General features: G+C 29.4%; 3 protein-coding genes across 3 annotated transcripts; 1 reads left to right on the top strand and 2 right to left on the bottom strand.

Annotated features, from left to right (window-relative positions):
* The first annotated feature begins 42,383 nt into the window (after nucleotides 1-42,383).
* On the top strand, nucleotides 42,384-44,027 carry LOC132949590 (uncharacterized). The gene is made up of 3 exons (XM_061020567.1): nucleotides 42,384-43,545; nucleotides 43,603-43,665; nucleotides 43,725-44,027. Exons 1-3 carry the CDS (start codon nucleotides 42,838-42,840, stop codon nucleotides 43,986-43,988), a joined length of 1,035 nt encoding a protein of 344 aa, XP_060876550.1. The 5' UTR covers nucleotides 42,384-42,837; the 3' UTR covers nucleotides 43,989-44,027.
* Nucleotides 44,028-44,166: 139 nt separating this feature from the next.
* On the bottom strand, nucleotides 44,167-45,414 carry LOC132949122 (uncharacterized). The gene has a single exon (XM_061019903.1). It carries the CDS (start codon nucleotides 45,412-45,414, stop codon nucleotides 44,167-44,169), a length of 1,248 nt encoding a protein of 415 aa, XP_060875886.1.
* Nucleotides 45,415-50,870: 5,456 nt separating this feature from the next.
* Nucleotides 50,871-55,447, bottom strand: LOC132949121 (uncharacterized). The gene is made up of 11 exons (XM_061019902.1): nucleotides 55,344-55,447; nucleotides 54,959-55,288; nucleotides 52,652-54,892; nucleotides 52,481-52,591; nucleotides 52,305-52,422; nucleotides 52,111-52,177; nucleotides 51,922-52,054; nucleotides 51,687-51,863; nucleotides 51,519-51,623; nucleotides 50,988-51,462; nucleotides 50,871-50,923 (listed from the first exon to the last, which is right to left on the bottom strand). The coding sequence occupies exons 1-11, from the start codon at nucleotides 55,375-55,377 to the stop codon at nucleotides 50,890-50,892; spliced, it is 3,825 nt and encodes a 1,274-aa protein (XP_060875885.1). The 5' UTR covers nucleotides 55,378-55,447; the 3' UTR covers nucleotides 50,871-50,889.
* Nucleotides 55,448-72,089: the final 16,642 nt, after the last annotated feature.

Raw genomic sequence — 72,089 nt, 5'->3', positions numbered from 1 at the left:
AAATGTTTTTCGTTTTTGTCGATTGAATAGTTTTATGCTTAACTATTAATTTAAAAATAAAAATAATACAAGTATTTCTGTTATTTTTCTTGAAAAAATATTTTTTTATATAGATATATTTCAGTAGTGTAAATGACATCATATTGTATGATCTTAAATTTTATATGTGATATAAAAAAATTAATATTTGTTAAATTATTAATTGATATGTGTATATTGTTCAAATATTTAATAAACAAGTAAATGTATTAGTGTATTTTGTATACACTTGAAGACTGAAGTTATGATAAAAGTTCAATAAATTGATTATTATAATTTAGAAAATTAGAAAGAATGCAGAACCTAACTCTTTATGTGACAGTAGATTACATTTTTTTAAACTGAGTTAAGTTAAATATTTTATTTACCATATTAACTTTTAACTTATTGTGTTAAATTCATTATTTGTAAACTGTTTACTTCTAACTTATCGATCTTGTGTTGTCTTAACTTAACTTGAGTTAATCATTTTCATAAACTTTCTACCTTTGCATTTAACGTCTATGATATTGCTAATTCAACTGTCATTATATTATTATTATTATTCAGCTTTTAATAATAATAATGACCGTGACCTTTGTAAACAAATATTAAGAATGTGATGACTTGATCGACTATTAAAACTTAAAACTGCAACTCCTCTTTTCTGCAATCAGATGCTATCCATTGATTTTCCAGGCTGATTTGGAAACAGTCTAAAAGAAACTCATTGTCAGTGTCGTCACTACGTGATTATTATAGTTTAACATTAACCGATAAACAATGTCTTCCGAAACGAAACAAATAAAATATATAGTAAAACTACCTATTATATTAGCGGCATCTGGGCTTATATTATCGATTCCCCAGGGGACGAAGAAAGCTATAGGGGGGGAAGAAAACACTCCAGTTGGCCTGGCCCCAAAAGTATATCGTATTGTGACATTCTGAACTCGTTAAGCTACTTTTTCGTTTTCCTGTTATAGATTTTTCTTCGTCTTACGAGTCATGTGACAGTGACTTTTCGACGTAACTAAAATACCGTTGACAGCTGTTTGACCAAGAGAGTAAGAAATATAAAGTTCAAGAGTGTTCGGTATAAGCAAGTGAGATGAAAGTATGGAAAAAATGAGATACAACTATAAAAGTTTTTGGTAAAATGACAGTAACGACGGTCAAAACGGAAGGAAATTCAATCGAATAATATGACTCTGGCTGACAGCTTTTGTTGAGTACAATATACTGCAGAAATAGTATTATATAAAGCCTTGTACAGCTATTAATCTAAAACCAGAGTCCATACATAAGCTATAGGTATAGTTAATTTTATCAATAACATTACAAATTTTTTAGTTTCTCATTAAATTTAAGTCATGAGATCTGTACCTACATATTAGTTATTTACTTCCTTAAGTTAAAAAATGTGTTTGATAAAACAAAAATATAAAAATAACAATACATTAGACACATATCTACAGAATGTAATAATATATTATCAACCTTACTCACAGATATATTATTTAACTATTTCAAAATGAAGAAAATATAAAAAAGTACACCGTTGTTTTACTGTATACAGCAATTGTTCAATAATTGATTTTATCCAGAATTTATTGATTACATAATTTATATAATTGGACTATTTACAAATGTACCAATTCCATTTTTTTGTTCATTTGTTACATAATATAGTGATTACATTATTATGATGTTTTACAACTTGTACAGTCGCCAGACATTCGAGTAGAGTTTTTCTTTCCAACTTCCCAGGTATATTTCCCCTTTAATTTGTAAATTACCTTTTGTTCGACCATACTTTGAACAAGAATTGTATCCTTTTTTTCCAGTAGACATAATATTTAATCAGTGTAACGAATTCTGAATTGATAATATTAAAATTAACACGAAAAAAATTTGAGATGTTACGTTAAAATGAATAGGACTATAATATTAGTGATTGTTTTACAAGTTAACCTACTATAAGATTTTAGATAGAAATTTAAGAATATTATTCGAAGAATATTTAAAACATTTATCCATCATACGAAGCTAATCACTAGAGTTTTTTTAGCAGTATTGTGTACATTAATCGAATTTCAAAATTGTTTTAATTATTATCGCTCCTATTTCCACGTGTAACGTTGTATGTGACTTCACGACATTATGTCACTCTTTGACATCCACTCCTGGGACTCCGTCAATGTATAATGTATAGTAGGTACGTAGTTACTGTAAAATCCGTTGAATGTCGATTCGTTTTTTATTGTGTACCCCGAGCCAGGCCCATCCATGCATTTATAAAAAAGCTTTTGTCTTCTCGATTACGATTAGGACGATTAGGTAGACTGCGAACTATACGTCCTGTGGCTGTGCATGTATAATTTATTTTTCTGCGTTGACGTTGGGTTTTTTATTTTTATATTTTTACTTATACGTTTAGCCTCAAGCTAATGCACACTCTCTCGATGGGTCCATTATGTTAATTTTATGTATTATGTACTAGCAAGAAAGAGAGAGACATAGTGAGATGTAAAAAGAACCTATGAAGGGAGTGGTCGTGTCATAAATTTAAAAAAATCTTATCTGCTCGTGATGTGCGTGGGCTCCCGTTGAGCTAGAGAAAAAAAATACTAATCGGACTAAAGTAATGTTGGCTGTTTACCGGAGTGCCCGTATACATTATATTATGAATATTCAAATGTTGTAATTTTTGAAATGTTGTAACTGCGCGCCATTGTCGAGTTTTTATAATCACTGTTTTTTATTTTTTAATAATTAAACCTAAGTTTTTTTTTTCTATAAAAAATGAAATAATTATGATTTAGTTCTGTATAACTATAATTGTTGCTATGATGGTTATAAATGATAGTACACAATTTAGAAATGGTAACTTAACAATAATATTAATAGCTGTAGCCTGTAAGTATAAGCCAGAATTCACTTAGCGCTATTAAAGATTGAAAAAAAGTGCAGTCTGCAATAATCATTGGGTGATTAAATTGTACAGTTATTCAAAACTCAAGTTCTATATTATGATACCATCATAATATTAAGGTACATATACGTGTTATTTATTTCCCCAAGCTAGTGTTTATTGTATACATTTTTTTTAAGTTTATTGTAATGCGTATAATATATAGGTCGGTACTTAAAATAAATGTCAAATGGTGTATAGTTTTTTACTCAATGTAATGACAGACGACTTTATACGGTAAGGCAAAATTTAATTTCATCGTTTTTTTTTTTTTTATATTTGACTGATTCTTTGATCATCGCGTGTACGGTTTATAATGGATACAATTGTTGAACTGTAGTGAGGTATATTAGTACATTGTATTCTCTTTACATTCGTCGGTACCGTATTGTCGTATTGTGGACAATTTCAGTCGTAAAGGAAATTGCATTAAAAAAACAATCACCGAGAATAATATATTATATAGGTACACACAACATACCCATTTACGCCGAGTACGCTTTAACACCACAACACAATCCCTTGTGCCATAGCCACTCTCCCGCGTTTAGGTATAAGGTGTGATAAAATATTATGTCTACCGATATATTATAATATAATGTAAACTATAGTTTGAGTGCGCGGTAGCTGCAGGTTAGTTGGTCGTTCACACGCGGCACAAAATCAAAAGCAACAGTGATAGTATAATATTATGTTGTATTTGTACATACAGACATATTATATAGTATATAAATTATAATATTGTCATATAGAATTGTATTATACTATGTACATAAAGCTGCAGCAGCTATCTTGCAGACACCGCGTGGACACACTATATTATTATTATAATGGTTTGTCACTTTGTCGATTTCAAAGTAACTATTTACTTTTCGGTTTTCCTATACATTATTTCTACTGCTGTACGCTGCGATCGCTTTTAACCGCACTTCAATCTCCTTTTCAACTTGAACGATGTGTTGTTACGTCGTGACTTTTTCATGGTCGTGAATCGTGATTGTTATTTTCTTAAAACCACTGCGTAAAAAGTATAAATTGAAATATTATTTTGCATAGCACAGTTCACACAGTATTGTGGGATGCAAAATTATGGTTTCTTTTTGTGGTAAAAATTACAGATATATTAAAGTATAGATACTAAAATATTAATAAAATATAATAGATATAAAAAATGTCTCAATATTTAAGAACCAACATTTGAAAACAATGATTTGTTGTACACCTACTATAATAGTACTCTATTATACCGTCCAAAAAGGCATTCAGCTATTTATTTACAATTGCTTGTACAGTTTATAATGTTTTCAGTAGATATATTTTATTTAATTCTATAGGTAAAAAATTAATTATTTAGTGTAGGTAATTATTATTACTATTCATTTTAATATTTATAAAAGGTTTATTGACTGTTTAAATATTTTATAATTTACTTTTAATTTCAGTAAATTTGGCACAACAAATCATAACAATACTGCAGTAAGTATATTGAAATTAATTTGGTAAGATTTTGGCCAAATTCTATTTATACTCAGTAGGTACCTCCTAACCTATACAAGAGCATTATTAATAGCACCTACAAGATTTACGATTTAATTAAAAAAATATTATGTACTTATAAGTAATTGTAATTACAATAATATATTTTACAATAAATAGTACCTAATAGGTATTATTAATTATTTCAAATTAAATACATTTTTATGAAAGGTTTTTTTTTTATAAATTACTCTGTATAAAATTGCATTTGTAGATTAAAATTTAAGAGGTTTGACTGTATGAGTGCTATCATTGTATCTAAACGCTTCATAAAACAAATTATGTTAAATTATACTTGGTAAAAATTCAAGGTTTTCTAAATATTTTTTTCATCAACTTAAAACATGTATAAAATAGACAATTACTGATGGGATCTTGTAAGTCATCTAGTGTGCCAATTTCGTTGTAATTCAATTTCGTCTTGGTCGGTCAATTATTTGGCTAGATACCTATTAGCGAATGTGCATTTTTATTAATGGTCGGAGAATGAACTGAAAAAGTAATTAATCTATTGTAATCATTGTATATGTCCAATATTTGAACAAACACAAAATAATAAAATAAGATAATTTCCCATTAGACCATTTAAATAGGTCATTTTAATAGTGTTCAAGAACTTGTTTAGTTGGAATTATTTACTAGTGGCAAGATATTATTTAGTATTTGCATATCATAGTGCTGTATTGTATAATATAATATTGTGGTAATAGCAACAACCATGGAACATTATCGTGTACAATTATTACTTTATTTTATATACCCATACAATCAATCGCAATCACTAATTGTCAAACAAAGTCATTAGTTTTTACTAATTATTTCTTTTATTTTTGCCTAAGCTTTAAATTCAGTATGTGCGTTGATAGATAAATACAATTAATTATTATAGTGATTATACACACATAATATATTAGATAATATAAACTTAAAGTCAAAATAGATTTCTTTATAGCAAACGTTTGAAATGTGCTCCGAAAATATCACTGAAAAAATATAAATAAAAACGTATTAATGGCGTTGTTTTTGTTCCGCAGTCCGGCACATGACGTTATGTATTTTGGCTCAGATGGGTGGGTAGTCGTGAGGGTGGGACGCGGGTCATGCAAAATGTTGTTCACGCCAGTCCTTTGTAGCTGGGCAGCTGGCCCACAGCCAAATCTTCGCTTTTTGCCAAAAATCATTGACTAATGAACGCCAATGAATTCCTCTGGGAAATTATAAACAATAACAATGGTAATTATTGTCGTCACTACTCGCTCTATGTTATTATATTATCGATCGTCCGCTCGCTGCACGTTCGATATATTTTCTCTTCGCAATCGTTTTTATTTTGCCATTACCGTTGTTAATTATTATTATTCATTTTTATTAAGGTGTGGTACACGCGCCGAAGGTCTGTCGAGGCTATTTGACGACAACACCACGCACCGTGCATGTGGGATGTCATTTTTGCAACGTAATATTGTACACATACGACATACGACTTACTCACACTTACTCGCTCGCGAGCACACCATACATACTATTGGATATTATAAGGAACACACAATAATATGTTTTAAATTTTAATCAACTAATAATACCTAGTAGTTCACAAAATAATTCGTAAATCGTACATCAAAGATTTATAAACATTTCATGAAAAGTAATATGAAAATTTAATACCAAAAATGAATTTGACAACAACACACTGTGAAGGACATTGAAAATGTTCTATTGTGTTGCCAAAGAGTAGGTAAACCTTTTTGTTGATATTATATTATAGTATTGTATAGGAACTATTCAGTGAAATAAAATAAAAATAAATGTTCTTTTGTGGAACAAATTGTTACAGTTTACTATTTTATACAACGAGTTAAACATCAAAAGCTGAACTGTTTCTGAATTTTATATTGTTTATATTAATACTTTAAAATATCCTATACCTTTTGCTATATTATATTACAAAGTGGCTATACTATGCACAGGTACAATACTATGTATAATCTGATAAACGAGCATTGTTAGTACAAAATATATATTATATCCGTTTTTTGAAACTTTTGTTTGAGTTGGGTACTTTATTACAAAAAGTTAAAATTAATGTTCTCTTGTCAAATGTTGTGATATCTAAAGAATGTAATTTCCTGAAGCTGTGTTTAATTGGAATGTATTTTTTACTGCGGAACAATTTGGAATGTATACATCCTGAAACTGTATGAAGTGGAAAAAAATAACAAAGGGCAATGTATTTGAATTTTGACTTTACTATATGTTAAACTTAAAATTATATCACAAAGTTCATAAATCATAAGCGATGTAATTAAACAATGTTGTGTGTAAAAACATGTTTTGTTGTATCTGTAACTTAAAAAAGGTATAGTTATTTAATGAACTGCAATGCTTGTCATTATAATATATCCAATTTAATAAATAAATTATATTTTTGAGGCAGGTGTGGGATATCTGTATATACAAAAGTTATTTTTTAATAATGGTTTTTTTTTTTGTATAAATAATATTTAACAAAATGGTTTAGAAAGCTCTACAGTAATTGAAAAAAATAATATGGTAACTATGATATACCTAGCTTATTTCAAGTAGTATTAAGTATAACATTAGATTTTTTTCGTTGGCGAGCCTTATTTTATTCATTTTATGAATAGTTTATGTATTATGTCGTGTTCATTAAACATAATGTATGGAAATGTATAGCTGAGATCTCATATTGTATATATATATATAAATATAAATAATATACCAAATAATAACAAAATGTATTATAACTTGTAATACACAGCTTTATAACACGTTTACATTGCATCCACGTGCGATTTTTTGTTTTGAAATTATGAAATTGCTTGTAAAGTGTCAACGAAAAAATACAGTGTTTGAAAAAAAAAATTTAAGATCATGTTTTATTAGTCAATCTAAAATTTGATTTGGCATAGTCATAAAAACGTATTTCCAACTATTAGAATCTTAAAATGATTTCAGTCTCTATGTTAATAAATACCATTAATTTGTAGATCAGATATTATTGTGTTTATACGTTTTGTACTCAAAAATGTATTTTGTTAGTTTAAAACTAATAAATGCAATTTCCCATACTATACTTATAATATAATACTAAATTGGTATAATTTTTTATAATTTGAAACATAAATTAAACTTTAACGGATTAAACGTTTTGAATTAAAATTGTTGTTTCTATATTCTTATATTATGAGTTTGAAAACCTCTGTTGATATTGGCACAAATGATAACAATTTAAGTGGGCGCAAATAGATACAACTATTCAATTAATATTTTAATTTACTATTTTTATAATATTATATACTTATTAAAGTATTATACCTACGAATGCAAATAATATTTCCGGGTTGTCAATAATATTGCGATAAACGTGCTTTTTTAAGTGCTGTATGTTTGAATGTAGATCACCGATATAACACACTGAACTATTATCTTATATTATTATATTAAAGTAAATCAATAATATTAATTATTATTAGGTAACTTCTATTACTTATTACTTGTGAGTTATTACTTATTACTAAGTCTACAAGTCTTATATTATGCAGTTATAATTATTACGAGCATAGTAAAGTTGTTGTATGTACCATCAGTAACAATCGACTACAATATAAACTATGTCTGACATCAACACATTGTTACTTTTATTCATAAAATTCTAATGATAATATTGATTAAAGTAAAATAATAATTTATTCATTAATAATAAATTAAACGATTAAAGAATAATTTAAAAAGTATTTTCCTGTTGGTAGTATAATAGGTATTAAATAAATTATACTAGTTTAATGCATAATGAAATATTAACATATATAAATATTTTTTTAATGAGGAACATTAGCTACATAAGTTAGGTATCAAAATCCATTTTAACACTTATTATTATTATTATAGACCATAGTAATATAATATAGTACCTACTACCTACCTGCATTGTACAACAGAATACGAGCGGTAATATTATTATAATACAACTATAATAAATCAAATGCGGCAATTGCAATACATTTCTACTATCATAATTCATAATTCATAATAATATTAACTATTACAAACAATATTTTTTTTTTTTTAAATGTTTTATTCAATCTGTTACACAAAGAACAATAAGAACAATTGAGGAATAATAAAAGTAACAAGGTAGATACAACAGATCGTAGAAGTCTCACATTTTTTTCGCAATTTTAATGATCTATTGCAATAATATTATACAGGTAGATGACACTTTATTTTCTATTTTCTCTAGCTTTATTTTTAAGTAAATAATTTTAAAAGACAGAAACGAATTTCGTCAAGGAATTGAGCTTAAACTAAAACTTTGTTATAATTTTGAATTAATTTTGATATATAATTGAATATTATTCTGATATATTATTTAATTCATTTTCAAATATTAAATTGTTTTAACGTTGCGAATAAGCAAAATGGAATGAAGGTGTTAGTTGGCAAAAACACGTAGTGTGTGCATTTTAAATGATGGACAGTCTTATATACAAAATATATTTAAAATTCAGGTCAAGCACTCGGCTTAGAATTCTTAGTGTTATCTTGTTATTGTTGATACAGTCCTTAAACATAAAAATAAAAACATATTTTGGCTAGTTTAATTTGCTAGTCGATAAAAATGTTAGTGCATCATTTATATCTTATATAAAACACTTATAAATATACAACTATGTCATTAATAAAAAAGATTGAGTTAAATTTTATGGTTTTGACATTTCATTATTTAGTACTTGGTATAATCGTATATTTGTTTCTTAGTTCGTTGTGGTGGTTTTACAATGATGTGTGTGTGTTTTTTAAAAATTTATTTTAGTGTCTGAAATCCCCTTTATAAGCAGTAAAAATAATTCACTTTTCAACTTTGAAAGTGTTTTTATCTGTGTAAGAAAATTGGATCTAATTTGTACATTGGGGAAAAATACACAGTACTTTTCAAAATTGTCTGGGCCAAATTTGTTTTTTTTGTTGCTGTTCAAAAACGAATAATAGCTGTAGATACTTGACATTTTCATCAAATATTTATATACGCATTTTCTAGAGATTATATAATTTTAAAAATATTTACTTGTATAGTATCGTCTTAACCTCCAACAAATTTCAACACATAATGGAATTTTCAAAATATTTATTTTTATTTTTTAAGGTTGATAAAAATATTTATGCTGGATTAAAAATCCAGTAAAATAAATACAAGATCCCACATAAGTTGTCTTTATACTAATTAAAAAATATTCAAATACATAAACAATTGTTTTATAGACACTTCAAGTTCATATTGTTATAGAACTGGACATTTTAACGAAAAATAATAATTATAATTATTTTTTGTAATTCTAAAAATATCATTCGAACATGCATTTATTGTCACTACGATTACGTACTTATATTATTACTAACTAATTAATTACACCATGGAACATTTAAAATATTTAGATAAATTTTATATTTTTATGTTATTTTTACTACGAACCCATTCACGCACCGTACTATGGTCTACGGTATTGACTTTATAGTTAACTTCGGGGCACTGACTCTTGGGTTGTCAAACAGTATTTTTTTTTAAACATTTATGACTGTTGCCAAAACGGTGTTCTGTTATTGAACAAAATATACCCATACAGCATAAAAATATTTCCTAACTATGGTAAAAATATTTTCAGGAAAATAATATAGTTGTCGAAATATTTTATTTATATTCTTTGGCCCAAAAGTTCATATATTTGAAAATATTTTATAAAAAACATTTAAAAAATATTTTAATCATATATTTTCAAAAAACATTTTTACGGAAACTTTATAAAAATATTAAGTCAACATTTTTATGCAATCATATAGTACAATATTTTTTCATCATAAGAAAATATTTATAAAATATTATAAGTCAAATATTCATTATTCAACCACTTTAAGACATTCGCAAAATATTATCATTTCCCAAATGCTGTGTGGGTAATAACGTACCAGCTCATATTATTTTATATAACAGAACTACAGAACATATTGTTGAATGTCGATTGTTGACCCTATGCACGCTACGTTCACACCTACTTCGTTTGCTATTACTGTTCGACCAACCTTTTGGAAAAACGCAATATTGCGTCCAAACTTCTATAAGTTATTGTATTTATTTACTGGTGCGAATTTTGTAATTCGTTTAAGTAGTTTTGGGTGACTGCGATGGCCGCCAAATACACTGAGAAATAATTGTGTCGTGTTTTCCGTCACGCGTAAGCATTGTTCGTGTTAGTTGGGCTCTTGGTAGTCGACATATACTCACAGGGTTTTTTGTGGATTGTAAAATCTAATCGAGGAGGGCCCATCGCGAGGCGTGTAGGTACAAAAGATTTTTTCGTTGAAGGGACGGGGTTTAAGTAGTTTAGTAAATTTTAGATCAACATTTTCGGGTAACGTTTTATGAATATTTGAAATCGTTTTAAGTTGTGATTGGGAATCAATTAATAAATATCAATTAATAATTATGTATTTACCCATTTATTATTATTTTTTCAAAGTACGTATTTTATACAAATAACTTGAACTCGCGGCCCTTGTAGTGATTGATATAAACCCTTATAGACTACCATTATTGTTGTACAATTTAGAATATCTATTGATACGACTCAATCATAATTTAAACATATATTATATGGAATAGGTACGTAAACACAATAGATAAGTCATAGGTAATAAGTATAATCTATAGGTACTAAAGTATATCTACAAAGTAAACAGATACAAAATTACGTAAAGTAGTTTTGATGAAATTAAATTTTTCAGTAATCACTTGTTCATGCAAATATTTAGGAATATATATCCTGGCAGTATATCATATTATAGGAAAACTAATTTCGTTTTTAAATTAAAATTTTTTCACAATCTCCTACAATATATTAATATAATGACCAATAATTAAACGTGATATTAATGGAGAAGAAAAGATATATTTCACTGAAAGAAGAATTCTCCCCGTACTGAGGAATCTTTCACATAAGTTGTAATAATTGTTTAATTAAAAACTGGTGAGTAATAAGACACCTACCTTAAATACGAATTTAATCTTTCAAGACGAGAAAAATTCATTATGAGCGGTAGGTAATAAAAAGTAATCTGATCACAACTTACTGCAGTGGCTCGCCAGGAAAATCTCCTTAGCGTTAATGCTGTGGGCGCTCCTTATATATGCTATATTCATTTTTCTTACATTAAATGTAAATGAAAGGGATCTGCAATACTCCGCTAGCCCGAATTAAATAAACCAGGGCCGAATGCACTGCCCAATTCAGGGTTTGCACCCACATAATATTATCATATACCTATACACGCTAAATGTAAGTGCAAGTTTCCCTGCGCAAAGGTCCGAACGGATGCCGAACGGAAACACGAACAATTAATCGTATACCGACGAAATAATAGTGGTAATAATAGTATTATCGACCATCTAATAATAGGTACGCGTATACAAATACAGGGTGTTACAGATAGAGCTGACTTTTGGAATAACTTTTGTTCTAATCAATATTACATTTTTTTTTTATATATAATTTATAGTCACTTGCGCCATACATATATTATACAAAAAAAAATATTTTTATTTTTTAACACTGAAAATTTTAAATTTTAAATTTGATTCAAATTTTTATGGATATATTCAAAATAGCCAATTTGTGAATCTGATTATTAGAACAATATTTTGATAGTAATAACATTTATCTAAGTCAAGTAGTTTATTTTTTTACAATATCAATATTTTTTTGATTAAATTAATTTGGAACGTAATAACTATTTTCAAAATATTTTTTTTGGGAATTGGTTGATATGAGTATATTTCTTAAATTATTTACTAATAACATAATTTTAGTCATACCTACGTTTAAGTAGCATCAATTTTTTTTTTTCGTCAAGTCTTTCTGTTACACCTTGTATATGGGCTCATATTATATAAGGTGCACGAGGCACTGTCCGGTCGGAGCTTTTTTAAATCGGCCACGCGCTTTCGCGCCAAGACCTTGGCCGACCGCCACCGGGCTCGCGTTCGCACCTCACGCGGCGTCGTTGGCCACCGAAGCGGAGCGCAGCACGTGCTGTCAGTATATAATAATATTATTATAAACAATGCCCAACAACGCGCGTGTACGGTTAAGCACACACTTCAATTTATATAAATAATACCGAGTTCGAGAAAATCTCACGCGTACCTATAAAATAGGTTAGGACGTGTAATGATGTGTTGTTTTCGTATATATTATGTAGGTAGGTATTATTATGTTATAATTATACAGTATCGCAACAATGGCATCTTGACTGTGATTTGGTGCGCGACGCGCCGTCGAAGTCGAGTCGAATGCGAGTATATAGGTACGAAATACGAATCTAAGGATTTCCACAGGTCTCCGGAAAGTGCGGATAAACCTATGTCCTTGTGTAGACAATTTCCTAGCGTGTTACATGGTCAAGAGATTAAATTATACATTTACAAGAACTGCAGATAGACGATAGTATACCTACTATATAATATACCCATACCAGATATCTATCGAAGTATAACAATGGCTGGTAGCTACAACTAGAATTTTTATGAATTGTTGGAAAGAGAACGGTATAAAAGTGGGTTGTCCGTGGTCGTATCAAAAAGGTTGGAATACACTGGTCTATCTGTGCACCATACAATGTCAAGCGTATATTTCGTTATTTACTTAATACTACCTAAAAAATATATTTTACTCTTAAATAAATTCAGTGTTGGGAATCATCTAGATAAAATTATTTCTATAATTATCTTATCTAGATAAAAATAATTAAATCATCTAATTATATCATATAGATAAATGTAATGGTTATCCGTGGTAATTTATCTAGATAAATAATATAATAATAAGAATATTTTTAAGTACTGAAATAGCCAATAATTTACGAGAACCGAGTAGTGATACCAAATTCCAATATTATTAGAGTTAAAAAAAGAAATGTTTACTGAAATATTGTCAGTTTTATTTTGTTATTTTATTTTTATTCAAGTTGTATTAAAAATTTAAATTGTATATTATTTTAGTTGAGAAATGACATTAAGGATTTATTAATTAATAAATATTATCTAATTAGTAATTAGGTACTAATAAATTACATTATTTATAATATCATTTAAAAAAAATTATCTATTTTTTATCTAGATAAATGTATGTGTATTTTTATCTTTATCTAGATAAAAAAAATGATGTTATATTTTATCTTATCTAGATAAATTTTGAATGAATTATCTGTTATTTTATCCAGATGATTTTTTGGTTATCTTTTTCCAACACTGTAAATAATTAACCAAAATATCTCTATATTCAGCGTTTAAAATATTTTAATTATACTTACCTACATATTGTAGCTCGAGTCATTTTTTTTTCTTATTTACTAACAGGGAAATATGTCTATATTTTGTCCTTGTAGTACCCAAAGTATGATTTTTTTTTTAATAATGTTGAAAGGGTTACGAGGCATGTTTAATTTTTAATGGTATGTAAGTATGTGGTTTGTGTTGATTTTTTGTGCATGGTTGATAGGTACCTACTTTGATCTTAGATATTCGTCTTTATAGTATATTATATCCATGTTCAGTTTTAAGAGTAAGATTAATTTTTAATTATGTGCATTCATATTGTTTATAATGTATTTTATGTGGTTCCTTGAGTCTTTTTTAAAATAATGTTAATATTTTGTTTTGTATTTTTTTTTAATGGGTCTATAATTTGTTTCATACGTAGTACATACCTCCACTCGGCCCTTATATAGAAATACTATTAATTACCTATTATTATTAAAGTATTACACTACTCTAATTGTTTTAAGTTCTAAGATACCTGTTCGATTTTTGACACATGATTTTTCTTAATTGGTTTGTTGCAAGTTTTATATGGTATTGTGATCATTCCATTTAAGATGGCTCATTTCTATACCTAAATATTTACAGTTTTTAACCATTTTTACGAAGGTTTGGTATGTACATATATTTTGATTTAAATTTCAAACCCATATTCTCGCATGTATACATTTACTTGTTTTATTTCGTCTATTAGAATTAACAATATTATAAGGTTGTAAAAGTTAAGTTTTTTCTAAGCCGAGGAACAAATTATATTCATAAAGCCATTTTTTGATTTTTCTCAAGTCGGTATGCATGCTACAAAATACCTCATAGCAGGGCTGGCTTTCAACATAAAGTACTGTAACGTCTACATTGCAAACTAATATTGATGTTATTAATATATTCCGTGTATATTCAAATCATTTATTTGATTCATTATTCATATGTATTAATGAGAGGTAAGCAATAGAGTAGTCCTTTGACTTTTGAGGTATACCACATATTATTGTAGTTTCTCCCCTTAATTCATTGTTTATTCGAACGTGTTATATTTTATTTTTTAAATATGAACCCAATAAATTATAATCCGTTTCTTCAATACCGAATTCGTTGAAATTTTGTAGCAATATTCTCTGATCAATATAGTATTATAGTACCTATCAAATGTATTTCTAAATCTAAATAAACAGTTGCATATTATTATGTTTTTTATTTTCAAAGGAATTATAAATGTAGCTTGATACTGTTGCAATTGCTTGTTCGTTGCTTTTCTGAAGTCGAAATGAGAATATGATAGAAGATTGTACTATATGTCCATATAATAGACCCGGGGTCATCAAATGGCGGCCCGCGGATGAATTTTAACCGGCCCGCAGATAAGGAGAAAAGAAGCAATTTAATACGTAAACATGAATTATATTAAAAACAAATTCATATCCCGACTCACCAACGAACACCTTAAAATAATGATGAAGATATATAGCGACCACAAACCATAACCCTAACTTAAAGCAGCTAGTCGAGGCAAGATTTGCCATTTATCACATTAAAAATATTAATTCATAATTGTTTCACTTATTTATTAAATGTAATTCTATTTTCATTAGTTATAGTTATATAATACGTGTATATTTTTTTTATTAAGAAATAAAATAGTTTTGGCCAATTGGCATATGATAATAAATATTATGTACTTTGAATTTGTATGGCCCGCGAGAATTTTCAAAATTCTTAATGTGACCCGCGGAAAGTATTAATTGGTGACCCCTGTAATAATAGACTATAACAGAAAATAGTAATTGATATTTGCTATACAAGTAAATCAATTTACACAATGAATAAAAAGTGATAATATTTATATTTCAAACTAATTAACTGTTTAAAAGGTAGAACTTCAGTTTATTTTGTTTACTTTTATTTTATCTATTTTTTTTTTTTGTATTTATCAACCCGCAGCAACTTAGACCATTAGGTGGTTTTTACTGTGTAGGAGAGTACTGTAGGTTTTAAACCCGTTTACACAGTTTGGCAGATTTTTTAGTGGGCACCCGTAGGTATCTGCCATGACCGGGTGGGGGATGGCAGAATTTCTTTCCGGACACCGTGACTTGCCCGAAAAAAAATGCCTCCCGCGGCCGAGATTTTGAACCAGGGTCGGTGCGCGTCGCAACCGATGCCTTAGTCCACTCGGCTACTCCGTTATTTTTCTATTTATAAAGCTAAATATATGTTTTTAAGTACCACACTTATGACTTATCTAATATTAATATATACCTATCGCACAGAAAAATACAGACAAAATAAATAAGACTCATTTTATATTTATATCTCATTAGCGATAAAGATATTGACGTTTACAAATGGTAGCCAGATTATAGGTACCTACTTAATATATAGCTTGCAACACTGGCCAATGCCTTCATAGATAATATTATAATACATAATACATAATCGTATTAAAAGTTAATTCATTATATGAATTCATGACCATCATGCAGTGTAAATTTTTTTCTTTGAATAAAGCTTAGACTATATAAACCAATAAATAAAATTTTAAAATATATACATATCAATTTTTTCGCCTTCATTAAATGATATCGTAAATTATTGTAATAATTGTAACAATTTATATTGTATATTGGTACTATAGTTAGTAGTTGATAGTAATAATCTGAACGAGTTGTCGTATAGTAATAAACATAATATGTATTTCACTTTATCCCAGATATTAACAGTTAAAAAAAAGTAGGTCAGCGCATTTCGGTGGTGGATGTTTGTCCATCGTCCCTTTGGGCCTCAGACAGGATAGTGTAATTTTACTGTATTCGATTTGAATTCAATGATTGCATTCGATAAAAAACGATTTTGAGCGAACGAGGGAATCTTTTTTATTTAATTTTATTCGTTTCTATGGTGATACGCAAAGCGTTTTAAGAACAGCTTAAGAACGATTTATATAAATAGGTAATTTATGTAATTATAATTTATAATTAGGAAATATCATAAAAATGAAAAAAAAGAAAATAAAAGGATAAGCTCATAAGTCGCTCAAATGTTTTAAAAATTTTACCATGGCTAGGTAAGGCTAATATAAGTAAACACTCCACATTTCAAGTTTTTATGAATGTTTTTAACCGAATTACAACAAGAAAACTCCCAAAATTAAAATGTCTATAAATAGCTCAAAAATGGCTAAAATTTTCTGAACTTTAAACCGTAAGGAACCAAATTCAAAATACAACAAAAAATATATCTTGTTATTTTTTATTTGAAGCAATATTTCTGGTAGAAAACGTCGTCCGTAATTATTTAATATTATAAAATCGTGAAATCGTACGTTTTTTCTCCTTTAACCGCTTTTATTTCGAGTAGCGTTTCGAAAATCGAAAATTACGTATATAAAGTACCAGCTCAAGAACATTACCTTTCAGAAAAGATGCTACACTTTATACTTTTGAGCAAGTTTAGTGGGAGAAAAAGTGTTTACAGAATAAAGAAGAAAAAGAAATAAACATCATTGTAAAACCATTACATTCCTCGTTCCGCTCAGAATCTAATATTAGTAGTTTACATAAAATATTTATGTGGTTTGTTAGGAATTTGAAATGGCATTGCAGTTTTTGAGTTATTATAAAATATAATATCAAAGTCAGTAGTGTTTACGATATTTTACAATTTTTAAATATGAAAAAACAAAATGTACCTATTAATTAATATAATTATCAGAAAGTGTGACGTGTGTAAACATAATTTATATGACATCCTCTACACTTTTATAAGTTGGTTGATTTTTTAAATTTTGTTAACGTGTTGAAACAAATCACACAATAAACATCCAATATTTTATTGAATAATAATAGATCAATTTTACTAAAAATGATGTATCTAAACCGTATTGTGATTTGTGGTAGACTAGCTGTTAGAAGTGATGTATGTACGGTAGTAGTTCGTTACTCCTCAAACGAAAAATGCACTTTGGAAAACGATAATTTATATTTCATGTATGATAAATTGTTTTTATATTATAATGATAAGTACCTACAATGTTTACGGTATACGTTCTCGATGCATAACCCGAAATTTGAAAATATAATGTAATATTATCGTACATTGGGTTATACTGGTTATGAGCGTAATATATGCAGACGTGGTGTGGTTTCAATCGGCAATATAATCGTCGTTCTTGCTTTGTCGAGTCTGAAAATAAAACTAAATCACGGAGAAAAATTAAATAAAAAAATACAAAGGAAAGTTTTATTGTGGATAGAAAGAGCAGCCCTTATTCTTGTCTTATACATTTATTAATTATTGTTATTCTTGTAAAATATATGTTCTTATAATAATATATCTCTAACTATAAAGTTTATACTAATTAACGGTACCGGTGCAGTGAACGATACTTCCGCCAAGGGGTGCGAAAAATTGCGTTGTCCTCGATTTTGTTTTCGTCGAGAAAACATTACGCGTGTGCAAATAGGTACCTATATGATATTCTACAGGGTATAGCACAAATTTGGGATAAGGAAAGTCCATCCTATGGAGACATTTGCAATGTTGAGTGTTAGGTATCAGTAGTTATAAATAATATGTACCTACTAAGTTGCCTAATCGTGCATGCAGCTATTCGCGTAAAAATGAAATAATTTGAAAATATTTACAACTTTTTCTTGTATTTGCATGCTCGTAGGTACATTGATGTATTAGATATATTATTACTATAAGAAGTTCATTTCACATGTAGGTTTATTATAACTCTCTAATGTTTACATTTGCCTACAACCAATTTACAACGTAACAAGGTATCATAGTGTTTGACGCATAAATTCAAAAGCTACCTATTAAAAAGCCACGTAATATAATAATTCAAGTTATAATTAGGTATATTAATGACTATTCAATGATTGGACTATATTAATGTTAATAATCATTGTTGTACCTATCAACTATATTTTTTTGAAACCAAATATAGTAATATTTTTTTTAATTAAAAACACTTGAACATAATAATAAATAGCATTAGTAAAATAACTTTTTTAACTGTATTTATATTAATAATAAGTATTTGCTCGAGTATGTTACTATCTGTATTTAATTCTCTTAAATTACGATAAGAGCTTGTACATAATAAAAAGTTTTTGTTAAAAAATATGTTACCTATGATTATTTCAATAAAAATCCAAAAACGTACATACTATAAATATTAAATACTATTATTCAAACTGTATGACGTATGTAATATATATTATAAATATATCTATATAAAATATAGATAAAAACACAAACAACTTATTGTTTTTAATCATCTTAAAATGGAAATCAGTTTGAATTGACATTATGCTAAAATCAAAAGCACGTGATTAGAGTTATAGTATACAATGCCATTGATACTGTGGAAATAAATTTAATTTATCTAATTACATAATCAGCGTATTTAAGCTTTAATGATAACGACTTATAAGTAAACAGTAATCATTTTTGTTCAAACATGATGTTTAATAATCTGTCTGTTATGATAAAGATAGTTATAATGAATTATAAGTATTATGAATTAATAATTATGATATAATAGTAAATCTAATGGTATATGTATATTATACTATTATGTATAGTACTGTTGTAGTAGTAAGTAATATATTATAGTAGTAACAACCGTTATTAAAAATAATCTATATCTTAAATACTAAATCGATATCTAAGCAAATGATTAACGTTGTTGCTTCGAAGTCGGACCTAGTTATATTCAATTTATTTAGAATACTATATAAAAAAATCAATTTCATTTTCAATACTTAATGTATAGATAGCGAATAGATATTTGAGAACGAACTAAAAACGATATAATTACAATTTATTTTTTAAGAATTATATATTTAATATATCAAATATTTTTATTCTTCTAAATATTGTTGAATAATCAACAGTACCCACCCAGGTATTTTATTTAACTTAAATAATCATCGTCGTGATATATAGACGGACAAAAACTACATGTTCATAATTTAAAGTTGTTTATACATAGTAGAAAATAGATAATAACGACAAATAATATTATTAAAACAAGAGTAAATAAAGGAAGTAACTGGTGTAAGTTTAATTTCGTACATAAATGACAATATTAAAAAAAGGCAATGAGAGAGTGGATGATAAATAAATCGACGGATTTATCGACTAATATGGTGTAATTCCGAATAATGTTGGATTTGATCATTCAAAAGAAGTAGATAATAGTCAATTAGCTGATTAATATAATTATCTCTAAATAACATTGCACGAGCGGGTGGTTAATTTCCTTCTTCCTGAAATCGAATATACGTCAAAAAATATTTTGTTTCCAAAAGTAAAATAATATTATATCAAAAATGCAATTTTATTTTTCCTCGTTTTTCCTGTTGATTTTTGGAAGCAAAATGAGTGTGACTGGAGATCGTTAATTTACGATCAGCATAATGTATTTTACGGAGCAGTGGCGTGGAAATTATTTTCTGGTGCGTAATTTTTCATCTGCCGTTTTCCTTGTCGCATACACCAAAATACGCATGCATGCATTCTGCTGTGTAAATAATAAAATCCTCCGTTTTATTGGCCATACATTTAACGGTGTTTCCGAAATGAAAATATCATACAAAATTAGTCGTCCGTTTCATTTAGAAAATGTATTTTGTATATTGCGCCCACGCCGAAGAGTCCTATATATTATATTCATCGTTCTAGTCAAAGACTAGTTTCGTTCATTTTGTGCAATAATCATCGACAATAGTTGAAACTTGAAGCGTAGCAATAAAATAACATACGCTTGTTTATGTTTATATTTATATTGTTGATGTCTTAAGAAAAATTAAAACCAATTCCCAATATTGGGCCCTAACATTTAAATGCATTTATTATACAGTTGAACTTGATTAACTCGAACCTCGAACTGTTTCCCGGTCCCTAGAATTTACTAAAACTGTATTATCCTTGGATAACTCAAACCTTTTGATGGCTCCCTTCAACATCGTGTTAACCAAGTCCGACTGTATATTATATTATACATATATATATACAACCTATACACAGCGCCAGGCAAGCAAAGTATCGGCCAACCAGGTTTTAAGATTTTTAACTTCGACTACTACAACTGTGCAGTTACTGTACTGTATTAAATTAAATTATAGTTTCTCATTGCCATACAAAAATACGATTACGACCATACAATCATGGCCCACCTATGAGCGTGCTCAAGGAGTGGTTTAGGGGGTTCAACTCCCCCATGGACACTTTAAAAATATAATATATGTACTTACATTTATAATTATAATAATTTATTGGGAACAAATATATTAATATAGATTAGTGCCCAAGTGAATTTACATCCGACTTCTAGGTAAAACACACCCTCCCCCAAATACTAAACGTAAATTGAAACCCTACCCACTCTCTTGGGCAGACCAATAAATCTAACCATTTCTTCTTAATTTCCATCCACTAGTAGAGGCATAAGCCTGGAATAGTAAACGGCATAGCCATCCCTTTCAAAGCAAAGCAAAGCAAAGCCAAGTGAATTTTCCAATTTTTTGGAAACCTATTATGTATTACAACAAGTTAAGTACTATGTTGCAAAAATGAGTTGCCAGAAATCATTAGTTTTTAAGTTATATACTTACAGAGTTCACGAATTTCGGTGTTTTACGCATTCATGCACAATATTGCGTTGTTATTATAGTATTATAGTATTTTTACTTTATTGCATAGGTACTACTGGATTGTCTTATTATTTAAAAAAAATGTATTTTGTTAAAACATTTATTAAAAAATATATATTCACATCTTTGTTTATAATTAAACTGAAGTAATAAAAACATTATGAGACTGTTGTCTCGAATTTTCATTAATTTAAAATAATTCAAGGATATGAAAAAAATTTAAGTTAAAGCAACATTTATACAGCAGTATGGAAAAACAATCAAGTTGACCATATATAGTGCAATAGCTAATGTAAAACACCTGCGACAGTGTCACACGTCGTTATATTATATTATTGATCTTGGCATACAATCTGTAATTGATAAGGCATGTTGTACCTATACGACCTGCGATTTGGATGAATGTCTGTTTATTTTTCCGGCAACCGCGAAGACGGAAATGCGTGAACTGGGCTTTTTCTCTCAGAACTAGGTCAATAGGATTGAAAATATCCCATTTTGTTAATGTTATTATTATTACTTTTTTTTTGCAACAAGCGGGCATAACGTTTAAAACATGTAAAAAGCATTAGTGGCGTGTGTCGAAGGGACAATTTCGGGAAGAAAACTAACGTTACAAAATACAAGTAAAAAGTAAAACTGTAAACGCTAGTTTTTAAAAATAAATCGCCTTCTATAATATTATTTAATGTTTATTGCACATTTGTATGTTTATTGTAGATAATTCTTGTTCCGTGACATTATCACTAACGTGATGTTTATTATGATGACATTATGTAATAATAAGGCATCTACCGTTGTAGGTACAAGCCGGCACGAGTCGTAGATACATTTCGCCAGCCCCCCAAATGAAAATTTTGCTCAAGACTGAAAATACTTCCACTCATGAACCATGATCCTCTCATCAATATTACCGTGGTAATTGCCACTAATTGGTTAGGACCATGGTGGATCATGGACCATGGTATAGAGTCTATATACTATAGACTGTCATTGTATAATCCATAACTAATTGTTCATGCCGTTATTTTTGTGTCTAGATTCACCAAACTGTGTCATAGAAACGGCACGGGAGTAACCCACCTAGTACTTACCAACTAATATTTGATATATTAGACCAAATGTGTCGATACGTTTGTGTATATTAATCCGAATTGGTGATTTGAACAAAAACTTTATCCGCTTGCTAAAAAAAAATATTTAAGTACCTACTGTCATAAAAAAGTCATGTTCCAACGCTTCATATTTGTGTTTCGACTGACCTTAAATATCAAACTTTTAGCGATTGTTATAACTAAGTAAAAATTTAAAATTACCTATTTACTTATTATTCATATTTTTCCACAATTTCTAATTACATTTCAAAACTGCCTCAGTTTGCTTATATAGTAATATATATAATTACCTTAATATAGTTGTATAAATTATATGTTTGCTATTTAATTAGCTATACCTATCGGCATATCACAATATTTATTTAACGCATTCAAACGATAACAATATTATGAAATATATACAAATTAGATTATACCATTGACTATATGTATATGCATAGTAATCAATGATTATACAACGTTATTACATAAATCTGCATACCTAAACACGAATCTCGCAAATCATGATATTGTATAAATGTTTATTGAACTTGATAATTCTGTAGTTTTTATGCATGAAATGTCCTTAAGTTGTACGCTGCTTTTTCTAGATTAAAAGAAAAAGCCGTTTAAAAGTGTTTTTACCAAAATAAAATCTTCACCACAGTCTTAATATAGTATCGAAACAAACATAATACAGACTATTCTAACTATAATATATAAAATAATCATCAACAATTAGATTTTGATGATGAAACTCTTTTCTTGATTCATACCCACTTTGCCGAATCCTAATTCACCGACAACTCAGTTCGCCGACAAATATACCAGTTTTTAAATATTTTAAAAATATTCCCATTTCGCCGACAGTCTAATTTGCCGACGTCTCGGTTCGCTGACAAATTATACCGGTTTTATAATATAGATATAATTGTCCCGATTTGCCGACAGGTGACAATCATTTTATCAAAAAACGGAAATGAAAGCGATAATATTATAGTATGTTGTTGATAAGTTCAGTGATTAAATGTTTTTCCACACATCAGATCCATGGGAGTACTCAGTTAATTCCAGCCGTTTTAATTGTGAAGTTCGGAATTTAATAGACAATTAAAACGTGCTTTCTAAAAATTAATTAAAATGGATCCAATATGGTTCAAAATAAAATCTGAAAAAGGTGGGTAAGTGGATGTCGCTCTGCTGTACAGTAGGTTACAAGTGGATCACTGTAATGGATGGTGTTAAATTTGAATTCAATGATATAATATCATTGTATAAGAAAAACGATTCTGATCGAAAACGGTCAGTCAGCCTATGCTATTACCAAGTATATTGGATAATATTATTGTGAATAAAGTAATTTATATATAACCTATTCACGTAGAGCCTTGTTTTTAATTTTCAATCCTTAGCTATAAATTTGAACATTTTATAAATTTTTACCTATAAAATAATTATTAAATTATAAATTTGATAAATTTTGTCGAAATTTGAATTTTAAATGTTTATAAAAAAAAAATTGTGCCTATGTATTTTTAATATTTTTCAAGTACTATTGGAACGATATATCAGGAGCCTTATATTAAATTTTCACGCTTTTTTACCCAACAAATAAAATTTTATTGATATTTATAGAAAAAAAAACTAAAAAAATTGAAAACTGACAATGTCTGTAAACAGCTCAAAAAGAGTCAAATTATTTTCAAAATTTTATCGTGTATATAAAATGCTAATATAAACATTCAGTGAAATTTTCAAGTATCTACAGTCATACGTTTTTTAATTATAACAAAATAAGAAAATCGTTACATGAGATATCGAGTAAATATCAAATGTTGTAAAAATATGAATTTCAAACGCTCATAAAAATTTAATTTAAGTTTCTTGTAGACTTTTTTTTTTTTAATAAAGGTAGACAAACTTATGAGTAATCTTATATCGGGATAATCTTGTATTACATTTTCAAATCTTAGATTTAAAAAGAAAATTTTTTATGAATTTTCAACTCAAAATAATTTGCTAATTTTCGTGATTTTTCCGTATTTTTCAAGATTTGAACTTTAAATGCTTATAAATAAAAACGGTGACTAAGGACTAAAGGACTAAGTGACTAATTTACCAAAAACTAAAATCGATTTTCTCGAAAACAGATTTTACGTAAAAACTCCCGTTTTCCAATAATTTTTCTTTTGTTTTTCCCGCCGCGTTTGATAACTACTGAGAAAAATTTTTACTTTTGACCCCCCAAAGTACCAACTAGATTCACTTTCCTATCAGAAAAGTTACTGTTGAAGAAAATCCAAGCACTTTTACTGTCCTAAAAGGTGATGAAAGACACAAAAAAAAAATTTTAAAAAAAAACACATCATTGTGAAATGAATACATTCATCGCTTCACTCAGAATCTAAAAGATCACGATTTATTAGTAGTAAATAACCTATAGATAAAATAAGGGACTCAACTGAATATTATAAATGCATCCAAAATTGCGGCGGTCGTGCTATTTTGAAGAATAATACTGATGTAGTATTATCGAAGAACCACCATCACCCAACACACGGAGTTGAATTAGCTAATCATAGTTTTCGAAATAAATTGAAAGTAAGTAAAAAATAAAAAAGGTGGATAAGTGGATGTCGCTCTGCTGTACAGTAGGTTACAAGTGGGTCACTGTAATGGATGGTGTTAAATTTGAATTCAATGATATAATATCATTGTATAAGAAAAACGATTCTGAGCGAAAACGGTCAGTCAGCCTATGATTTTACCAAGTATATTTGATGATATTATTGTGAATAAAGTAATTTATATATAACCTATTTACTCGGAGCCTTGTTTTAAATTTTCAATCTTTAGCCATAAAAGTTAAACATTTTATACATTTTTAACCACAAAATAATTAATAAATTATAAATTTGATAAATGTTGTCAAAATTTGAACTTTAAATGCTTATAAAAAAAAATTGTGCCTATGTATTTTTAATATTTTTCAACTGCTATTAGAACGATATATCAGGAGCCTTATATCAAATTTTCACGCTTTTTTACCCAACAAATAAAAATTTATTGATATTTATAGAAAAAAAAACTAAAAAAATTGAAAACTGACAATGTCCGTAAACAGCTCAAAAAGAGTCAAAATATTTTCAACATTTTATGGTGTATAGAAAATGCTAATATAAACATTCAGTGAAATTTTCAAATATCTACAGTCATTCGTTTTTTAATTACAATAAAATAAGAAAATTGTTACATGAGAAATCGAGTAAATATCAAATGTTGTATAAATATAAATTTCAGACGCTCATAAAAATTTAATTTAAGTTTCTTCTAGACATTTTTTTTTTGATAAAGGTAGACAAACTTTTGAGTAATCTTATATTACATTTTAAAATCTTAGATTTAAAAAGAAAATTTTTTATGAATTTCTAACTCAAAATAATTTGCAAATTTTCGTGATTTTTCCGTATTTTTTCAAGATTTGAACTTTAAACGTGTATAAAAAAAAACTGTGACTAAGGATTTTTAATTTTTTTCATCTGCCTTTGAAACAATAACCTAGGAGCCTTCTATTAAATTTTCAAGCTTTTTTACCCAACAAATAAAATTTTATTGATATTTATAGAAAAAAAATTTAAAAAAACTGAAAACTGACAATGTCCGTAAACAGTTCAAAAAAAGTCAAATTATTTTCAAAATTGTATTGTGTATAGAAAATGCAAATATAAACAACCAGTGAAAATTTCATGCATCTACGGTCATTTGTTTTAGAGTTACACCAATAACCAAAATCGATTTTGCGTAAAAATTCCCGTTTTTCCTTAATTTTTCTTTTGTTTTTCACATCGCTTTTGAAAACTACTGGGAAATTAAAATTTTGACCTCCCCAATGCACCAACGATATTCACTTTCCCATCGAACAAGATACTGAAGTCGAAAATCGAAGCATTATTTCGACTACTTATCGTGTACACAGACACAAAAATAAAAAAAAAAAATAAAAAAAAAAAATAAAAAAAAAAACACACATCATTGTAAAATCAATACATTCATCGTTTCACTCAGAATCTAAAAATATTTATAAATTACCATTCAGTTGACAATTTGGCAAAATATGATATTATAATAATATAATGTTCGTTTTTTTGAAATTATAATTATTATTGGAGTACATAGACATAATAAAATATCATATATATATATACCATATACGATAATTATAAATACAATATTTTTTTTTTTTAAGTTATATTGACGGCATATTTTTTTTAATTTGACAATTTATTTACAATAATTTTTTTTTTTAAAGTTATATTGACTTTTGTGCTTACATACATGAACAATTGTGCAATTTATATTGACTTTTATATTTTTTATAAAAAGTTTTTTTTTTTTTTTTTGGTAACCCACGGCAACATAGGCCATTGGGTGTGGGTGAGGGCACTGTAGGTTTTTATATTGGGTAGGTTGGTACACGTGTGTGTTGTGTTTTGGCAGAATTTCTAATGGGGCACCCGTAGGTTTCTGCCGTGCCCCGGGTGGGGGGATGGCGGCACTTGTTCTCCGGACACCGTGACTTGCACGGAGAAAAATGCCGCCCGGTGGTCGAGGATCGAACCCGTCGCGTTAGACCGCTCAGCCACCTAGTCCCCCCTTTATAAATATTATATTATATATAACTGGGGTGTCGGCTAAACATTCAAATTAATTTAAATTTAAATTTAAATTTATATGCGTAGTATAAGTATTAGGTACTAGTCGGCAAACTGGGGTGTCAGCGAATCGGGTATCGGCAAATTGGGAACATGCAAATAAATATTCGGCGAATTGAAAGTCGGCAAGCTGGGGTGTCGGCGAATTGGAATTCGGCAAATGGGTTTCGGCGACGTGGGAAGACACCCTTTTCTTGACCATCCCAGATCCAAATGGTTTGAATTCTCTGATTTCATTAAACTCATTAAACATGTAATCCTTAAGGCTTAAATAAAACATCCTTAAATTTGTTTTGTTATAAGGAAAATTAAGAAATATGTAAAAAGTATGTAAAACATTTTTATTCAAACAAATATATAATTTTTGAAAAATTGAAATCGAGCTAAGTTTGGTCACCCGGTACTATTATTTTTAGTGCAGTTATTTTAACAATTTGTTTTCTTCACAGAAACGGCATTTATTAATTTTTCATCGTTAAATATTTGTACCTGAAACATAAAAATTGTATAATGGCTTTGCATTTAATATCTTCAGTGGAGACTACTATATAAAATACTACTCGGCAGCTTATAATAATTGTTGTTACCATGATGATAATGTAAAACATCGACTACACGATATTGTACACTAGTCACTAATCATAGTGTAATATACTGCTATATGTGTATTGTGTATACAAATATTGAACTATACTTGCTATAACTTTAATATTTTTTTTGTAATTTTAAGAAACCTTCACTAGACATATTCTTATTATCTCACTGTTTCTGTTTCATAGGGTATTTAATTTTTATATTTATAGGCTATAAGGCTTTTTCATGATTTTCTGTTGATATTATACTTATTGATGTGTGTGCAATAAGCTCTCCTCTCATTACACAGCTTTTTAGAATTTGTCATTTCACTGTTCAAATTTTATATCTGGTTTTTCAATGAGATGTTCACTTTACTTGATCCTCTCTCCCACATTAACCTAACCAATTAATATTAAATTTATTATCATCCTTTAAATTTATATTTTATAAATCCTTTATAAGTCCTTTGTAATATAATTTTCAAAATGTTCAATCTTAATAACTTGTAAACAGTTACGTTACAAATTTTAAAAGTCAGTTATAAACAGTTACAAATTAATGAAATGAGAAGGTTACAAATATTTCGTATTATGAACTAATTTTGTAAATGAGGGGGGAGGGGTTGGCTTACTTACTTCAGACACGTTACTTATTATGATTTTTTTTTATTTTACCTACAATTCTTTGATGGCCTGAATTATTAGATTTTTTTCACCCATATTCCTCCGTCTCCGAATTACAAGAAAATATATCACGACCGTCAATCGTTCAAAACCGATTAAAAACGATGACTTATCACCTGGCCGTCGTACTTATATATTATAATACACATTATATCATAATATTATATAGTAGGGGAACTGTGACCTTGTTTTAAACATAAAGATCACATTCTCATTAGATTAATTTGACAGATTAAATTATATACGATGACGCTGTCGGTCGTTAATCGTTCGGCAATATGAATATATTATTTATGTATATAATTAAAGTAATACTATTAATGAGTAATGACGAATCTAAATATAATATATCTAATATATAGTACCTATATCTGTATATTATATAGTAAAACCAGACTATACTTGATAATAGTTCATACCTACATTATAATAATATGGTACAATGTATTTATGTTTAATCTTGATGTGTACGATAATATTATTATCACCATTCTCGGCCGACACGGGTTTGTAAAAACACACAGAAGTGCGGAAAACACAAACATGGTCTTACACGTGTAGGTATCTAACTTTATGTACACCCCTCGACCATCGTATGGAATATTTGCAAATTGCAATGGCTGTAGAGTACGCACCTTGCATTTACAGTATAATATTGTTTTACAAGGACGATTCACGCCGTTATTCTCGATTATTTTCATCCACGTCTCGAATCCAAATATATTAATATGTTTTTGTGTTGCCTATTTATTTATTATTCTAATATGCACACATATATGACTAAAATATTATACACAGCACGGTTCGACTTATTCTCTCCCCGTTTCATCCAAACTCCATTCCTGCGTATAATATAATAATATTATATATAATACTAGCTGATCCCGTGCACATCCCGTTAAATGTACAAACTGTATATGACTCAAACTTTGTTCAATGCCTTAATTAATATTCGGTGAATGATGTTCGAGATTCATCTTAACTTTTCTGTTCCCCGGAATAAAAATTCTTATTCGCAGCACTATATATTATCAGGTAGGCAATCTACCCCGTGCTGCAGTAAGTGCAGTATGATTTAACTCTAAAGTATCAAAGTTATACCTAGTTTGTCGTTTTTACTTAATTCCACCTACGTTGGATTAACCACCGATAGATATAATATTAAAACACAGCGTACAAAAAAATTAAATGCATTGAATGAATACATTGATTTCACGGCAACCAATAATTATTGTTATAATAGCTTTAAAACCCATGGCAACCATTTATAAACAAAAATTTCCACCGCAAATCTCTAAATCCCCGTTTTAGCACATCCCCTGGTTGGACCTAGGGGGATGATTTGAGAATCTAAACCATCCGAGGCGTCACCCAAACGCATACAAAAAAATTCATTCAAATCGGTCCGGCCGTTCTCGAGTTTTAGCGAGACTAACGAACAGCAATTCATTTTTATATATATAGATTATAAAGGCGATCGTTGATTTCATATTTCCTATACAGACCTATTTTATATACGGTATACGGTTCATTTGATTTCAGGTTTTTGGTCGGGATCTCTGGTCACGAAAACTCAAATTAAATAAAACCACTCACAGTGGCCAATTTTGTCACGCCAACTAACTAATATAATATATTCAATGATAGGTATACAATAACTAGAATTGTTGATTTTATAAAATATACACCCCTCGTACTTAACAGAAATAAGAGTATAAGGTATAAGTCATCTAACTGGACATCAATGTTTTTTTAATTTTAAGTAATTCGGAGCAAATTGCGCAAAAATAATACATTGACACGCATATTTTTCTTCATGATCAAAATAGCGTAGGTACTCTCATTTTTAAGACGAATTAAACTAAGTATGCCTTGAGGAGTAGTATTGTGCAAACGGACCCTCCTCTGCTGTTGGTTCAAACTGAAAAAAAAATTAAAATACTAGGTTTGCCTAGTAACTTAAAGGTTTTAGCTAATCAAAAAAATTAATTTTAAAACTGCTTTCACATAATATAATTTTACTTGCTTAAAAAAACTGTAATTATTGCATAAACATCGTTAAAAATTAAAACAGTTTTAATCTATTATAATATTAGTATTATAATATTCAAAGTGTTTGGAAAATAAAATATAGATTCAAGTTTGAATTCTTGAAAATTATAAACTATATAATAAATAATACTTATACGAGTATCTATAGTAAAATGTGCACTATCTATTATACTATTATAAAATTATTATGTATAAATATGTAAAAAAAAAAATTATCGTGGGTGGTTTGAATCGAATTTTATCAATAAAAATAAAAATGTCTATAATTTAAAATAATAATAATAATTATTATTTATTTTAGATTATTATTTAGATTATAATCTAAAATTTAAAATGAATAGACATTACCTGATTAGTGATTACATATTATATTCATTATTCATATTATAATATGACTCACATATCAATACAGTAGGTAGGTTTCATATCATGAATAATTTTCTAGTGATATAACTACTATACCTGTCCAACAATTAACACACATTAATATTATAGGCGAATGAATCATTAGTCATTAAATAATAATTTTTTGTCTTAACTATTAAATGTATATAATTAATTTTTTTAATCAATTAGTAAACTTTGGTTTTCGATTAAGCATGTTTTATTGAATCCACGAAAATAATCTAATTTATCATAACTTTAATTCCAGATAAAAATGTATATAAAATATTATATTATATTAATAAATATTGAGATACTTTTAGCCAAATAATATACATGCTATAAATAATAACAGGGGCTTACTGGGAATACGAATTGGCCTCGGGAAAACAGAAATGTGTCTCCATTTTGGGCTAATAATAAAATATTTATAAGTCATCGGCCCAAATTTATTCAAACAGCCCAACTTTTCGACAGGCCTAGGTGGTGATCACCTCCCAGTCATCTTAACCAATCCACCACTGAATAATAATAAAGTTACACAATGTTTTGGTGATCGGTACGTACGGTTTTAAATTTTAAATTCGAGTCGTGTACTCGTGTGCGTACCTTGTGGCGTATCAATACATATGATATGCGAACTTTCTTTCAACATAATATCATAATAATATTATATTAAATATGTATTAACTAAAAGAACGTGATGTAGGTACTTTTATATAAATTGTTTTATATGAAAATGAAAACTTTAACGTGTACTATGAAATACTCCAGGATAATACGTGAGTACACACTTAAATTAAAAAAAAATATTGTGCAACACGATAATAATAATAATAATAATAATAATAGTTTTGATGTTTGCATATTTTAAAAAGCCAACGGTTTTCATTCGAACACGGCCGTACCACGCGCTGTGTCCGGAAAAAACACGAATGCTGTTTAATAATTATTAATACAAATAATATTGATTATTATTATTGTATTTTCGTCCACGTTAAATTATTATTGATGTGTTTACGGCTGCACGGGTCAAGGGATTATCCGTGTCCACGTGATCGAGTAGACCAATACCTCGTGGGCGAGATGAAAGGTTGGTCCGGCAACGCTCTGATCTGATGTTGTCCATCGACCGTGTTTCTGGCGAACTCGTGTTCGATACAACATAACCACAGAGTCCACAGAACATTTATTTATAATGTATTATTGTTATTAATTGTATTTGAGTTACAGTTGTTAATATTTTAATAATCGTCATTAAAGGCCGTCGACGATAGACGATATTATTATAATAAGAATTTGTATATTGCAAAACGAAGATGATAATAATTAGCGCGTAATTAATATTTTCTCGGATGTGTTTTGTTTGCTGCTCTCGAGGTTATTTTTATGGCGTGGATTCGTTAAGTTTTCTATCGTCGTTTCCCGTGCGCTCGTAAGTTCCGAACCCGGCCGGTAAATGTTGCCAAATTTGTTCACTGTCAACTATACGCACCAGAGGCCATAAATCCACGAGCGAGTAAAACTTTTCCCATAAACTTTTCCGTTAAGTAAAACAAAACACATTAATATAAATATTATGTGTTGCAACAAAAAGAAAAGCATTACGCCAAACACTTAATGATTGTAAAGCAAGTTTTTCTGTTTTGAATTATTATTATCTGGGCGACTTTTGAGTTTTAACTATTGGCAATGCCGCAATGGCATAAGATCCACTAATGTACAAACGGTATTATTTATGTAAATAATATATTATGCTATATACAATAGTTATATTACTACTATTATTGTTTATGGTGTGGTGAAATTAATATTATAGTATTGCTATATTCGTGTTTTGGATACGTCTTGTGGAATAAATAATTGTTTTTATTGTGTATAATATAACTATGATATTGATAAATCAAAAATTTGATTCTATAATACCATAACACCAATATGATAGAACACGTAGTAGGCATATATAGATTATCAACAGCTACTGTCATATTAAATGATTAATTTTTTTATTTTTATTTGAAAGAAAGACTATTATCAAACGTTATTTAATCGGTGGGTAATCGATATTTTAATTATATTAAATAATTTAATCAATTCATTGTCCAACTATTGTTATAGTAGGACGGTCTATGGGCTATGAAGTCGATTGTCTCAGGACTGTCCATATTTTTAAAATCTTGTGATACACGTTAGTGCATAGAGCTTAAACAGACGCTTAACCGCTCAGAGATCTTTGTCATTAGGTATTTGATACTAGTCAAACTTGTTTTAGACTTAAAAATGTTTTGAAATTGATTTTAGTGACTATTGTCACTTTAGTGTCATATAATGTGTCAATGACAAAATACCTATAAAATAAATGAAATCACATAAAAATTATCTATATAGGTATTGAACAATTAATTATTTGGTGAAAAATAAAAATAACTATGATTAATTTACTGGTAAGTATACCTAGTAGATTATATATTATATATAGGTATAGTAATATATAATAATATAGAAGTTTTTTTAAAAAAATTTTTATTTAATTAGTTAATGTAGTTTTATAACAATAATATGCATTCATTATTAATTATATGAATATTAATTGTATGCATTTTGGTTGGTTATTAAAAAAAATATATATATCTCTTGATCTTAATTTATTAATTTTTGATAAGGTACGCTTGTTGTGAGAACATAATATAAAATCATAATTATATGTTTATTTAACATACATAATAAAATATTTATTAGTTTATATTGATAAAATATATATTAGATAATATTATAGCGTATGATCAAAGAAAAACTAATATATTTAAATTTATCGCCAACAAAAAAAATATTATCATTGAGCTAAAATAATCTTTAACCAGAAACTGGACAGTTAAATTTTAATTTAAAGTTTGAGCGTATATGTTTATGTATGTGAATGCATTTCACGTGCATGGTTAGTAATAAGATGGATACAAAAAAAACATCATACTAGGCTGTAAAGAAAATGCTTCCTTCAACGGACTGTCAGTAACCTATATTATTTTGTGTAGTAAATTTAAAATACTGATAGTTGATAAATGGATAGGCATAATTTATTGATGTAATAATCAAAAGAAACGTTTGTTTTTTTTAGATTTACACCTATATTACGAGTTACGACGTAAATTAGTTAGGTAGAGTTTTTGTGTTTCATTTTATTGTCATTCGAGTTTGCATACAATTTATTTATTGTGCATAAACATAAAAATAGAGTTGATGGGCACCTATTTAAATAGTCATTTTAATTTACTGATACATCAGTATCAGATAATTTATTAATTGTGTGGTATTGTAGTCTGTTGAACGTGTATATACATGCGCACACAGTGCTATTGTATGAACCTATAACAATACATTATACCTACTATGTATGTATGAACGATGAATCTTATATTTACAATAAGCAAACGTATAATATTATAATATGTGATGTGTTATTATGATTTGTCATACATGAAAAAAATGGCGACACTGTCTACCTACCTAGTGTAGGTACATTTGATTTCCACGGATGACAGATTATTTTAAGATCTTATTTAACACCACCTTAGGTTTTCTAGGAGGATTTCCTGGATTATGGGATTTAATTGTTCGATAGTTGAAAGCGAAAATGTTTGAACAGGATTTTGGCAATTTCTCCTATCGGTTTTATTATTGGATCCTATAGTGAAGGGTATTAATTGAAACGTACCCACCTATATTTGAGCATTTGCGCGAAGAGAAATATTAACTGGAATGTTTGATAATTGTTGCAGAACTTTAAAGTTTGATATCAATATACCATAATATGTCTCGATTGTTTTAAAATAAAACATCTTGTTTTAAATCAAGAAAAAAATATTTATATATCAATATATTTTCGCCTAGAGTTTAGTAGAAATCGTTTTGTTCCTTTATAGTACTCGCCCGGGTTGAACGTAAATCTATTATTAAACCTAAATAATGTGCACAGGGAAATGGCGAAGCGAATTTAAAAGACTATTGAATCCAATCATTTGATGAATAATCTAAGACTTAACTATTTTAGGTTTGTGGACAACCCCCAAAACGACTATCCCCACCCCCTTTAAATACGACACTGGCACAGTTAATTATACCAATATATTGCAACATAAACATTTAATAATACTATAATAGTATTATTTTACACTAGTATAATTTATCACTCACTTGAGCCACGTCACACCCATATACCTAAAATTAATAAGAATCCGAAAGTAATTGCTTCTGAAGAACATAATTTATTATGTCATCGGTTACACCTAGTGCGAATTGTCTTTGCCGTGAATGGACGAGAATGTAACTGATGAGATGTCAGTTACATTTTTGAATCCGATAACTTTGCAGTGGTTGATGAAAAAATGAATGCCCTCCATTATATTATATATTATATTATACTGTGTAGGATGAAAAACTAGAAAACAATTTATAGGTTAATTTCTTCATTCTTTATGCTAAGTTTTGAGATGGGAAATATCACAAGAAATCTTGGCCAACGGAAAGATTGAAAACAAAACTATGTCATAGCTGTGATGGCCAAGTGGACTAGGTTAAACATATCGTCAGACTTATCGGGCTGTGCAGGAAGCATGGTGGATAGACACATGAATAATGGTATTTCATATGTATGCCATGTTTATGTTGTCGTCATAAATGAAACTTTTAGCTTACATAAATAATATACAGTAATAAAATGGTGCAATATGCATAATATTAAAATGGTTTTTTTTTTATAGAATTATTAGAATATCTATACAAAGAACCTATTTTTCAAATGTAAATCAAGATTAATTAAATTATAATATTTTCTTTGAAAACCATATTTTTTAGTTCGTTGAATTGTATGTTGTATTGATGATAATATACTTTATGTTAATCATCCTTAATTATTATTTTTATGAATGTTTTTTTTTATGTAAACAAAGTGTAAAAATTTTTTATTTTTATATTGTGATAGGTAGTAAGTTATTCATATGTAGTCTTGATATTATTTCGTATATTATCACTTTTTAATTTTCAAGCTTAATTTGAAATATTTGGTAATTATTAAAAGTAATTAATAAAAACTTGTGTTGTATAAAACAAATAAAATTACTTGAAATATAATATAAAAAAATTGAATAATTATTCAAAATAAAAATGAAACATTTAGGTATTCAAATTATTCAATCAGAAATGTTACGCTGGAAATAATCCGTTTTATAATAATATACCTAATATGTTGTCATAATAATATTATGTGGTACTAAAATTAAAATGTTTATTGATCAATAATAAATTAACAATAATACTTTATAAATATATTATGATATTATAATATATATATTAATAGTTATGTAAATAAAAAATTTCAACAAGTTACAAAGGTACACGCATAAAATACTTTTGACAAAACATGAAAATCAGTCTTGTTTTTAACAAAGTCTCTAGGGTGTAATTCCGAATTCGTGACAAAGTAACAATGTCATAAATCGTATATAAAATGTTTGGTTTGAGATAAATTATTTTAATATTTATACCAAGTCACGTAGACAGTGTAATTTATCAACGATGAACTAAAATAAATGTTTTTAGTTTTGGGATTTCAGATTTAATATTTTGTAAAAGAATACCTATAGTAAATTGAAAAACAGTATCTATACATTTTATTTTTAAATCATAACCAATGGTCAACCAATTTCGATTTAAATACAGTGGATATTATCTTACATAATAGTATATACGACTAAACAATGTCTGAATGAAAATATCATGTATACCTATCGTCTGTAATACGTTTTAAAAATATTTAATTTATAAATGTTATAAACTTTCAAAAGTTTTAAAATAAATACATTTTTTTTTTGGAAAGTATTTAAGATATAATGTCATAAGCTTAACACGGGTGCTTGTTGTTCTTACTTTTTTTTTGTGCGTAAGTTAGTTTATTATTTATGAAGTTTGGGATTTTGCAATTGATTTTTTTTTTTTGGACAATGCTTTTTATAGAGAATACAATATTACAGATTTTTAGATTGTTTTATTTAAAACATTTATAATTGAACAATCTATTTGATTGATGTTTTTCACTTTACTTAAATTATATACATTTATCTATAGGTTTTAATCATAACATATTGTAGATAAGGCCATTAAATTTAATCTATTAGTTGTTAACTATTTGTTTATTATAAAATTATTTAGGAAGTACAGCAATATTTTATGAACAGATTAAACTGTATACATATTGCCAAATATAGGTACCTAGTTTATAATAATTGTTTTTTATTTTTGCTCTAAACAAATTAAAATCAACCTTCTATAATAATTTATTATATTTACTATATTAATTGTATTATTATGACTATTAGGCGTTAGGTTAGATAACTATACATTTTAAGTGTTTTATGGTCGAATTTGAAGTCTTAGCGCTATTTTAGCGACAGAAACATAATATTACCATTGATTATAAATATTAGGTTAGGTTTACTAGTAGGTTTTTATAATCAACGATATTATATTATTAACTATTTAAATATAATATGTTTATATTTCTGTATTAGTACCAAATTTTTTGCCTGTGGCCATTTTATTTATTATATTATTATTTATTTTAAACGTTGTGATAACAGAATTTATACGTATCACCTCATAGTTTAAACATGTAAAGTGAAACCTCTGAATAGCGGACACCCTTGGTCGCCGAATTCTTGTCCACTATTCGGATGTGTCCGAGCTTTAAAGTCATTTAATACATTATAAATGATTAAAATAGTGTCCGCTATTCGGAGAGTCCGATTATTCAGAGGTTTATCCTATTGAAAAGTGTCCCCGTTCCCCAAACAAGTCCGCTATTGGGAGATGTCTGTTAGTGGAGGTTTCACTATATTAAAATATATAAAACTGTGACAAATTGACATATTTAACAGGACCATAATAATAGCAAAAAAAAATCCTTGCCTGTTAGGTATATCTATTAGGGTCTATACCACGTAAAATCAGTTGTTTAATATAATTAAATATTAGCATAAATTATCACTATTTAGCGTTATCGGTACCAATAGGTTCGGTACAATTTAAAGTAGCTTGTTATAATGACGTCGAACTAAATCAATATTTCAGCAACCCTCGTGTTTATGTTACTAGTTTACTAGGTACCTAATGAGTTCTTTAAACTATATTTTTGATAACAAATGACTGCAATGATACTTTGAGCGTATAACATGAAATTTCAAATTGTTATCCACAGTAAATTATACAAATCAACAGTTTTATAACAACCGTTATCAATTAACTATACATTAATCAGGGGCGAAATTTCAATGATGGACTGATGGGGGTAGTAAAGCCCCCTATTTTGCTGTATACAGAATCTTTTATTACATAATGAGCAACTTCTCCCCCCACTCAATATTCAATAATCATATATATTATAATAATGGCTTTGTACTGTACATACAACATGAATATATAATAATATAAAATAAGACCTTTAATTAAACATAAATTGCATAAATTATGAGGGTGTAATTTCAAAACCACGGGGGTACTAAGCACACTCATGCCCCCCTGAATTTCAGCGTAAGATTATAATTTTAACTGAATAATTTAATAGGTACACTAGCTGGGCACAAGGCACCTATAACACTTGGATTATATTTTTTATAGAATTTGCTTGCGTGTGTGTGTGCGTACATGTTATACAAGGTAGTCGTATTATATGATTAATATTAATTTTCATATCTATAATTAAATTGTGCGATATTTTTTTTATCATAAACTATTTTTGATAAAATGTAAAATGCCCAAATTTCAATATACGTGTATTGATCTTTTCCATTTTAACCTAGGTGTCAATTTACAGTTAAAATATACGGAAGTGACAATATTGTTAACTTGGATTATTCTCAACTCATATTTATTTTATTTTTAATATGTCATATCATAATATCATGTGAAATCAATATAATAATTAATTTAGCCCAACACTATATTTGAAATCCTTAATTTTATATAGATTAAATAGCTAAATCATAAAACTCGTTTTAAAAAACATTTGTAATCGTATGAATTTGACCTTTGACCTCATATCAAGAAACATATTTTATTCATCTAAATAATGTAGTTTTATGAGTACCTTGTGTAAGAAAAAAGCCAATATTGAATTTTTTTGTTGACACGTGTTACGCTTGAGAAAATCGTTTAAACCTAACCGAAATATTTAATTAAATAGACAATAGTTAATATTAAAATCACTTTATTTCGACTAGTCGGTTGACATTAGTTTTTAATGAAGCCGATCTTACATAATACGATTGTTTAGTTATAATACAGCTTAAATTTCAAATTTAATTTGGTATAATTTTTTTTGATTACACTATCTATAAAATATATTTCAAAAATGATTAGTTACAAGCACATTTTATAATAAAAAATTTAGCATATTCAATGTTCAATAATTGATCTGAGAGGTTCAACTTTTAAAATTATTATTTGATTGTTTTTTTATTATATATATTTATTATTTTAAAAGAAGGTTAACTACTATTTTCAGTAAATATTTAATTAGGTTCATTATTTATTTCAATTTTTAAGGCTTGGTGTCCACATGATATGTTAATATGTTATTGTCGAATATTTTGGGTTTTAAAATATTAACTTTAGATTAATAATTTCCTTAGAAAGTTCTATAAAAAATGATATACTATAATACTACATAGGTACATAGTTTTAATGTTTTATATATATATATATTTTATTATGTAATAAAATATACCATATATGTATAATATTGTGTATTGTATACAGTAGTGTGCTGTATGCATATTGTACTTATAATTGTAATCATTAATTGTAATTTGTGTATAATTATAGTAACTATAATTCGATACACGTGATTAAGTGAAAATTAATGTGAAATGAGTGAACTTTTTCTCGATAAACTATAACAGTTACAATATAATTGGAAATAATATCAAAATAATCAGTTTTTTTAATGTTATTAGCAATAGAATTTAATTTATGAAAAGATATTGAATCTATTTTGCGTTTTTTTTTAATAAGCTTAAACACTTGGTTTGTCTTTGACCATTAGTTTTTAAACATATTGAATTACATAGAGCCTAACCTAAAGTTTGAGGGAAATATATATCAATAAGAGTAATTTAGTTGTATAAGTATACACTAAAGTAGTAAGTACCTATTAGTTTTGATTAAAAATTTGAAAAGTTTTCAGAATAATCTGGATTCCGGGATGAGAATCTTGCCTAGTAGGTAATTTCATTTTTGTTGGTTCCATTTGTACCATTTTTTATTTGAGTAATAAATTAATGACATCTCAATTGGCAAATACAGTGTTTAATAAAAAAATATATGACATTTACATTTTAAAGTACCTATGAGTTCATTAAAAAGAAAAAAACCGTAGCACGCTACTTGATATTTTTCCTCTTCAGGGAAAATATATGAATCATAAATATTTTTTTGTTAAAAAGTAACTATGACAACGATAATCTTACGAAAAATGGGTCAGAACATTTTATCGTGTATCCAGCCCAACAACATATTTGTGTTAAAATTATTGATTTGTAACAGCTATATTATTTTTTAGAGCTATTATTAATCTGTATTTTATATACATACTTTGCTGCTACTGAATGATTATTTTTAGTAAAAGCCAGTGTAATTATTTCAAAAAATTATAACATTGTTAAAAATATTATTTTTGTATAATTTGATATAATTACAAATAAATAGTTTTTGAAAAAAGTGTTTTTTTCTAAATCTTACTTTTTAAAAATACAACATACAGTTTTAATTTTATGTTCCAAAGCAGATTTTTTCAGAGTACCTCATTTGATACATACTAATTTCAAACAAGTATTATTTCTGACTTATTAGTAGGTCTTTTAAGTTTAGATGAGTGGAGTAGTGGAATACCTTTAAATACTTAAAAATGTACAACCAATTAAGTACTCGTTCGAAATTCGATTAATATATGTACCGAAGTAGGGAAATTATTCTACGAAATAATAAAATTCATTCAAAAAAGTAAAAACATCAAAACAATGACGATACTAAAAAATTGTAAAAGTGTAATCTTCAAAAATGTTGTTTTTATGTAAATATATAATTATATAGTTATGTAAAAATGTTGTTTTTTAAAAAGTTACAACTTTTAGAATTAATAATAAGTGTAGACATTAAATGGATAATATTTTATAAATAAATGTTCGTTTGCAATAACAAATCATATCAATAATAAGAGGTATTTTCTTTAAAGTTTTTACGAAATATGCAGAATACCTGATGATTTATATTGAATCGTATTATCAGATGTATAAAAAATTAAAAAGTGGTTCGTTGAAAAAAATTCCAATTAATAAGTGATTATAACCGAGATGATAGGTTTTTCAAATTTTATATCGGTTAGGTTAGGACAAAACAAAACATATATTATACAGCCACACCGTAGCTTGGTTTCCCTATTTTCTCTTTTAAGTTTTAGCTAATATCTACAGTATAATATGAAATCATGGCGGTGCACTCTGGACTCTGGTATAAGAACTTTCAGCACCTATAACGTTTTGTAAATGTATACATAATTTCTTTTTAATATTACTCTAGAGTCTACACTAGTAGGATAAAAAAGACAGTTCCAAAACCTGAACCTGCAGGCGTTTCCCTATACCGCCTTGCTGAACCCTGACACCCGGTTCCAGACCCTCTGCTGAACCCTCCGCCTTGCTGAACCCTCCGCCGACGGCTGATTCCACCACCGGTCGCGCACGTGCGCGAGATACCCCCCGCCCCTCGCCGCTACCCCTTCCCATATGGCCGCCGCCCGGGGAAAATAATTTAAAAATTTTTTTTCCCGGACTGGGATTCGAACCCGGACCCGTTGGTTGATGAGCGATTACCGTACCACTGCGCCACCCCGTTACATATACTTATCGTTAATAACTAGCCTTATTTAACTTGTAATAAAATATACCACCAACGTGCATGACTTATATCTGCGTTATCACATCTGCGTTATCATATCTACGTTATCACATTACTTCTTCCCCTATCGAACTTGTAATAATATACCGCGAACGAGTGTATATCATATCTACGTTATCACATATATCCTTAACTTGTAATAAAATATACCGCGAACGAGTTTATATCAGTTATCATATCTACGTTATCACATTACTTCTTCCCCTTTCGAACTTGTAATAATATACCGTGAACGAGTTTATATCATATCTACGTTATCACATATATCCTTAACTTGTAATAATATACCGCCAACGAATGTATAGCTGCGTTATCGCATTATTTTAATATATATGTAATATTGTTCTCCACTTTAAATATTATATTCCCAAAATTATTAAAATATATACATATCTGTTTGTAAACGTCGACAGCCTTAACGAACATATGGCAACTAACCCTCCTATAGTCAATCAATTGTAAGCGTTAACGGACATGTAGCTGCATGCAACATCCCTGCAGGGACATGTAGATGTTCCTCCCTCCAAATGATATTCAATGTATACGTTAAATACCATAAAATAATATCAGTCGCTCTACATCCACCCGAGTGTCTACTCTGTCCGTGCGTTCATCTCGTTTTAAAATAAAAATATTTTTTCGGTGTTTAAAATAAAATAATTTTTTGGTGTTTAAAATATTTTTTCGGTGTTTAAAATAAAATAATTTTTCGGCGTTTAAAATAAAATAATTTTTCGGTGTTTAAAATAAATATGGCTGGACCAGTCGCAAATATGGCTAATATTTGGAAGAAGAAGCCTTTTAAATATACTCCACCATCACCGCCAGCTAATCTCATCGATTGCAGTAATTTAACTATCGATTTCGCGGCCCGTAAGTTTTTAAACATTGGACTAGACCCTACCGATGAATTCAATACCAGGATACATATTATAACAGCTTCACGTTATGTAAATATTCCTGTCGACTTTCTAAATCGAATATTCAGACTTATGGGAAACATTCTATCGTTCATACTCGATCAACCAGAAAAATATAAACGAAAATTATTTTTGGAGACAGACTCAATTTCATTATCTAGTATGGTGTATCAATCGGAGAATACACTCGTTATAGAATCAAAAATTCAAGACGGTTGTCGTGTTTTGTTAAATCGTACCGACCTATTACTCTTGCAAGATTTAGAATCTACCATTTCTGAGATCATCGATAGAAAATCTATTATAATTAAACCAATTGTAATACATCAAATTGATCTAATCGCCTCATTCTTAAAAACAAACTCGATGTTAAAACACTCGACACTCGAAATAATGAGAAACCGTGTGAGAAACGTCAATAATGATTTCATTTCAATACACGTTATTGGTGAGAACGACTACATTTTCACAAGTCAGTTAAAATTATACGCAACTGATTGTATCGTTCAAAAATGGATGGAAAAATTGGAAAAAGATGAGGTACGAATATATTATATTATCATTATTATGTTATGTTAATAAATTTAATTTTTACAGGGATACAATGGTCAGTGTTCATTAGTTTATTCTCCGCCATCGTTTAACAGTTTATATGGACAGGTAATAAACAGTTTTTAAATTTAACCCACAAAACATATTTTAATTTTAAATATTTTTAGGAAAATCTGCCATTAATCTCGCCCTTATCTCCACCGACACAAGAGAGCCACGTCGAAAACATGGAGTATTCTCTACCCACACAGGAGAGCCCCGTCGAAAACATGCAGTATTCTCTACCCACACAGGAGAGTCCCGTCGAAAACATGCAGTATTCTCTACCCACACAGGAGAGCCCCGTCGAAAACATGCAGTATTCTCTACCCACACAGGAGAGCTTCACCGAAAACGATGGACCATTTGGACCACAGTATATATATAACTAATTTTATTTGTACTATTGTAATTTTTGTGTAAAATAAAAAAACAACCGTGATATTTAAAAAACAAGTCTTTTTATTTATTAGTCATAAGGTTTTATTATATAAGGTTACAATATATATATATATATATATAATACATTCATATATATTTAAAAAAAAAAAAAAAAAATAATGTACATTTTTATAATTTTCTAACATCACCACTAAACGGGTTATAAGTTATAATCTGGTCATGTAATATTAAGCAATATGCTGCAGTCTTTTCTGGTATAACTGTATCCGTTTCAAATTCAATACGTAGATCTACGGTCGACGACTTTACATTGTCGTTTTGACGTGATAAATCGACAACGATGATCGGAACATAGTTTTGATAAATATGTTTTGATAATAATGGTTCGCAATAGTCTCTCTCATAATACGATTTTTGAAAATCTGTATAGGCCTTATACAAAATACTAGTTGTATTATTTTTAAAATCAGCGCGAAAGTCTTCATATGGATACACTTGAGAATTTAAGTGAACCTTAAGGTTTTTTAGTTGACAGTGATCGAATCGTCCAGCATCGATTTCAATATTTTTTTTTCGATTTGTTTGTAATCCAAACAGTATAAATCTCGGTTTTTCTAGCAAGCTGCTGGACTTTACCGTCCACGAATGAGAAGTATTTCTAGGAAGTATCGGATATTCACACAGGTCCCAAGTTCTGAACGCACACGATAGTGTTCTATGTGAATCTATTACTTTTATCAGCCTTAATTTTTCTCTATCACTAACTCTGATAATAGGCATCTTCCAAGTCACCTTAGTAAGTTCAATTGTAATTTTTTTATTTTTTTCAACGGATGCAGTTGCGCCCTCCCCAACAACATGTATCGCATCCAGGTCGGTAGATGCACGATTTAAAATCAGTTGTTGATTACAATTGAGTAATATTTTTTTATAGTCTTCGCAAAATCCGAATAAATGTTTTAGAGGGATACACCCGGCAAATACATTGTTACTCATAAAGTTTTTATTATCTTCACTATCCATCGCTGAATCCCAGGCGGCGTTCTCCAACGTATTTAAATCGTTTGGAGTATACGAACAGTAGGCTTTCAAACAAGACGAAACTCCCGGTGTTTTTAATTTTTGTATTTCTATTCCGTTTATTTCATATCGCATTTCAGAGAATAAAAATGCTAATCCATTATTCGAAAAACGAACATCTCCAGCAGCATCGGTAGGTTTATTTACTTTCCCCTCGATGTAAATATAACTTTCACACGGTAAAGTGTATGAATCCATATTTAAAATACTTATCCTGATTTCATCGTTATTTGATAAAGACATGTTTGAGTACGGGGTGAACGAATGATAATCCATTTGTGTTATTTTACACTCGTCGACATAGTCGGCCGTAACGTCTAAATACGAGTCATCCATGATTAAACTTGCAACGAACGGAGAAAATTTAAATTATTTTTCGTGAGCTTGGTATTTTTCGGTTTGGAAATAGTTTTTTTCGATTTCGATATAGATGTCGACTTCTTGACGGCAGACGGTAAACTGACAGGTTTTTTGATTGTACCGGTTTTTATATTAAACTTGAGCGCCATATCCGCGCACTATTTGTAAACGAACTGTTATCGGCTCACCACGCAGATTAATTAAACATTCGTTCTGGTCTTTTAGCACGATATTCACTCTAGATACTGATCTCGTGTTGAGCGCATAAAAAACTAGATGTCTAGGTATTTCAACGATTTTATACCCTGCAGGTACAGATGGATACAGCTCATGTATAGTCTGGCTCGGTGTTCCATCACAGAATGAACCGGTAATCAAGTTACACTCTACTTTTATACAGTTTATTTTCATAATATTAACTATATTTTCCGATTCGTAACTAGATCCAGTGGTGTATACACCCTTTTTAAATCCTAATAATTTGGCTACACTATTTTCAACTGAGAGGTCTACATCGTGACTACACGACATAATACACTTTAATGTTCTACTGTTTGCTTTTAATTCAAACCAGGGGACAGAGTCTGGTAACATTTTTTGTATAATACTCTCCAATTGGTCCAACTCATACGTCCCCGTAGGAATAACTATGTTTTCGTTCTGTCCGATGAAATTTCGGAAACCGATAGTATTGCATCCAGGCTCAATGTTAGGTATCGAATTATTTGTTTGTAAGCTCAAAAGGCATATTTGTGCTGTGCTTTCTACTTCCAACGGTGGAAAAATGTCACATGACAATTCGCTCGAGTTCCCGTTTAATGTTATCGTGTACATGATAAAAATTTTAAACACAAGTGTCCACAGTTTGTAGTATTATATTTCTGTTCTCTGCTATAATTGAAATCGATATTGCATCCGTGAAAATATTTTTGTACTTCTAAAGGAGGTGGTAGATTTCCAAAACTATCGTAATATTGTACTTGTTTTCCGATTTTCTTATACGCTACCCAGTGAGTACCTGTACCGTTTTCTGTATCCAAGTTAACAATCGCTGATTCTATTCGTTTACGACGAACAGGTAACCTGTCTCGAGTAAACACGCCGACGAAATGAGGTATTTTAATCAAACGAGCGATTTTTATAAGTTCAAAATCATACAGCGCTCTTCTGGGTAACGTAGTTATTAGTTTTTTTTAGTTTTTCTTGTTTTTGAACCACCACCACCACCACTTTTATATGGTGTGATTTTATACGAGTTGCCTTTATACGGCGCGACGTATAATCCACCGCCCAAATGAGATTTCGAATTTCTTTTAAATTCACTAGCCATCTTCACAACGTTGGCAACACCACCAGTCAACGCTCCGAGTGCTGATAAACCAGCAAAAATTGGAATCAGTGGTAGCACCCCGCCCTTTTTTGGAATTGTTATAATCCTTGGAATTTTAGTTTTTTTATTTTTGAATGTTTTTCGTGCGATGGTTATACACTTTTTACTTAATTTCTTAAGGTTTTTTTCACCAACATTTTTCTTTATAACGTTTTTAGCTGCTCTGATGGCTGCTTTAAACCCACATCCAGCACCGATTTTACGTTTTGCTTTCATGGCGGTAGTCACGCCCCAAGCTACAGCTTTTTCTTTTAAACTAGAATCTTTAGACTTGAACCTATCCCAGGCTCGCTGCTCTAATATATAGTCTGCCTGGTTACGATCTGTGATAGAGTTACTACGATCGTATGCAATATCGTGGTCTCTACACGCAGTGTCTAAAGGGTTTATTCCTTTATCTCCGCGAGCTAAACGTTTTTTTAAATTTGTACCAGGACCACAATATTGATAACCTAGAGAGAAATATTATTATTATTATAACTAATATAATATACGCATATTATGATCTCACCAGGTACGTGAAGCTCTAATGGTAATTTGTTTATAAGCGTGTTGATAAGACCAGCGCCTTTATTGTTGTACCTCCTTCGAGCGAGTGACATCGTGTACTGATCAAGTTTACTGTGTTACATAGATATTTATTTAAAAAATGAAATTCCTTAAACAAGATATACAACTCACAGTTGAAAATGTGGACCCACCTACTTCGTATAAAAAACAAAGACATGGAACGCTTCTACCTAATACGATAAGATCACTTATCGTAGGTCCTTCGGGTTGTGGGAAAACTAATTTAATATTCACATTATTAACACATATAAACGGTGTACGATTTAACAACGTTTACATATATTCGAAAACATTGGATCAACCGAAATATAAATTATTGAGTGATATTTTATCAGACATTGCTGAAATACAATTATTCACGTTCTACGAAAACGATCAAGTTATTGAACCTGAAAAAGCTTTACCAAACTCTGTGTTTATTTTCGACGATATTATAACTGAAAACCAAAAGATTGCTAGAACTTACTTTTCCAGAGGTCGACATAATTTAATAGATGTTTTCTATTTAGCTCAGAGTTATTCAAAAGTGCCTAAACAACTTTTGCGCGACAACGCTAATTTTATTGTACTATTTAATCAAGATGATACAAATTTAAAGCACGTTTACATGGAACATTGCTCTGGTGATATGTCATATACAGAGTTTAAAGACTTTTGTACTTCATGCTGGCGTAAAGGGAGATTTGAGTTTATCGTCATAAACAAAGACTGTGAACGCGATAATGGACGATATCGTTACGGATTCGATACGTTCGTCGTTATATAAACTGGTGTTTTTTATAAAAACACTTCATTCGTAAATATGTCGCCTAACGACGAAGTACTCGGTGAATTAATTAAAGCCAAAGAAAATATTAAACGCAAGTACACTGCATTAAAACACGGAAAAGCTGATATTCATTCAATAGTAACAGAAACATTAAAGCCGATTATCGAACCATTAAACGATATTCATAATTCGACATCACAACCTCGGGACATAAGTGTTCGAAATATTGAAGAAAATAATACAGAAAATAATACAGAAAATTCTAGAGTTTTTAAAATAAACGAGTTGTTGGATTCATACAGCATAGACAAAACGTACGGTCCTAAATTACGATCGAACGGGGACGCATATTTGGGTAAAAAAGAAATTAAACTTGACGGAAATACATTAATTATTGAAGATATATCATACCCGTTAACACAAGGGCTTGTTAGTTTAATAATCTCGAAAACTCCGAAAATCTATACCACAGACGACCTAGACGCGTATAAGCGCATATTAATTCAGACATCAGCACATTTGACATCAGACGAGAAAAAAATTAAAAAAGGTGGAAATAAATTCACTGATATAATCAAACCATTGTTCCCAACTGGTAGTGGGTTATCTATGAAACTACAAAATAAAAGTATAGTGTACTGGAATGATCCTAATGAGCTAGTCGATCGCTTACGATTACTTTTAGCTTCTCAAGCTGCTGGTAATACAGGGCTTTCCAACGAAATACTTTCAATTTATGAAGAATTGTATGAAGCGGGTTTGATAAAACGAATTCCAAATGTCTAAACGTGACATCGCTTTCGAACTACACAAACCAGCCAGAAAAAATTATACGAGGCGAAGAGTTAATGTGTATGGAAAAAAACGATCTATGGCAGGCCGACTTGGTCGAAATGATTCCTTATTCAAAGATTAATGGTGGTTACAAATATTTCCTGGTTGTAATTGATGCATTTACAAAACTTTCTTGGGCGAAACCGTTAAAGAGTAAATCAGGGAAAGAGGTTACTAGCGCTATGGCTACAATATTACTTGATCGGTCACCAAAACTTTTACAAGTCGATAACGGAAAAGAATTTTACAATACGACATTCGACGCGTTGATGAAGAAACATAATATACATAAATATTCCACGTATAGTACAACGAAAGCGTGCATAGCAGAACGCCTGAACAGGACAATTAAAGGAAAAATGTATAGAGAGTTCACTGCACGAGGATCACATGAATGGGTTTCCATTTTACAATCTCTGATTAACGAATATAATAATTCAAAACATAGAACAATAGGTATGACGCCTATACAAGCTGATGCAAATCCTTCTTCAGTGAAATTAAAGCAACGTCAAATTAAAAATGTAAAGATTAAATTTAACATCGGTGATAATGTAAGGATAAGCACGTATAAAGGGGTATTTGCAAAAGGTTATTTACCGAGCTGGTCCACAGAAATATTTAAAATTATAAAAATAAATAAAACTTTTCCTACTACTTATCAACTACAAGATTATACTGGAAAACCGATTGCAGGCTGTTTCTACTCTGAGGAAATTCAGAAAACCATTTACCCAAATGATTATTTAGTCGAAAAAATTATTCGTAAGAAGGGAAACCGAATGTTTGTAAAATGGTTAGGGTTCGATAATTCACACAATAGTTGGATAAATACGATAGACATTAGAAAATAGTGTCAGTCGAGCTATAGGCATGGACGTGTTCGGAAGTTCTCAGGCTGGTGAAACAAATAAATTTGTGACAAATCTTGAAAAGACAATCAAATCGTTTTCGTCTAAATTAGATAAAATCGAACATTTACTTGAAGAAAATCAAAAATCCGTTAATATACAACAAGAACAAACAAAAAAGTTAGAATTAACGTGCATAGAGATTACAGAGCATATGACAAAAGGCGAAGTATCATCACAATATATCAAAGAAAGTATAGGCGAGATCAAAAAAATAATACCAGCTATACTGAGCCGTCTTAACACTATAGAAACTTATTATAAAGACAAGCCATAATGTCTTCAGCCATCATCGATATACAATGTGTTCTTGGAATGGATAATAAATACATGATTAAAGAAATGTCTATTGTAGACACAGAATCATGGGCAAGCCAACATTGGATTTTTAAAAATTCTAAATCTAAGCAGGACAATAAGAGTCGAACAACTAATAAGTGGTTGGAACGTAACTATCATAATCTATCAATAGAATATGGTGATGTCGAGTATGAAGAACTAAGTAGAATATTGAATTCCTTAAAGTTTAGAAACATTTACGTAAAAGGGGAGCAGAAAAAACAACTTATTATAGAATTTATACCACACGTCGTAATTATTAACATTGAAGATATAGGATGCCCTCGATTAGATCAAATATGTGATGAAGAAACTTTACCATGTTGCATTTTTCATATGGGGATTAACCCCAAACAATGTACATTTTATAAAGTATTTAGTCTAAGAAGATGGTTTGTAAATAATTGTTGAAATGTTTTGTAAATAAATATCAAATTTATTTTTATTACTAAAGAGTTCTTTCTTTATCCTAACTTAATATCTACCTACAATATCTAGAGGGATACTTTACAAGATAGAAAAAAAAAAATAATATCCCTGTAGATATTTTACAACAATGAAATAACTACAAAGGTATTTTACAATTCAACATCTATTTTAGAATAAAAAAACTATCTATTCAGCTCTAGAAGTTGTATTTATTCATCTTGCTCAGCTAGTGTATCGGGTTCCCTATAAAATTCATAAATATTATAAGTAGAATATTATAAGTAGAATAAAATTATTTTTAACTCACTCTGTGGAGTAGTGTCCGTGAGCTAGGGTATGTATTCTATCCTCGAGTATAATCCTCTTGTCATCGAAACTATTATAAGTGACTTTGTTTGATTTAATGGTCTTCAATTGATGTTTGAATGAACGGATAGAGACATTTTCTGTCTTCGTATCCAAGGTTGCATCCCCAAACAGACAGCGATAATGATCCTCGAAGTTCATGTGGTTTTTCACTACATGTCCTCGGATTCCTTTCGCCCGGATCTTCTCCTTACCATTGATCTTATATGCATAAGACTTTGAACGTAGTGCACAAAAATCTGTCATAACCTCTGAATTAGTCTCATCGGAAAACAGACCCGGAATTTTCTTTCGTTCGGCAATGTAACACGGATGGTCTCGTGGTAAGTCTGATGTATCCATTCGATCGAGTAAATTGGAATTATTTTCCAAGTCTTTGTAAAAATCATCGGTCTGGATATAGTATACCAGTGAATCTAAAATAACATTATAAATTAACATATGAAAATCAGTTTAATTTGAAAACATTTACCTGTATCAGTATACATGAGCTCAATTTTATTTCCATAATGGGCTTGCATAACGTTGTAATGATAATCATACATAACGGTCTTAGAAATTTCCAATACTGCAAAACCTATTGAAAATTAAAAAATATTAAAATATGGTTGATAATAGTAAATTAATTGTATATATTTACCTATATATATTGGCTTGCAAAACTTGATAATTTTATTTTCTAATGATATGGCATTCAGAGTTTCATTGTATGTAATGCAGTGTTTGAATGTTGTAAGGTTTATAAGTTTTTGCAGACGTTTTTCACTACAAACAAGCTCCATTTTAATTCTAAGTCTTAAATTCTCCATCGTCTTCCCTTTAATTAGATATGTTAGTAAGATAATTAAAAATATATTAAATTTATATATATATACCGAAAACAGCGTTGTTTAAAAGTTTGAAAAAGTCCTTTTCGAAGTCGTTTTTAGCTTTTTTTCGCATCTCAGTGTTTAATTCTATATATTTCTTAAGCCAGTCTGACTGATTAAACTGTATAACTCTGTGAACCTAAAATAAATTTATAATTTATAATTTATAAATAAAATAAAAAATAAATATGGTACTTTTTCCACTACTAGTCCGTTTTTAATGGCCTGCTGTAGGTTCCGATAATGAATCACGTAGTTTTTTCTTTGAATGGAGTGTTGCCATAAGTTTTTTAACTTTTGAACCGGGTGGAATATCATTTTTCGGTAGGAATGGCAAGTCATTATGTTTGTCATGAAGTTCTTTTGGGTATGATATGTCAACCTCATACATCCGACCGATTGGTGAACTATCGTCTAAAGCATTTAACCCATCTAGTGTGGGTTCGACCCACTTAAATCCACCGTATGGCATGAATTGTGACATTGCGTAACCATACAAATTGTTACCTGGAATTTAAATAACAAATTAAATTAATTTAATTTAAAATATTAAAATTATTCTTACAATCCTGATAAACAAGCCATGATTTCGGTTTTGTTGGATCATAATCTGGTGTCTTTTCATTATTCGCCTTTGCATATCTCATGCTCGCCTGAGTCAACCCACCGCGAATTCCTATAATAAAATCAAGTATTATTTCACATTTTTAAAAAAAAAAATAAATAATCATTTTACCTTTTTCAATCATTAACAACATGTCATAATCATGAAGTAATTCGAGTTGTTGGCCCGTGTATTTCAACATGCAGTCAAAACTAAATCCTGGCGCCGTGTAGTAAAATGATGGATCCAGATGGTAGGTGGTTAAACAGAGGTCTCGGAAATTTTCAAACACATCAGTCAACAGTAGCACATCGATTTTTAAATAAAGATCAGAGTATTCCCCGAGTGTTTGACAGCTGAAATGGTTCCAAACTGTATTTGCATGTTCAAAATCCTCATGTTTTATATGTGATTCTTCCAATGAACTGTAAAAATCTTTTTCTGCTGGTAAACTGGTTTCTTCGAGCTTATCCCAATCATCTGTATAGTCATACGGGTATACACCCTTACGGGTGACTAGTGGTAAATCCTGTGCGGAAAAATGTTTTGCGCTGTTTCTAAACTTTTCAAATCCAGGTGTGATTAAATTTTTTGAAAGTGTTGATAAGCTGGAGGTCATAAATCTCAGTGTATCGATAAATCTTAATGTGAACGAATTGCTTATATATTTTGAAAACGTAATAAACTTTTCTTCGCTGTTTGGTATTACAGAGATGGAGTTTGTATCATATCCAAGACGAGTGACAATGAAATGTGAATCATAATTCGATAAATTATGAAAAAATACCGGTACAAAGTTTGGTGTTTGAAGTTTAAGATTACACGTATTGCATAACGATTGTCTAAATTTTCCCGATAAATGGCAGTGATCTGCCACTTTATGATTTTCACGAGAAAACTTGGTCTTACATAAATTACAATTATTACATAATTCGTGTGTTTTTCGTTGTTCACCCGTGAAAATTATAGGAATGTTTGTTTTGAGTAATTCTTCAATTTTTTTAGCTATGTCCACAATACTATCTACAAAATGTTTCGCCACGTCCTTATTATTTTCATTTCCACGGTAGATTACGGGTGAAGTTGGAATTCCGAATTTTTCAAGCAGTTCCACCGGTATTTCGTCATTTGCTTTAACCATATACCCATAACTCATGGGTTCGTGTTCTTGAAAAGCTGTTGTTTTTTCTCCAATTTTCTCATCAGTTTTCTTGAGAATTGCTTCGAAATCTGCATAAATTACTATAGGATGACGTTGTGTTTTATCCCATGCAGTAAACTCGAGTATTGACCCAGGTTCAGGTATCTGAGGTAGTATGGGTTTGTGCTCCCCACATATTAATTTATGTTGTTCTAGTCCTGCCACGCCGTTTAATTTATATTTGTACTGTTGTTTGTCGAATGTTGTGAAGCACCGTTTGCAAAATATTGTTTGTCCATCGTGTTTGGTTTTTTGTGATCTGATGAGCCGTGAAAAATTAGAGATGTAGCTATAGTGACTGTTATCCCCGTCTGATATTATAAGTAGATCAAAATGGTCGGGTTTTTCTTCATGTACTACTTTCAGAGGGAATACTTTATATTCCGGAAATTTTGGTGGTTGAAATTTCTTATCGATACCGTAAACATTTACGGACACGTTTGGGTTATTTTTTTCAAAAATTTTAACCTGATGTAGTGGTGTTGGGAACGATATATTTGTAAAATTATATTTTTTTTCGTGTTTTATATAATTATCACCAATACGACATTTATTTTCTCCTGTAACATGTTTTGCTAGGATTGCCCATTTGAAGCATTGCATGTCTATGTTTTGAGGGTTAATCGTGGCTTTTTTATTTTCTATCGCATCTGGTAGTTGTATGTAGGATGAGCCGCCTATAGGTGTATATTTATATACACCTAACATTAAACCGTCTATACATTGTAATGTGAAACCACTACCCTTGCTTGTATACTCGTCTTGCTCTTTCATTAATTTAGCGAATGCCTCTTCAACAATTTCCTGTACTCCGGTATCACAGAAAACCGCCTTAGCCGATGTTTTAAAAGCACGGTTTTCCGATGAATATTCGACATTTGGTATATTATATGTCGCCTCAAGCTTTAAATTAAACTTGATCGGATTTTTACTCGCAATTGATTTTAGTAAATTGATTAGTTCGGATTTAATAGAATCAAGGAAGTAAATATAGTTTTGAATATTGCCGGTATTTTTTACGTAATACCAAGTGATTGTGTTGTTTGATGACGTCGAGATTTGTGTAAACCCGGGGGACTTTACGAGATTCAAGCGTAATTTTTTTGCCCTGACAGCAGATTTAGTGTTTGCACTGGAAACGCGTTTTCCATTATCAAGCGTAGTGTATGAATCTTTTTTTTTAAAAAAAAAAAAACCTTATTAGTCTATACTGCGTTTATAAAAATTAAATTACTAACCTTCCTTTTTACAGAATCCAAGGTTTTCGATGATATCTGCAACTTGAGCGTAATCGCCATCGTCATCCACGTTGTTGTAAAATTCATCCATCACGTTATCTCGTACTGTTGACATTATGTTATCTCGTACTGGTGATACGCTATCTCGTACTGCTGATAGTTTATCATTTCGGACGGATGGTTCCACCGGACAGTCTATCACGGCATCATTTAGGGTTGGTATCACTGGTGAACCGTTTACCTCGATATCTCGTACACATGACGAACCTGCTGGAATATCAGGAACAAATATTTGGGGTGCGATCTGTATATTTCCTTGCTGCATGATACCTAGTAAAAAATATAATATAAATAAATATTTAAAGTGTAAAACAGAAATACTTACCATGAACATTATCGGGGGTGGTTGTTTTCGGCATGATTCGAATATTTCTTTGCCGAATCGGGGCTTGTATAACACCTAGTAAAAAAAAAAAAATATGTATATAAATAAATATTTAAAGTGTAAAACAGAAATACTTACCATGAACATTTTTCAAATGTTTTTTGAGGCTGGTCTTGTAACTGAATGTAATGGAGCATCTAGTACACGGGAAACGGACACCGCCATGTGTTTTGCGGTGAGCAGTTAAATTACGTTTCGCCGTGAATTCCGAAGTACATTGATCGCATTTAAAAAAATTTATATGCGTTTTTCGGTGAACCATCAAATTAGTTTCGTACATGAATACCAAAGGGCATTGCTCGCATTTAAACATTTTTAAATAAACACCGAAAAAATATTTTTATTTTAAAACGAGATGAACGCACGGACAGAGTAGACACTCGGGTGGATGTAGAGCGACTGATATTATTTTATGGTATTTAACGTATACATTGAATATCATTTGGAGGGAGGAACATCTACATGTCCCTGCAGGGATGTTGCATGCAGCTACATGTCCGTTAACGCTTACAATTGATTGACTATAGGAGGGTTAGTTGCCATATGTTCGTTAAGGCTGTCGACGTTTACAAACAGATATGTATATATTTTAATAATTTTGGGAATATAATATTTAAAGTGGAGAACAATATTACATATATATTAAAATAATGCGATAACGCAGCTATACATTCGTTGGCGGTATATTATTACAAGTTAAGGGTATATGTGATAACGTAGATATGATATACACTCGTTCGCGGTATATTTTATTACAAAATAAGGGTATATGTGATAACGTAGATATGATATACAATCGTTCACGGTATATTATTACAAGTTCGATAGGGGAAGAAGTAATGTGATAACGTATATATGATAACGCAGATATAAGTCATGCACGTTGACGGTATATTATTATTACAAAATAAGGGTATATGTGATAACGTAGATATGATATACACTCGTTCGCGGTATATTATTACAAGTTCGATAGGGGAAGAAGTAATGTGATAACGTAGATATGATATACACTCGTTCGCGGTATATTATTACAAGTTCGATAGGGGAAGAAGTAATGTGATAACGTAGATATGATAACTGATATACACTCGTTGGCGGTATATTATTATTACAAAATAAGGGTATATGTGATAACGTAGATATGATATACACTCGTTCACGGTATATTATTACAAGTCCGATAGGGGAAGAAGTAATGTGATAACGTAGATATGATAACGCAGATATGATAACGCAGATATGATAACGCAGATATAAGTCATGCACGTTGGTGGTATATTATTACAAGTTCGATAGGGGAAGAAGTAATGTGATAACGTAGATATGATATACACTCGTTCACGGTATATTATTACAAGTTCGATAGGGGTATATGTGATAACGTATATATGATAACGCAGATATGATAACGCAGATATGATAACGCAGATATGATAACGCAGATATGATAACGCAGATGTGATAACGCAGATATAAGTCATGCACGTTGGTGGTATATTTTATTACAAGTTAAATAAGGCTAGTTATTAATGATAAGTATATGTAACGGGGTGGCGCAGTGGTACGGTAATCGCTCATCAACCAACGGGTCCGGGTTCGAATCCCAGTCCGGGAAAAAAAATTTTTAAATTATTTTCCCCGGGCGGCGGCCATATGGGAATGGGTAGCGGCGAGGGGCGGGGGGTATCTCGCGCACGTGCGCGACCGGTGGTGGAATCAGCCGTCGGCGGAGGGTTCAGCAAGGCGGAGGGTTCAGCAGAGGGTCTGGAACCGGGTGTCAGGGTTCAGCAAGGCGGTATAGGGAAACGCCTGCAGGTTCAGGTTTTGGAACTGTCTTTTTTATCCTACTTACACTACATATGAAAAGGAATAATATGTACCTATCCACTGACAGAACAGGACAGCGTTGCGTATTATTGTTATAAACGTGGTTTTCTTTAAATGAAAATTCTGAATGCGCCGTTTCGCTGAGTTCACGCGCTGCTGTAGTTCAAAAGTTTCAGTATTAATAAGTCATCGCTCCGAAAAAAAATAAGTGGCACATTTTTATCTTTCACGCAATAGCTGGTATATGCGATTAAGGAGCACATGGTTAAGAGTACTATTCCTATTGATAACTCCGATGGCTCTTCGACACCTGAAACGTATTATTAAACAATAATATTATGAAATAATAATAATAATAATAATACATAACAATACAATATTAAATTAATTTGTATAAAAAGTTAAATAGATAAACCCGTATTATGTACGATCTACCTACTATAGTAACGGTATACGGAATGATTAATTTAATATTTTAATGTAGCACACTCGTTATCTAAATAATTTAATGAGTGTCTTACGTTTAATGAATCATATTATACGAGAAATCACTATCATCTTATAATACGAGTAAAATTTACAATTATAACAGTTTTTGTAATAATTTTAAAATACACAACATCGTGTCGTAATCTAGGTACTTAAATCTGTTCTGTTACAAATCATTAGTATAGCTGCAGGTTGATATATCTTTAATGAATTTTTAAACACTCCGGTACCACTAACATTGAAAAGTTTTTCCGAACATGTTCGGAGAAAAGGATTAGATAGGTAGGAAAATCATTACAGCTGCTCCCTCCATTTTTAATTTTTTTTATCTGTACCTACTTACAGATTACCATCCTTATTTTTACAGCGACATTATTAACTAAATTAGAAATTACTAATATTACATTTTTTACTCTTATTAATTGTATTCTATTTAAGGCTACCTATGTACGATTAATATACTTATTATGATTTATGGAAAATGTTTCTGATAGAATATTATATACACAATATTTTAGATTCTGAGCGGAACGATGCATCTATTGGTTTATATTTTTACAATTTACTCGATTTTTCATGTAACGATTTTCTTATATTGTTGTAATTAAAAAAAAAATAACTGTAGAAACATGAAATTTACACCATATTATTATGTTTATTTTAGAAATTCCCATACTTGATAACATTTTACTCTTTTTAGGGAGCTGTATGCAAACATTTTCAATTTTCAATTTTTTCAATTTTCTTTCTATAACTGTCAATACAATTTTATTTGTCTGGTCAAAAAGTGTGAACATTTTATAGGCTCCTGATATATTGTTACTATAGCAGATGAAAAATATTAAAAATACATAAACAACATTTTTTTTCACAAAAATTTAAATTTCAAATTTTGACATAATGTTCAAATTTTATAGATAAGGATTGAAAATTTAAAACAACGTTCCTCGCAAATAAGTACATAAATTATTTGATTTATAATAATATCATGAAATATATTTAGTTATATATCTAAATATCTTTGGCTGACTAACCGTCTTCGCTCAGAATCGTTTTTTGTATACAATGATATTATATCATTGAATTCAAATTTAATACCATCCATTAGAGTGACCCACTTGTATCCTACTGTACAGCAGACCTCATCTACTTGTCAACCTATTTTGTATTATATATTATTAAAGTAAAATACTAATCACGTGTACAAATGTAATTGCCAATAATGATCAACATAATATTATAATTTATACTTAAAGATAATATTGATAACTAGTTGCACAAATTACGGCGACATACTGACGTCATTTGAATTATAAATGCTAGTAAATACGTCAATTTAAATTCGTATATACTAGCAGATAATTCTCTATGCTTGTTAAAAAAAACTACTGTGACTATAATAAAGATAAATATTTTATTGACGATAAAAATTACATAATTTATGGATCAAATAATATCACAGAGAAGTTCAAATAAAAAATGCCACGGCAAAAAGTTTTTCAAGTTAAATTAAAAATAATCAATAATGTATATACATTTATAATCAAAAACACTCCACCAGACTCCGGTTAAAAAAAAACGCTAAGTATAAAAAAAAAAGGCTATAAAAGTTGTTATATAATTTTATAGCTAATTCTTTGAACTATAGATATTATTTATGTTAAACTAGCCTGCTAAATAATTGAACTTAGCTTGGCGACACTTAATTACACTATACCTATTTCAATGAAAGTAGTATTATTTTTGTATTGATTGTATAATTTTTAAATTTTCGACTTAAGTCTCCAATTCAATTATTTAGCAGATTATTATAAATTCTATTTTAAGTTTAAAGACTTAGCTATACATTTATATCACTACTTTTAGAGCCGTTTTTTTATACTTAACTTTTTTTTTACATAGAGTTTGGCGGAGTGTTTTTGACGGGATATCACTCATATTTTGTTGATACCTTATTATTTGTAAGTCATTGTTACGTGACTATAGAAATAAGTAATAACGTGCTTTAAGATAGAATATTATTAAGTAAAAACTTTTTTTAAATACTTAGGTATATATTTTATTGTGGTAGTTACAGTCGAGTACGCGACAAGACATACGTGGTTTGAAATTTCAATAATATGATATCGTGATTAAGAGTGAATGTTGCCTCAACAACGATGGTAGTGGGATGGATAAGCGGCGGATCGGGAGGACAATATTATATTTTACGATATTTTCGTTGCATACGAAAAATCGGATTTAAAAGTACTTGAACATTTTTTGGTGTAACTTGTAAGCCATCCGACCAATCTGCCTGCGAGTTTCTCCGTTCCCATCTATACAATATTTCTGATCGATTGATATATTATATGACTTTATATTATGTTCAGCGTCAGCCGTTTACCCTGTAGTGCTGGTCGATGGATGAACACAAACTAGCACGGGTTTTCAACTCTACAGGTTTCTGCTCTGCCGTGCTTAGCAAAAACAGAATAACTCCATATTTCGTAAAATATATTTAACTATATATTTATCTATAGATAATATTAATGGGTTTAAACCGAAAAATTCAAAAAAGCCTATTTCCTATATTAAAAGACATCTTAAAATGCAATTTTAAATAGTAAAATATGCAGTAAGTCAATATTAAATGTCTTGTAAGCGAAAATACTGTAAATTACATGAAAAATAATGGAGTTACCGTGTTTTGGCTTATATAATGGTTGATACCTACGTTGAATAAAAAAAGGGTATTGACGGGACATAGTAACGATTTAGGCTAAAACAAGGTAGGTATGTCCAAAAAAAAAGACTAAGCGATAATCTGCTAAGTCCATTATTGTTATGGAGTTATCAATTTTTCGCTTAGTACTATATGATATTTATTTTAGGACAAGTCCATTTTCTCCTTAAAAAACTCAAAAAAAATCAAAATTAAAAAACTTCAACCAATTCTAAATATAAAATTAGAAATATCAGCATAAGTTTTGATAAATTGTTTGCATAAACGCTTTTAAAGGCTTGATTTACAGTTAAAGACATTATTTGCTGTTACTGAAAAATCGTATTGACTGAAGTTATTCTGTTTTGGCCTATATGACGGCACTGCTGACATTAGTGGCAAATTGCTTTTTTTTTTTTAGTACCATCGCGCTGGATAATAATATAATTTATGATATAATTAAATAAATTTGATAATTTCTAATCTTATAAAATAAAGAACCTTTAAAATATTTATTTAAAAAAATACTTAACATTTTTGAGTTTTATTTATGATTTAGTTGTAGAGTTATAGTTTTTAAATAACCGTATAAGATTTAAATTAATCTATTTAAAAAAGTGTGCTAGTAGGTTGTCACTCTGTGGTACAGTACGTATTTATTGAGTAATCTGTAAAATTAAGATTGACCTCGTCATTGACAGAGTCACTTGCTGTAATTTATGTGTCAAATTTGAACTCAATGATATACTTATCATCGCATACGAAAAATGACTATGAGCGGATTGAATGTAAATAAGGTAGAATTATTTTTTGACAAAAACATTGCATTTTCATAGTGTAAAATTATCAGTGGTAGTGAAAAAATATTTGAATAATATGTAAAATCAGTCCATGTTTTTGTGGCTGTTGTTTATCTTTAGGTATTTTTAATTTAATATAATTGAAATTCTTATTTGTATAAAACATTTTTTTTTTTTTTTGGTTGAGGCTTTGGCAACTATGGTCATTAGCCTGTGGAACTGTGAGGGAGGGTACTGTAAGTTTTAAAAATTTGAACATGTTTGTGTTTATTTTGGCAGAATTTTTAAGTGGGTACCCGAAGGTATCTGCCACGCCCGGGTGGGGGATGATGGCCTCTTTCACCGGACACCGTGACTGCCTGAAGGAAAATGCCACCAGTGTCCGAGTTCGAACCAACGATGGTGCGCGTCGCAACCGACGTCTTAGTCCGCTCGGCCACTCCGTCCTCCTATAAAACATTTAAAACAGGAACAAAATTACTTATAAAAATTTTAATTTAAGTTATACTAATATTATAAAACATTAAATTTGCCGATAAACAGAAACTTAGGTTCTGGAAAGCTCAGAATTTCTCACCCTCCATCACTAAGAAATAAAAAAAACAAATAATAAACATTTAAGTTACAATTGATATTTTATTCAAAACCTTAACTTATTGGTTCTTCATTACTAATTCATCATGTATGAACTTTCTAGACAGTAATGAACACTCTGACGAATAATAAAAAAATACATCACATTTTATAACATTTAAACATTTTACTGCATTTAAAATATATTGCATAATATTAATTCAATATTGTATAATTTTATAATTGAATGAAAAATAAATAAGATTTGTTTTATAAGCAGACTATGTTACTTGTTAAAAAAAAATCCGTTAAATAAATTATGTAGGTACGTAAGAAAGATAGGTAGGTACTGTTGTGCAATTATTTTACATAAAATATAGATTATAAAAAAACAATTCATGCTATTTCCAAATAAAGTTATTATTTCTATGGGTCCTAAATACTATTGCTATAAAAGTATAAATTATTGGTTTATAAAAATAAATAATTGCTAAAAGTAAACTATATTTTTTTTAAACCGTAAATTTTAAAGCAACGGTGAAAGAAAGTCATCACTTACCAACATTTCGTTTCCAAGATTTTAGTCGTAATGCAATTACAATAATTTGATAACATTTTATTTGAGAATGTTAAAGAAAATATGAAATACTATTCAGTATTCTATTGTTGTTAACTTCAAATCAAAATATTAATATTAATGATACTAGCTAATTTTTAAAAGTTCTTTTTTTTTCTATTAAATAATACTGTTTTACTTCAAATCTTAGATCGACTGTTCTACCATAAATATCATTCTAAATATTTATTCGTGCAATGTACATATAAACTTAACCATGGTATTATATGTGTATCACTCTTAAATTTAAACATAAGGTCATGTTTATATCTAGTTTTTCATTTTGTTGTTCTTTATTTTTAACAAACTATTTAGAAGTAACTTTTTTCCACCCATTTTGAATTTTATTACAGCATATAGAATACAATGGGTGAAGTTATATACTAAATAATAATTTATGAAACTTTTCTCGTAAAAGAAATTCATACATTCATATAATTTAGAAGTACCTAATTGTAATATAACCGTTAACTTTATAAGTACAATTATTATTAGTAGTAACAGTGGATGTTACCTATTATACCTAATATGAGTGGTTAATATAATGTGCATAAAAAAAAAAAAAAATGGTGATTGTATACTGTGTTTGGTAAAAAATGATCTTCGGCAAAGGGTTTCGGTTTGTGTAATATATTACGTTGTCAGTTAGTAGTTTGTTATCAGTTATCACAAATTTAGAAACAATCGAATCTTAATAAAACACTGATGTAGCTAAATTGCCTACACAAATCGCCGTGTTAGAAATATTACGAAATAAATTCTTATAACTACGTGCCTATTTTTTATAGTACAATATTTTTAATCACATTACAACATTATATTTGTATATAGTATGCAACAACGTAGTATTTTTATTGTATTTCATAATTATTGTCATATTAACATATTACTAATTATTTATTTACAATGTCGAAATTAGTGTAGTTACTGTTTATAAATATGAAGACATATTTTTAACGTATTTTTTCATAACTAATGTACATAATGAAGAATATAATAACTGGTGTTCATAAGTATTAGTTAAATTATGGTCTTTAAATATTCTGTTTAAAAGCAAAATGTCATAATAAGCTTAGTAATTAGATAAACAAAAATTATTTTTAAATATTACTTCACAATTTATTTGATTTTATATCGTTATTACTTATTAGTTATTAGTTATAAATTATGAGTACATTATCGCAACAACCAGTTAGTTTTAAAAAATATGCTATCTTTCTGTCATCCCACACTTTAGAAGATATATGAAGTTTTTTTTAAGTAAAATGGGTACCAATATAAATATACATTTGATGCCTTTTATATCTTATCTGTAAGTGTATTATATATGTTCGTGTGTGGCTTAATATTATCTTCATTATACAGTATATACATTATACAATCTATATAATATATACAATATTTTTATGTTCATAATATAATAGTACACTTTATAACACGATAAATAGATTTTATTATGTTTGGACCTCAGCTTTATTTTCATTATTTATAAGGTCAATTTTATCCAGTTTTCAAAATAAACTACAATTATTTGGTCAGCAGATTATTATTATCGTTAATAATAATAATATGGTATATCAAAAATTTTGATAATTTATTTGCTTATAGAATAGTTTTCTAAACTATTATCCTCCCTTCTTCCGTATTTACATTTCAGTAGGTACTTAAACTATAAAATAAATATATAAATGTAGAAAACTAATTTCTGATTCCTTGCGTTGTAAATACTAAATGTTATTCGTATAATATGGATAAATATTATTAAACCTGATTTAAATTAATATTTTGTCAGGAAAAAATGATTAAAATCATCAACTAATGTAGATTAAGACAAACAATATGGCGGAAAGATAACTGCTCATTTTAATTCGATGATAAATAATTGCACATGAAAAACGATTCCGATGGCGAAAACGGTCTGTTAGACTATATTATTAAGTATTTTTAGTATATTTCACGATAATAATATATTTGTTGATATTGCTATTAAAGTAATTTATTTTACTGGGGGGACGAGGTGGCCGAGCGGTCTAACGCGACGGATTCGGCACAGCCGGTCCGAGTTCGATCCTCGACCACTGGGCGGCATTTTTCTCCGTGCAAGTCACGGTGTCCGGAGAACAAGTGCCGCCATCCCCCCACCCCGGGGCACGGCAGAAACCTACGGGTGCCCCATTAGAAATTCTGCCAAACACAACACACACGTGTACCAACCTACCCAACCTACCAACTTACCCAATATAAAACCTACAGTGCCCTCCCCACACCCAATGGCCTATGTTGCCGCGGGTTACCCAATAAAAAAAAAAAAAAAAAAAAAAAAAAAAATTTATTTTACTGTTAGTATTTTGTATTTCAATGTGACATTTTTTATGATGAGTAAATATTTTGAAATTGTTTGAACAATTATTTTTAGTTATAATTGTGTGACGTGTGTGTTTCAAAAATTCTTTATAGTTTTATTAAAAATACGTGATTGTTAATTTGTTTTAATTGTTTTTTTTTTTTAGTTTTGTTTTTAGTTCCTCGTGACTTCTTTGAAAACCACGGATGAATTTGAAAAATTAGGATATTGTGTATATTTATATACATATATAATAAGATGCAGATCAATATTTAGAGATACAAATCGTATAAATGTATTATTTGTAGATATATGTAAGGTGCCATGAAAAAGGAGATACTTATAATTCCAAAAAGCATCAAACTCGACATCAGATATGTGTTTCATATTATATAAAAACAAAAACTACATAATAATATGTCATATTCTCATATTGTTCAAAGAAATGTTTTTAAAATTATTTTTTTACTACACAGTCAGTTAAAAATAAAATATAATATGTGAATATGCTATCTAAAATTAAGAAAAATAGTACATGTTTCTCCTACTGGAGAAACTTTAACACGAATTGAATGATTGTTAATTAAACACCACTAATATAAAAAAATAATATTAGATTAGCTATTTATACAATTATATTATTATTTAATATATAACAAGCATGCTATAGCAACACAATATTTTTAGAATTTTCGGGAATTACTAGGTATATTTGTTAGTCCTTCGATAAGAGTATTTATGTGATTTCGTGAGTTTAATTAAATGCGTTTGTATTACGTTTTTGGTATATCAATATCATTGACTGGAGAGATGACATTGTATATGGAGTGATTATTAAATCACACAGCAATTATAAGTAGGTACAGTGGGTTGATCAGATATGAACATATTAAACAAAATGGAGTGTTAAATGCAAGTTGGAAGTTTAGTTAAAAATCAAATTTTGAATCGAATAAAACTTTCTTCTACAATATACTATATTTTTTTTATGATGGAGGTCAGTTTTAAATACAATCATAATACATTGAAAATTGAGATTGTATAAAACGTAAATATTAGTAATTTTTAAAAAGACACGTTGAGCGAGCTACAATATAAATATAGAATACCAAATATGAATTTTAAGTCAGAGTTTAAACTTTTGTTTGAACATTGTTTAACAATGAATGTTTCAAATAAATTATAAACATTATAAGCATTCAATAAAACAATTGCTGTTTTTATTTTTAAAATATTGTTACATACTTACAAAATAAAATAGTCCAATTTGAGGATAATGTCGAGTAAAATATTTAAATAGTAGTTTGTAAAAAGGCAAGTTAAATGAAAATATCGAAAATGCCAAGGTTGTTGGAAAAGTTATAGCCGTAAACGAAAAAACAACAAAACTAAAAATGAAAAAAAAACTCATTATCTGCTAAAGAAACTTCATAATAATATATAGTATATATTCGTACAAAAAGCTTTGCCAAAACTTTTCTACCGATCTATGCGTAAGAATACAAATTGCTCGGTCGCAATAATGAAAAACTTTATTCGTATATAAATAATTAAAAATAAACAAACATATATTTAGTGTACATTATTATACTGCCGAACGATGTAATTCAAAAGTTAATGTTTTTCTAATAACATTATTCACACCATTTAACCGAGAATCCGGATTATCGAAGGAAATTTATATTATGTATATGGATAAAATATAAGTACTTATTTTCTCCGGTTTATAATAATAATAATAATAATATAATATAAGGTCTGAAACTTTTAATGTGCTATTGTAAAAAGTTTATCCTCTTACTAAACAAGAAATGTGCGAGTTTGGGAAATTTCTTTAACGGTTTACGATATTATTATAGACCGCAGTGCTACAAACACATATTATTATTATAGTGGCGAAGAAGTTTTTCCGAAGACGGTCGTACATAATAGTTCGCAACGAATCGGTAAAAATCGTGATACTGTATTGCTATTCAATTCGGCGTTTTCTTTTTCGTTCTTACTTTGTGAAAGCAACCAAACACTGGTATTGTTATAAAAAAAAAATGACAAGATCGCCGGGTGCATTGTTTCCTCTTGATAACCGGAACTGCAGGCGTTCGCAAATGATAATGTCCGTTTCGTTGTCGGACGTACGAATATATTTTTAAGTTTTATTTCGCGGTACCCGAACCAATTGTTCGTTCGCTTAGAACCATTTTTAAAGCTTTTCAGTAAAACGGAAATGACAATCCATGTTCTGTATTTTTATTTACTTGTGCCTACTATTATATATTACAATAACTCCTTTTTTTTGAATCCGTATTGAAGGGATTCCTGTTTAATAATAGTAAGTACCTACATATTGTACACAATTTAATTTCTGACGTTTTTCCAGTCAACCGTCAATATCGTTATAACGTTTTGTAGAGTATTTGAAGTATTACTAACATGGAGAATTTAAAGTCCAAAAAAAAATTGTGTTTACTAATATCTATAATTGTTTTCTTACTTATTTGTAATACATTTTAATGATCGTAACCAAATATATATTTATTGTATAATTTATTGTAAATAAAACTATGTAAAAACATTTAGTATGTTGAAACAATAAATTAAATTGAATAAAAAAAAATTGTAATTTATTATAACTTTTAATGTACTGCAGCACAAACTCTATGGAAATTTGTTTACTTGTGTTGGAATAGGATTGTCTGATAGGTAGTAATTATAATACAGTTCAATCAGTTAATCTTGTACATGGGGCCGGAGGAGAAGTACTGGCAACATGGTTCCTTCTCCGGTCCTCGATACCAAAAGAAAAAAAAAAAAAAAAAGTTAATCTTGTACAAAATCAATTTACCGATATTAATATAAATATTCAATATACATTTTTACTATAAATTTAATTCGGAGTTTCAAATGTTTACTAAATAATATCAATAATTTTGACAACAGTAGGTATATAATAATTTACAGTGTTGTACTCTAAATAGTAGAGGTTACCTAAAATATAATGCAATGTCATAGGTTAGGTTGATATTTATACATGTGTGCTGTATGACTTAAACAGATACTGATAGTTGGATGGTATCTTGCTAATCTGTTATTTAAGAAAAAAACTTATAAGTTAAGACATTATAATATTGTCTTTGTCTTAATAAAAGGAATTTTTAACAATTTTCTTTTACGAATTTCGCATGGCTTATATAGTTTTGTTATAAATTATAGCCTTACTTAGATATGGGCGGATAACGGAACATGTTCCGCACTATTAAATTGTGAGAAAATTATCCACATTGTGTGATTTCACAAAAATAAAGATCCGTTTGGATAAATCGATGGGACGTTTATTAATTTCACAAATGGGTCAAGACATCAAGTGGTGACTAATACATTGTGTACAATATATTAGTCTAATGTAGGTAGTGTATGTAACCATGACATTTGGCCGAAAATGAAAATCTCAATTAATGTACTTAAATGTACTATAATGTACATAAATTAATGCCTTTGCTCTATTTGGGTAGGTTAGTTCAACTGATTCGTTATACAAACAATTTTTTTGGTACGTTTATAAATCATGCATTTGGTATTTGTAGCAAAATTTAAGGCAATATATACCTACAACGGGTTTTTGCAGAAAATATCATAAACCATTAAAACGCAAAAGCAAAATATGCATGTTATCAAAATGATTATAATATAGGTATTATACAGGTTGCATTACGCATAGTGAGACCCGATGTTCAATAATGATAAGAAGAAATTCGTGGGTACAGCCGTACAGGTTAGGTTCTGCAGAGGCGTACGTTGAAATAAATAACTTATTCTACAAAAAATACACAATAACAGAATTGATTAACAGCGTCATTGACACACGTAACAATGTCTATGCATCTTTAATACGTGTTTGACAGGTAAAAGTGTGCTGCCATAACATATAAACAATAACATTAATATTAATAGTGATGTATATTATATATGTATATTATATAGGATGAGAATAGACCAATTTGCCCAGAAAACGTAGCTGTGTAGTCATTTATATTGTGTTAAGACTGCAGGCTACCGCTACAAGTCACGACCCTACATGTAATATTGTATTATATACTGCTCTTCGTACGTCTCATCGTCAGGGCACTACAATATCGTGCTCGTTATAATAATATTATCAAGTATAAATGTATAATGCGCGTAGACCTGGTAATAAATACGAGGTGGCTGTGGCGATGGGCAAGTTGAACGCGTGACACAAAAGAAAACGACATTGAAAAGAAGCTTTATAACGTGTGTGTGTGTGTGTGTGTGTGTGTGTGTATGTTATGGTTCTTCGGATAAAGAGAGAGACTAGATCCCGTGCAGTATATCCATTGTATCCAAACCAGATGAAACTGCCGTATACGATAATAAGACTTTATTATTTTCCACCGTCGTGCGTCGCTGTCTGGTAAAAATGGCGGGTAGGAGTGGAGTATGTATAAATATGTATAAGAAAAAAACAACATAGCACTAAAGTTATTGTGCCCCGCTGATCGAGATGAATGATGATTGCTCCGCGAGAGACTCTGACGACGACCACTGCCAGTTCTCCCTCTCTCACATCATCGCCTCCATCATTTTCTTTGCTATGTTTTGCGATCAGAGGCAGGCGTCAGAGCCCCGCCGTTTCGTGCATTAAAGTTATCATTTCGGCGTCGTCGATGATTTACGTAATGGTCTTTCGGCGTGCAAACTACAAAGGCTGAGCAAGCTGCACTTAAAATACCTCGTATCTCGTCTACTCGAGCAAGTTATATAACAAAATTCATTAATACTTCATTCAACACACATTTTACTATATAGTTACATACTTACGTCGTTACAAGTAATATTTCTGTATAAATTACTTAGATGAGCTGTCTAACGTGCTCGTAAAACATGAAGCGATTGTCTGTTTTTTTTTATCTATACAAGTTGCTGAAGACAAATTTATAGGAAACGCACCTATATAATATGTAAGCGCATGCAACCAATATATGTAAAAGTATTCATCTCTTTTATATCACTCCCGAAGTCCCAACATAATGTATAGAACAAACACTTATCATGTGTGTACTAGATTTGTTGTCGCTTGGTGGCCGAAAACAGAAATGAAATACATATTGTCAAGTAATGTAACACTATAAACTCGAATGCACACTGTGAGGCGTTGGGTTGTTGTTAATAGGTTTTATAACAAACTCTATAACCTAGGTACAATTGTCATCGTTTTTTTTTTGCTAAAATTGCTTACTTTATAAATTATGCGAATTGTGATAATTTAGTAACTTGTTATAACTGTCTAGATTTGCTAACACAATAATATATCATAATACACCTATAATTATATTATTTATATTGTCCACATTCGTGCATTACCCGAATGCCTGCTCCCATATTCGTTTCGGTTTACACCTGCAGCACTCTGCATGAACCTGCCGGACGAAGAAGAAAAAAACTCACCATACAACGAATAATACATCGAACGCCAACGAGTTCGAATAAGCCATTCGTCACGCGGACAATGCATGACAATTGTATTTACACACAGCACCGAAATCCATTTGTTACATACTCACACAATATTATTGTTATTAGTCCACGGCCAACGACTATGCGAATAAATCGAAAAAATCTTCTCGCTGTTATGTTATGAATAACAATCGGTAGGTAGGTAGGTAGGTAAATGCAATAATTATATATTCAAAGCGTTTACTGAAATCGACGATGACCATATTATATTGTTATATTGTGTGTTTAAAAAACGGGTATAATGACGTGTAAATCAACATCACACCAAATTCGACGTATAGTGACGTAAAGAGTCGTTGAGTTCGATTAGAAACAAAATATGTATAATGTAACATTTTAACGTATACATTACAAACTATAAAAAGCCTAAAATGGTTTACTGAGTTTAGCAGACATCAACACAATGGCATAGGTATATTGTCGTATCCGTTTTGGCGTTTTTCTGTCATACCACTTCTTTATTGTATAGTACAATGTTTAGCCATCGGAGATCTAAACTCAGTTAACGATAAACCAAACCAAGTAATTATTGCTTTATATCACAATGATAGCAGGTAATTTATTATTTTGTATATTATGTGTTTCCGCGTTGCGTATATAATGTTATGATATGCCTAACCTAACCTATTCGTGATTTGTATTTTGCTTTGTAACGTCATAAAATAAATGATTGACTTTTATTGATAAACTTGAAACTTACACACAACACTTATAAACACGTCGCATAAAATGGTTATGTAGGTGTCTTAATTTATATAACGTGAGATTGAAACATTATGAAATCCCGTATAATGGATCTATAGGTGGATCGTAATAAATAATTCTTAAAGCAAATGCGACGTCTAAAGTCGAATGAACAATTTATTTCATTCACAAACACTCGCCTGTGCCTACCCCACGGAGGAACTTCAGTTGTGTCGTACGTTCCGCGTTACTTGTCCCCCACAATTAATAAAAATACTATTTACTGGCGGGCTACAACGAGTCAAAACTATATTATAATAAAAATATAATATAATATTATTTATATTCCATCGGGTTTGTATTTGACTCGACTCGCTACAACCACGACCATCGTCATCACACCAACTATTTTTCATAAAATCCATCTCTCTGTACGCGTCCACGATGTAGATGGTAATTTTTCGATAGTATATTATGTCTCCATATGGAGTCTGTGACATTGATTTTATTTTAAAACAGTAGTTATTATTAAAACTACCACCATTCGCCCGAAACGGGACAACAGCCCATGTTGGCGACGAGCATAATATGTCGTAATACGATTTTAATATAAACACGTTGATGAGTATTTGTTAATTGTTTGTGACCATTGTAGTGTTTGAGTGTGCATCGGAAAAAGTGATATCGGGTAAATTCTGTTAAAATACACTATTTTGTACATTTATTTTAAAATGTCCAATTGCATGGTCCTTATCGTTACTGTCCGACGGGAGAAATCTGTTCTCGAAAATAATATATTTTACTTACTTGTGAGTCTCTTACTCCATACACACACAAAGTCAAAAACAGATAGTTAAACTTAACGCGTTCTTTTTATCTGATGCGTCAAAGACAGAGACGAGCTGTAAGGAGATTACATAGGCAGTAACTCAGTTTTTTAAACGATTAGTCGTCGGTTTATTGCAATATACCTAATGCCTAAAATACCTTCAAAATAGCCAATTTGTAAATTTTATTATAAGAACAATTTTGATGGAAAAATCAAAACACTTAACACAAAGATTTATCTAAGTCAAGAAGTTTATTTTTTGGATTTTTTTAAATATCAATATTT

This window comes from Metopolophium dirhodum, chromosome 7, assembly GCF_019925205.1.
Source record: "Metopolophium dirhodum isolate CAU chromosome 7, ASM1992520v1, whole genome shotgun sequence".
Lineage (NCBI taxonomy): Eukaryota > Metazoa > Arthropoda > Insecta > Hemiptera > Aphididae > Metopolophium > Metopolophium dirhodum.
The sequence above is the reverse complement of the archived record's forward strand: the minus strand, read 5'-3'. Positions and strand labels throughout refer to the sequence as shown.

What these genes read in the sequence shown, in the direction of transcription:
- LOC132949121 (XM_061019902.1), bottom strand. Translation starts at nt 55,377, where the DNA reads ATGCCGAAAACAACCACCCCCGATAATGTTCATG. An exon ending in GTTGTTAATGATTGAAAAAG is followed by an intron (nt 52,592 to 52,651) that starts GTAAAATGATTA and finishes ATTTTATTATAG; the next exon opens with GAATTCGCGGTGGGTTGACT. An exon ending in CACGGACACTACTCCACAGA is followed by an intron (nt 50,924 to 50,987) that starts GTGAGTTAAAAA and finishes TGAATTTTATAG; the next exon opens with GGAACCCGATACACTAGCTG.
- LOC132949590 (XM_061020567.1), top strand. Translation starts at nt 42,838, where the DNA reads ATGGCTGGACCAGTCGCAAATATGGCTAATATTTGGAAGAAGAAGCCT. An exon ending in AAAAATTGGAAAAAGATGAG is followed by an intron (nt 43,546 to 43,602) that starts GTACGAATATAT and finishes TAATTTTTACAG; the next exon opens with GGATACAATGGTCAGTGTTC. An exon ending in TTAACAGTTTATATGGACAG is followed by an intron (nt 43,666 to 43,724) that starts GTAATAAACAGT and finishes AAATATTTTTAG; the next exon opens with GAAAATCTGCCATTAATCTC.
- LOC132949122 (XM_061019903.1), bottom strand. Translation starts at nt 45,414, where the DNA reads ATGGATGACTCGTATTTAGACGTTACGGCCGACTATGTCGACGAGTGT.